Source organism: Solanum lycopersicum, chromosome 7 (assembly GCF_036512215.1).
Source record: "Solanum lycopersicum chromosome 7, SLM_r2.1".
Taxonomy (NCBI): Eukaryota; Viridiplantae; Streptophyta; class Magnoliopsida; order Solanales; family Solanaceae; genus Solanum; species Solanum lycopersicum.
Genome location: NC_090806.1, coordinates 26,375,736 through 26,447,824, shown reverse-complemented (window position 1 = coordinate 26,447,824; position 72,089 = coordinate 26,375,736).

The window sequence follows — 72,089 nt, the reverse complement described above, 5'->3', positions numbered from 1 at the left end:
CACCTAAAACCGGGTGGCTTACCACAAGAAATCCAAATTCCAACTTGGAAGTAGGAGGATTTCAATATGGACTTTGTACTAGGATTACCCCAGATCCAAACCTATGATTCCATATGGGTGGTTGTGGATCAATTGACTAAATCTGCTCGCTTTATCACCGTCAACTGTTCATATTCGGTGGAAGATTATGCCATAATCTTCCTAGATAAGATTGTGTGCTGCCATGGTATTCCGTTATCCATCATATAGGATCGGGGTGCACAATTCACGTCTAGATTTTGGAGATCATTCCAGAAAGGGTTAGGTACTATAGTAAAGTTGAGCACCACTTTTTATCCCCAAAAAGATGGTAAAGCAATGGGTATGATGTAAACCCTTGAAGATATTCTTAGAGATTGCATTATTTATTTTAAAAGGAGTTGGGATAGGCATTTACCTTTAGTGGAGTTTGACTACAACAACATGTTTCATTCATCCATTTCCATGGTTCCCTATGAAGCCTTGTATGGTAGGAGGTGTAGGTATCCTATTTGATGAATTGAAGTGGGTGAGCCATCACTTCTTGGTCATGAGTTGATTTATAAGACTTTGGAAAAGTTTTATATCATAAGGAATAGGTTGCGAACGACCTACAGTCGGCAAAAGTATTATGCCGATAATAGGAGAAAGGATTTGGAATTTGAAGAAGGTGTATTTAAAAACTTTACCAATGAAAGGTGGTTAGGTTTGACATGAAAGAGAAATTGTGTCCTCGTTATGCGGGTCCTATGAAATCTTTCAAAAGGTTGGTAAGGTTGCCTATGAATTGAAAATACCTAGTGAATTGGCTTCGGTTCATCAGGTTTTTCATGTTTTCATGTTGAAAAAGTGTATCGGTGATCCTGATTCCATTCTTCCTATTTAGGGTCTTGGTGTAAAGGATAACCTCTCTTATCAGAAACTGCCGGTTCAAATTCTTGATAAACAAGTCAAGAAGTTGAGGAATAAAGAGGTGGTATCCATAAAAGTGTTATGGAAAAATCAATTAGTTGAGTGTGCAACATGGGAGGCCGAGGCTGACATGAAGTCTCATTTTCCTCATCTTTTTGAGAATTAATGTTAGACATTATTTTTAATTGTATAATCATGAGAAAGATTTATGTTTCTTGATTTTTGGGTGAAGTGTTGAAAAAATGGCATTTTTGAAAACCTCACAGTATGTTTTATAGTGAAGTCAATGTAGTACTGCAATTAAAAACTTGAAATTTTTATTTTTGCTTACTTTCAGTTATGTTATGCATTTTGATATGGTGAGTCTTCATGAAATAATAAGTAGCATGTTGTTACGTTGAACTTTGTGCTAATTGACTCATTCGATGTATGTTGAGCTCATAATTGTTGTGAGAAGGAAATGCCTCATGATGAAGTATTTTGAGCCTTAGGTGTGGTAATATGACATTTGATATTTTCCTTGTTGAAGTCACATGATTTGTGTTAAATGGATATTTTTGATTGGTTGGGCTACTAGTCTTGGGTCTATTTCCTTCAAAAAAAAATTAACGTCATTCGAGGATGAATGTTCCTAAGGGGGGATAATGTAACACCTTGAAAATCCAAGCCTAACATAGGTGTCATAAAGTCTAAACATTGTTTTTTAGTCCACGTTTTAATAAATATAGGTCATTTAGAAGGTTTAAGAACCAAAACGTCCACACACGTCCGGGAAGTTGGTTCAAAAAGATGTTAGTGTGCCTTTAGCCTTTTTACTAAATTTTAGGAGTCAAAAATGTACAAAATTAGGTAAAAAGGTAGATAATGGGTTTTTGATTTGTTTCATGATTGAAATGTCTTTGCACAAATCCCCAACGACCAACCAAGGGCTCTTCAGGAGAACCCCTGCAGTTTGATGCAGCACTGCCTGACAGTGTGCATTGACGGAGTAGACGACAGTTTGTCAGTGGATCAATTGGGCGTCGAGGCCACCATCATCCCACACTTATAATGATTCGTGAAAAAGGCCCTTGTTTACCTAGCTAGTGTTACACTCGACGGAATGGGACGACTGGGCGTCATTGGCTAGACGGGGCATCGAGGACACTATTATCCCATACATAGAAAAATTGGAGGAAGCCCTCCCTTGCAATGTCTCTGACACAGATGACAGAGTGCAGGATGGAAGGGGGGCTGTCTGTCGACCCACCGATGGATCATCGACGGGGTCTCGTCGGTGAGGGTTGAATTTCACTGAAGAATTTAATGATTTCATTTAATTAATTAAGTGGTTTAGGGGTTAGTTAGGATTAAAGGTTAAATGATTAATTTAATTAAGCCCCTCTATAAGTACCCTTAACCCTCATTAACCTAAATGCAACTCTCAAAATAAACTTTCTTCCTTCTCTCTTATTTCTCTCTCTACAAGAACTCACCCTTGAAGGCGCAAGAAATATGGTTTGGGGGCTAGAAAAGGGTGGATTATTCATAATGTTGTTGAGAAACATTAAGGTATGGGTTGTATTCACCTTTGAGATCCTTTCTCAAAGGGTTCCTTCAAAATAGATTTTAAGTTGAGTTTTCTTATGGGTTTCATTCAATTAAGTAATTGAAGTTATGGATTTAGTTATTAATGAATTCTTAGGGTTATATTGAGTAGATTTACATGTAATTCAACTTTTATATGATAATTTTTGATGGTTTGTTCTAATTGAAGAATATTATCCTCTATCCCTAACCCTAGGTAGGGATCTTGACCTATATTGTATTGTGATCATTCAAATGAGTAGGTTGTTGATTTGATTACTATCCTATGGTGTTATTATGATTAAATAAGATGAATTATAGGCCTATCCTTCTAGTTCTTGAGATTTAATTTAGGTTATGAATTATAATGTTAAATTTGCCTATGTTCTTTGTCTCATGTTCTAATCTAAAGATGAATTGTGTTATAGAGATGCAATTTGCCTTAATATTATATTGGTTATCATTGTTCTATGATGTTACTCCCCAAGTTGTTTTGAGTTATGGGTTGATGGTAAGGCCTTGATGATAGAAGATGAGGAAGACTTGGTAAGTCTTAGAATCTCTATCTTTACTTCCAATTGTGATTAATTGTTGTTAAGTTATGATATTACACTAGAGTATGCCTTATATTAAGATTTTAGGGTGTTATGATATTGAATTGAAATGTCTTGACTATGTTGTGTGGTAGATTAAGGTGTTTGTGCTATAAGGATGGTGAAAACTATCAATGTGCCTTAAAATGTTATGAAATGCTAAAGTGTTAACCTCCCTTATATGAATTAACGAAAGGATTATACTCATACAATTCTTATTGAGCTATTGATGAGATTATTATACAAGGGGTATACCATATGGCCTAAATTAAGTTATGGTTGATAATTAAAGGTTTAAAGACATTTCAAATATGGACTCTAGATTAGCATCGAGTGAACTACATAGAGAAATGTCCCTTCCCTATAGGGAAGGCATGAACACTACATTACTCTTGATATTGGAGATAAAAATGCATGGCGCATAAAAAGGGTCCCAATTAAATCTCCTAGTTCTTGAACTATGTTGCCCCCATAGGAATACTAGATAGTGGATCCACGTAGTTGCTATGTTTTATGTTTTGGTACTACCTTGGCAGGTAGTCTTCCTTTTAGTGTAGGGTTTTATGACATCACATTCCACACTAGCTCACGTGATCTATGTCGGTTAGGGCAAGATGTTCCCAAAAGGTAAAATGAATTAAAGAACTTGAACTCTAACATGGATAACCTAAAGGGTCTAGCTTAGTCTAAGTACGGGTATGGGACTCTACCTTGACGTTGCACTAATTAGTCTTGAGGGGAGTCTTAAATGGAGGTTCTTAAATGTTTATGTTATGATAATAAATGATCTATATATATATATATATATATATATATAGATAGATATATATATATATAGATATATATATATATACGATGACCATGTCATATTGTTGATACTATATGTTGACTAGTTCATTTATGAATATGCCTTGTATTATAATGATAATATACGATGAAATGTAAGCCTTAATGCCATGATATGTAAAGTTGGACATTGTTCATGTTTTCTTGTTAAGAATACTTGATTGAGTAAGGTTAGGGGCTTTTCTTGGTCATTTCACTTGTTGACTTGATAAGGACTTGTCAGTAGTTGTCTTGCTTATTATGATATGTTTAACTCTTATTCATTCTTGTGACATTATTTCTTGATGTTAGGGTTGTAGTAAGTCATGATTATAAGTGTATTGGGATAAGTTTTACTTTTTGAGATAGTAAGCATGTTTGGTTGATTAATATGACTTAGTTGACTTTGCATTAAGCTCTAAAAGGGGTAAAATATCATATTTTGATAAAAAGTCTCTTTTAGCACGTTTTGCTTGTGTATGTGCATAAGATCTCATACTTAGTACATGTGGAGTACTAAACCCATTTTCCTCCCTTATCCCAAACATTTTAGTTTCCGATCGTTGAAGAGATTGGAAGGTAATATTGCTGAAGGCTTGGATTCCTCCTTTCATCTAAGTAGGGTAGGTCCTCACTTTCGAGGGCAATGCCATCTTCTAGCTTTGGACTTTGTTATGAGCTTATTGACTCTATCATTCCTTTCCTTGTTTTTTTAATATTGTACTTCTGTATGACCTATACATGGTATTGTTGAATTGAAGTAAGGGCTATGCCCATACTGTGTTAATCGTTTAGATGGTATGAGATGAGACAAATGTTGAGACAAGTTAAATACATTTATATATATGTGCAATAAAAGTAGAAGGCTATGTAACCTTCCTATATGAAGGGTAAATATATACTCGATATGAATATATATTATATGTATGCAGAGGTCTATATAAACCTCCAAGTAGAGAAAGTAAAAGTTATAAATTTTTCTGCATTTTTCAACCTTTGCATGTAATGACATGAACTAAGAGGTTAGTCATAGTCCTTAAAAAGGACGACGACGTTTGTTACGTCTAGTGGGTAAACCCGGATGTGACAATGACTACTACCAGACTCGGAGAAAGTAGGTTTCTTTTCTTGGTCAATATTAGGGGTGTTTTATGAATCGCGACTAGAATACCTTGGGTTAGTCCTAGGACTACTTTTCTGGTCGTACCTAGTGGCAAGCAACATATACACCTCATCTATGAAACCTTGAGGGTCTTACTCAACCTTGGAGCCATAAAACTCCGGAGGGTTCATCCTCAAATAATCTTTTACCCTTAAACGAAGCACATTCACATTATTATCCGGGTTACTACATCTCTATTATCTTTGGCCTTAACGGCTTTAGTTAACAGTTGGATAACTTCCATAATATCTACATTAGTAATAACTCTTTCATCAATTGGAACTTGAAAAGGAACTTTATTTGGAACTTGAAGAGAAACCTTTTTCTCCGCATCATATTCCTCCACCCTCCAAACATTATACCAAGAAGTTGCCATAGCCTGAAAAAGCATAGGCAACCATTAGAAGAAAACACACAAGATTTAGACTTCTATGGCACAACTACGAGAATGAAAAAGTTGAGTTTCCTAATCATACCATAGCCCCTTCTATTCATAAAATGTGTCGCAAGTGACGCTCATGAATAAGATTCTATTAGATGTGGTTTGAGACATCCTAAATATGTTTTCCAAAATCTTATGCTCTGATAGCAAGTTTGTCACGCCACGAGAGTATCCCCTAGAAGTAAGATGGAATACTTTATAAAAGAAATTTCATAGAAAATTTAGAGAAATTTAAAACATTTAGGAAAATAATGTAAATCTTTGTAAAAGAGTCTGGAAGATTTCTAGACCATGTCTCAAACTATTTATTACAACCTTGAAATATAAAATTTGGTCCATAACCCATAAAAAGTCTTAAACATAAAATAAAATTACATAATAGAGGAAATAGGTTTGTCCTTGAAATTATCAGGATTGAGGACTCACAAAGTCTTCAGTCTTCTTTAGCTCATAGGAACCTTTCTCCAAAGCAACTCTAGCCTCCAAAACATACGTTTGATTAAAATGCAGACAATATGCGTTAAAATAAAATGTTATAAGTATGGAAGATAACAAAACATCATAACAGAATCTTAATATGATTATACAAAATAAGACATAATCATAATAACAAAAAATCATAATCATCAACACTATCATAGTGATAGCATAATTTCCACACAAGCCTCATAAAAACATAAGACAACATAAAGCATAATTAATGATCATAGTAGCTACATCATAATCTTCATAATCCAATTACGCATCATAAGCAACATACATACATAATCAACTATTAGTATTCTATAGAATGGTAGCACCATTCTCAAGAAACCTCAAAAGTATACAAGTGCAAGATATGAATAGCATCCCATAATACTACCCAGAACATGTATCCCTTCTTGGTCCTCTTAATAAGAGTCTATCTACATAGTATTAATCATTAGACGTCACTATCATAAAGACATCATATTTCTTGGTAACCTCAAAGAAAACTTGTGTAATGCATGAAACGGGCTCCATAAAACCCTTCACACTAAGTATAACTTTGAAGTCATCCTAGTAATATTCACCCTGCTCTGGTCTCATTATTCACTTATCTTGTCATATCTAAGGAAATTTCTCACCATTAATTAACAATATCAAGGAAGGCAATTATGGTGTAATCCTATCTTAACTTACTATATTTAGAAACCCTAAGTCATACTTGTGCAATTCAATCATTGCATCCCATGATACTAATCATGCTACGTATTATATTTAGGTCCTCTTACTAAGAATTATCAGTTTGGAACCTAGTTCCTCTCTTTATCTTTAGAACACTACGAGGTACTCTTTAAATCACATCTTGGTTCGTTTATAACTTGAACCCTGTGTGATACCACCTTTAGTAAGTCTAGGATCATTATTAACATGGATACTATGAGATCCTTATTAAGTATGTCTATCCTCATAATACTTTGAAATCTATGAGATACTCTCTAAAGTATGTTTAAGTTCCTTAATCACATGGACCCTATGAGTTGCTATCACAAGCCTGTCTAAGTTCATCTATTCGTTAGAACATAATGAGTTACTTCATTAAGTAAGTCTTAGTTTATAATGCTTTGAACACTACAAGTGTTTCTCAAGAATGTATTAGTTTATTATGCTTTGAAAATTAATAGATACTTCTCAAGCATGTCTTAGTGCATGGATATGGATATTGCTACTAGGAACCTTGACTCAGCTACGTGATGGATCCTATCTCATGAGATCAAAATATAGGAAAACACATACTCTACTGCGTAAGAGCTCCCACATTGAACTTGGATAGTCCTCATATTAGATTGGGCAACAAAGTGATTGTTCTAGGGAAGACCTCAACTCAGCATTAGTCATATCTCCTTCAACAAAAGGAGTTTGAGTCATAGGATGCTCTTGTGGCTTCGGAGGCACTTGAGGTTCTTAAGGGGAACCTCCACATTCTCTTCCTCTAGACCAACAATAGGAGATTGGTCAACACGGGAAGAGATCCTTTCATTAGCTACACCTTGTTAGGATCGAAAATAAGCAGGTGTAAACGCGGAAAGATAACAAAGCAAACCTCAAACGATCAAGAGTGAGAAGATAAACGAGAAATATACCAAAAAACACAAAGATTTAACGTGGTTCGGTCAATCGACCTACGTCCAGAAAGAAGATGACCAATCCTCTATAAATATGAGAGTACAAAATACAGAGGGAAACAATATCAACCAAATTCACTCAGAATACATGGAAGGTTCACACAAGTGATAACATATCAAGCTTGTGACCCATAAATTCTCCTTATAACCAAAACTCTCGAAGCCCTTAAGACTATATTGTGAAAGCCAATTAAGTTAGAAGGAACATGTCTCTATTTATAGAGTCCTAAACCTTTTCCTACTAGAAAAGGATTAGTCAATCCAAAACCTTTTCCTTTAAGGAAAACCTATTTATGGTAAGAAATTTAGGACAAATAAAACCTAACAAATCTCCCCCTTGGCCTGTATTTCTGACGAAATAAATTTGTCCACCTTCTTTACTTAATCTTCAACAACTTGCTTCTCCTCTCCATAATCTTCTTTGCAAAATTTATGTCTCAACACAGAGAACCCCTCTGAAACAATTTCTCTAACAAAATCTTTATTATTGTCAAAAATGTTGCGGCTAGATCTACACCCGTCAAGATGAACACCTCTTTTTAACCTTGTTCAATAATCGATTATCGAACCACTAAACCTGACTTCATCATTGAATCTAGCCCTGATACCACTTGTTAGGACCGAAAATAAGCAGGTGTAAACATGGAAGCTAGCAAAGCAAACCTCTAAAGACTATGAGTAAGAAGACAACGAGAAATATACCAAAAGACAGAAAGATTTAATGTGGTTCGGTCAATCGACCTACGTCCACAAAGGAGATGAGCAATCCACTATAAACATGAGAGAACAAAATATAGAGGGAAACAACCTCAACCAATTCACTCGGAATACATGGGAGGTTCACACAAGTGATAACGTATCAAGCTTGTGACCCACAAATTCCCCCTCTAACCAAAACTCTCAAAGCCTTTAAGACTTCATTTTGAATTCCTATTAAGTTAGAAGGAACATGTCGCTATTTATAGAGTCCTAAACCTTTTCCTACCAGAAAATAGAATTAATCAATCTAAAACCTTTTCCTTAAAGGAAAACCTATTTATGGTAAGAAATTTAGGACAAATAAAACCTATAAGTTGGGTGTTCGAGTTAAGTGTAGATGTTTCCACTCTCATTTCTAGTTAGAGTTATAACATCTTAAAGTTTAAAATAAATCGAAAGAAGTTAAGAATTGGAAATAACCATTTTTTGAAAGAATATAAAAAACAGGAAAATTTGTTATTTATGTTAAGTTAAGTTTTTGATCAACTTCAAATGACCATAAATCATAAATTAGGATTATTAAGTCGTTTTTCCAGGTATAGTAGGAAATATTTTGGAATAAACTTTCCAATGCCATGGTTTTTGGGCGATTCTGAGTAATTATGAATGAGATATGATCATTTGAAGTTGGGTTGTTCAAATAAGGAAAGTCTAAAATCGGATTTTTGATGGGTATTTTACTGTTGTCCTTACCCAATTATTTTATTTCGTTTTCAGGAGTTTAATTGGAAGAAAATCATATTTTTGTTTGGTTTAGAAAAGTTGAAGTTCACACTAAGGCTTGGAGACAAGACAAAAGAGGAGAAAGGAGAAGAAGAATCAAGAATCGTCAAGAACATTCAAGTTTGGTTGAGGATTTTACCAAGGATTCAATTAGTTGTTTTTGAATTTTAGGTAACTAACCAAGTATATAGAGGGGTTTTAAAGTTAAAAATGAAGAAGATAACCCAAATAGCAGTTTTTCGAGTTTGGTTGTGGATTTCTACCGAATGGGTAGTCTTTACCAGCAAAAATTGGGCTGATTTTGTCATTCTATCAACAATTACCCAAGTAGAATCATGTTGCATGTGAGACCTAGGTAATCCCATGATGAAGTTCATATTGATCATCTCTCACTTCATTTCTGTAAGTTCTATATTCTGAGCCATACCACCAGACCTTTCATGCTCTTCTTTTCCTTGTTGGCAATTCAGACACTTAGCAACAAACTACGCTATGCCCTTCCTCATACCACTCCACCAATAAACTTCTCTTAAATCTTGATAATTTGTTGTGGAGCTCGGTATATAATATCTTGAGTTATGAGCTCCACGATACTCTCTTTCAGTTCATCCACCCTTTGTATACAGAATCTACCTTGATACCTCAATATGACATCTCCCCATTTTCAAAAGCTAGTACCTTTTGATTATGAACCTTTGCCTTCAATTCAAGCAAAATAATGTACTTGGTCTTGCTTCTCTTTTACTGCTAAAACTAATGATTATTCAAGTTTGTTCATCACCACTATTCCTCTTTTTCTGGAATCCATTAGGTGAAATCCCAGGAGTGCAAGTCTATCCACATCCTTTGCTAGTTCTTTTTTATCTTCCTCAAAGTGGGTGGTACTACCCATAGATAACCTTCTCAAGGCATCAACAACAACATTAGCATTACCTGGATGGTAAAGAACACTCTTCATATTCCAGAGTAATTCTAACCACCTCCTTTGACTGAGATTATGCTATTTCTATGTAAACACCTGCTGAAGACTCTTTTGATTGGCAAACACATCCACATGAACCTCGTACAGATAGTGGTTCCATACTTTCAAGGTAAATACTACCGCAGGCAACTATAGATTATGGGTTTTTTAGTTCTTCTCATAAACTTTCAATTTTCTAGTGGAATAATCTATAACCTTGCCATCCTAGATAAAACATAACCCAAACAAACTCTAGATGCATCCCAATATATGACTAAACCTTGAGTACCTTCTGGGAGGTCAACACTCGGAAGTAGTGAACTTATTCTTAAATTCTTGAAAACTTTTCTCATAAGGTTTAGATGTTTGAAACTTGAATGTTTTCTAAGTCAACTATGTTAAAGGGGATCAAATAGACGATAACAAACATATATTAATAAAGCTTGAATACTCTATTCATAAGGTCCATTAATGTTAGAGGCGCATTTTTCAAACCAATGGACATAACTAGGAACTCATAATGACCATAACGGGTACAGAAAGTTGTCTTTGGAATATCATCTTAACTAATGGTAGTCTAATCTAAGATCTACCTTAGAGAAACAAGTAGAACCCTGAATCGGATAAAAAATCATCCATTCTCATAAGAGGATAGTTATTCTTAATGATAATCTTATTAAACTGACGGTAATCTATACACATCCTAATGGGAACTATTCCTCTTCCTCATACACATGACTGGAGCGCCCCAAGATGAGACACTTGGAAGAATAAATCCCTCATGAAGGAGATCTTTTAATTATTCTTTAAGCTTTTTCAACTCTGCCGGTGCTATTCTGTAGAAGAATATATATATAGGACAATTAACTAGAAGAAAGTTCATACCAAAGTGTATTTATATCTTAGGAGGGACTTGAGCAAGATCAACATGAAAGACGTCTTGAAATCCTTTTACTAGTGAAAATCACGTAATAGGAGGTATTTCAAAAATAGAGTCATTAACACAGACTAACTAATAGACACATACCTTAGAAACTAGTGACTCAGTTAATTGATAAACACACCCCTTAGAAATTTACTTCCTTTCCTTAAGGTACAAAATGAAACGACTCTCAAGCATCGCATAACTAATTTTCCACTCTATTATTGACTAATTTGTAAATTTAAACTTTAAAACTCGATTTGTACAATCAACTAAGGCATAACATACATGAATCTAGCCGATAATAATAATGACATTAATATCTACCATGTCTATCTACACTAAATCAGTCATTGTGATCTTATGATTGACAAAAATAGGACAATAACGATAGACTCTCTATCCTATACTAGATTCATAAAGAAGATTAGAAACATTAAAGAGCTCACTATGTTGATCATAAAGAATATTAAAATTCATCGCAACATACGGAGTTATAAATCATAAACTCGTTATTGGGCCTAGTAAAGCATAAACATTAAATATAGAAACTTGGATCATACCGTGACAACATCTGGAGAGTCTTCTTTGTTTGGCAACTAGTGATAGAATAGGTTCTCCATTATGTGCAACCCCGTCTGGTGGAGGAACATATGAAAACTAGGTTCCATTGACCTGCTTTTTCTTTGGACACTCTCGCATGAAATAAATGTGATGTCTATACTTAAAGAAACCCGTGGAGTCATCATAACATGTTTTTGAGTTGTTCCTAAAAAACATTGCATATACAAGAGGATTACTACCCCTTGAGCCATACTACCCTGAGAATAGGCATGTTTGGCCTTTTAATTCTGAATATTGTACTCACTTTTTTTTTGGTGTAACAGCACTAGAATATGATGTAGCAGGTCCCTTATGTTTCTGTTAGAATGATGATCCATTGAAATTATTCTTCTTTTTCCCACATTAAATCCTAGTCTTAGCTCTCTTATTCTTGAACTCGATCATTTATATCCCTGAACTTCTTTTCCTCAACTTACTGCACATAGACCATCAACCTTGATATATCCATGTCACATATTAGCATTGGAACCTTACCTTCCTTACTTGATACACGAAACAACCCTACAACAGATAAACTCATTTTGCTCCTTATATGAGAAACCATATTTGGAACATGCCAGGAAAGTTGTGTGAACCTAAGACTATACTCATGAACGCTCAAATAATCTACTTAAGTGGGAGAAACTCTCGTAGCTTAGAATCTTTTAGTTCTCGGGGGAAGAAACACCCCAATAAGGCCTCCTCAAAATAAGCCCAACCAGTAGGTGGTGATCCCTCAACTTGGTTCCTTTTCTATTAGTCGAATGATATCCTAAAGACACCTTTCATCTTGTATGCATCTATTTCCACCCTTTGAGTATCTGCAAGATGCATGATTTCAAAAACATTCTAACGATCATCCTTAAGAACTCATGGATCCTCCAAGTATCACCAAGTTCCTAATGATTCTCTCACTGTGGTCTAGCGTGATTGTTCACAACTTGTCTTAACATCTGGATAGGGCCTCATAGAACTTTGCATTGGTGATCTCTCCTTGGAGTTGCACTCCGATCGTTGGGTACCCCTTGTACCTCTGGTTCAACATTCCTTCTAGCTGAATGACCTCGGCCAACTCTTCGTGGAAGTATGGTTTTAAAGACACGTTCAAGCACAAGTTAGAAAAATCTTTTAAAGGTCAAACTCTAACACACAAAATGAGTGTGAAAAAAGTGATAAAGTTTTCTCAAATGTTTCAGGCTCCTCATTATTATTGACTATCTATTAAACCTCTTAAAATTGAGAAGGATGTAAGGATAAGACTCACGACATCCTAATAAACTAACTACTACAAAAAGTGATAAAAGGGATCCTCAGGAAAGTAAAGAGTTCCACCATACAAACTCTTAATGCTAAACTGGATCAATAAAGCACTGAATGTTGATCCAAGTTACATGTATCTGCATCACTTGAAGATGCAGGCCAAATAACATTACTACATTGAATGTACGAGTATGCGAGGGGAATTCTAAAACAAAACATAAGCTTGAAAGAAACTGAAGAAATTATGTTGCTAAACTAAACTCAAAGTTAATTGAACTCATTTCACTATAAAGTAGCACAAAACAAGTTTGATACATAGAAAAACATTTTAAAATAGGGATGTCAACTCTGTGTATTTGAAAAAACAATAACACCCAATGTGTATGCAAAGATACAAATACAACTCCCTAATGTATGTAAAAATATATTTAAAATGCGTGCATAATAATAAAACACTTCTGTAGGAGTTACGCTGACAACCATCATGTAAGAGATATTGTGATGATACAACGTTTTGCCTCACGCTGCTAGGGTTTTCCTATACCTTGTCGATGGTACATAACCTGAATACTAATTGGATCCACTAGTCTATGATAAAAAGCGCTAAGGAATCATCTGAAAAATATGACCCCTTTCTACTCATGGTGGCTACATTGTTTATAGGGCCGGGAGTTTATTGAATTTTCCCCCATATATGTGCTCAATATTACTCCCAAAATATGATACTAGCTCTTCTATTAAAAAATATTTCTTTTTGTGTCGCAAAATAATTTTTAAGGCAGAACGTGTAACACTTCAAAAATCTTAGAAGTATTCTACAACCTAAGTGTCAAAACGTGTAGGAACTGTTTAAGGTCTATTTTAGTGAATATAAGTCATTTAGAAACTATTTAAACCAAAACATTAAAGAACATCAATGACGACTGGAAACTAGTTCAATGAGGTACTTGTGTGCCTTAGCCTATTTGACTAGCTTCTAGGAGTTGGAAAATGCTAAAAATTTATGGAAGGGAATCTAACATGTATTTAGAATAAATTCATAGTCAAAATGTCTGGACACGATTCCCCAAGGATAAATCAAGGTCCCTTGAAGAGAACCCTTGCTTTTGTGGTCAAAGGACTACCCAAAGCAGTGCGACCCATGATTTGTAATCGACGATCCGTGTGACAATAGATGGGGAATCGATAGCCTCGTCCATGAACACTTATTAATTTTCATCAAGACTCGTTTTGTACCTGTCTCTCACAAAAACAACACACTAACATGACAGTGTTTCCTATGGCCGTAGTCTAACAAACAGACCATTGGTCGGGGTCTCGTCTGTGAGGGCCTCAGTTGCTACAGGTTTTAAGCTGATTTCAATTATTTAATTAAGGTGTTAGTTGATTATTTGGGGGTGAAAGGAGGACTAATTAAGTTAGTTAACAACCTATATAAAGCCTCCAACCTAATAAGACTAACCGAATCTCTCATAATTCCCAAACCCAAAACTCTCATCCTTCTCTCTTCTCTCTCTCTCTTAAAGGAACCCCATTGAAGACCAAGCTAGAGTTGAAATAAAGCGATGTAATGTTAAATTTCTCCATCAATATTCATCTAATAGTAATATCTGAATCTCCTTCCTCAAAATTTTTCATCAAACTGATTATTAAAGTTACGTTTTAAGTGGGTTTTCATCCAATACGAAATTGATGTTATGAATTACTTTATTTATTATTTATTTTGGATATTATGAATATATTAACATTTATTTAACTAAATTGTGATGTATCTTTATTGATTGGTGTAGTTTATAGAAAATGACTCATTCCCCTTAACCCTATGTAATGATCTTGATATGAATTATGTAATGTTGGTTCAATTGACTTTGTTGTTGGTTAAATTACTTATTAGATGATGTTATTGTATCAATTATGAATATTCTAAGATTAATTATATTCCAATTATTCTAGTTCTTGAGTAATTGATCTAGATTATAACTTTGACCTATGTCTCTTGTCTTAAGCTATGAACTAGTGATAAATTGTGATGTAGTGATTCAATTAACCTTGTTATCATGTTAGTTATTGTTGTATGATGATATTACACCCTTATAGTGTATAATTAAGGCCTTATCGTAAGACCTTGATAATGGATTATGAAGGAGACTTGGTAAGTCTGATGATCCGTATTCTTTACTTCAATAACAGTTAATTATGATAAGTCATGATGTTGTATTGGAGTACGCCTTGTATTAGGATTTATAGGGTTGGTATGATGTTGAATTGAAATGTATAGACTATGGATTGTGAGGTTTTGGTTAAGATGTAAATGTTATAAGGATAGTGATGAATTAGCCAAGTGGCTTATCATGATTTGATTAGGTTAATGTTCTAGCCTCACCTATATGAATTATAACGAAAGGACAATACTCATGCAACTCTCATTGATCTATGATTATGATGTTTATACAAGGGATAGAACCTATGACCTAAATTAAGCCATGATTATTAATGAAGGTATTAAAGATATTTCAAAAGGGACTCTAGCTTAGCATCGAGTGAATTATATTGAGGAATGTCCCTTGCCACATGAGCAAGGTAGCACTAATGTACTCTTGAGATTTGGATACTCCAATTCATGTATCATAAACAGGGTCCCAAATATATCTCCTACTACTTGAACTATGTTGCCCCCATAGTAATACTAGATAGTGGATCCACGTAGTTATTATGTTCATGTTTTGGTACCACTTTGGCAAGTAGTCCACTTTCTTTTTGTGTTGGTTTTTATGATACAGTATTACGAATTAACTCATGCGGTCTATATCGTTTAAGGAAATATGTTCCCAAAAGGTAAAATGAACTAAAGGCTTAAATTCTAACTAAGATATTCTAAGGGGTTTAGCTTAATCTAGGAAGGGTTGTGGGACTCTACCTATACATTGCACTAGTTAGCCTTGAGGGAAATTATAAGAGGATGTTATTATGTATGTATATGCTTGAAAATGTAGATGATATGTATATGATGATCTTAGATGTTAATGAGACTATGTGATGATGATTACTCGTATGAACATGTATTTGGTCTCTATTGCTAAAGTATGATATACGTACTCCTACTGTTATGTTGTGTAAAGTTGGACATTGGTTATGGTTCTTGCTAGGTTTACTTAATTGAGTAAGGTTGTGGAGATTTGCTTAGTCATAGCACAAGTTGAATTAAAGAGGGTCATAATTAATGGTCTTGCTTTGGGCATGTTATAATGTACTCTTATCCATTCTTGATGCTATTATAGCATGATGATAGAGTTTTTTTGACTATGTGTTCAATTATATGGTATGCATGTTGACTTAACTAGACTTAGTTTTTTTGGTCTTGTGATGTACAAGCATATGACTTAATGAATATGTCTTATTGATTGGCATGGTCTTCTTGAAATATGCGTAAGTCTTTCTAAATGTAAAATAGCATGTTTTAAATATCCCTTTTTAGCATAATTTCATGATATATGTGCATATGGTCTCATACTTAGTACAAGTCGTGTACTAACCCCATTTCTTCCCTTTCCCCAACATTTTAGGTTCCGATCACTCAAGGACTTTTAAGACGACTGGAAATTCTCAAACATCCAAGCTGGGTAGGTCCTCATTTTTAGATGGCGGTGCCATTATCAAGCCTGTGAAGTTATTTTAGTATTAAGACTCTTACGTTATATCTTTTTTTTCCTTTGGATACTAAACATTGTACGACCTATATGTGGTCTAATTGTATTGATGTATGGGCTAGGGTTATATTATTACACTCTTGTTAGATGGCTATGAGATGACTATCTGAGACTATGTTATCTATTATATATATCTATGTGCAATAGAAGACTAAGTAATCTTCTTATAGGAAGCGTCTATGTATAATCAATATAAGTATTATGTGTATGTAGAGGTCTATGTAAACCTCAATGTAGAAGTAATGAAAAGTTTTTAAAATTTACACATTTTAATCTATGAATGTAATGATGTAAGCTAAGAGGATAGGCTTAGTCCCACAGAGGACGAACGCTAGGTACATCTAGGGGGTGCTCCCGGGATGTCACAAACTTTGTGTTAGAGCATGAGGTTTAATATCTTGGAGTCAATGTCTCTGTCAACCACGTATATGTAGGTTCATATTCATAATTGTGAAGCATGCCACACTTAAGAATATGTACCTATATGATGCTTAGGAAACTCTCACTTTCTTGGAAGTCCAATGTCTTGCCTCTAGAGTTTAGCTCTATGTGTTTTTTGCATCTAATCCTCTTACTTTGATTATATGCAATGAATACTCTAAGGAATGAAGAATAAAGACTTGAAGAAAATATTGCCTATATGGGAGTTCCTCCCCGTGGTGATCAAGTTCCTCCTCTTGAAAAAAATGCTAATGATGACCAAGCTCCGATCGATCCTCCTTTGAAAGATGGTACCATCCAGGATGCTCTTTTCATAATGTCCCAAGCTATTAATACCCAAGAACAAGCCTCCACTGCTCAAGCTTAATCCATGACGACCCAAGATAATTGGGAGGTCGTACCCCAAGCTAACCAATAAGTTGCTACCATGGCCTCCCTTCTGAGGGATTTCACTAAAATGAATCCCACTACATTATATAGTTCCAAGGTTTTGGAAGACCCCCAAGAGTTAATTGATAAAATCTACAAGATCCTCTATTCTATGGGGTTGTCTACTAGTGAGAAGGCCGAGTTAGCCACTTACCAACTCAAAGATGTGGCCCAATCTTGGTACGTCTAATGAAGAGATAATAGGCATTTTAGGGGTGGTGGAGTTCATCAACCTTCATAAAGGAGGTACGAGTGTTATTTAATACTCTTTGAAATTCACTAAAATGTCAAAGTAATCCTCTTCTTTAGTTTCCGATCCTATGGATGAAATGAACTGCTTTGTGATGGGAGTGTCGGGTTACTTACAAGAGGAGTGTCATTTGGCTATGGTACATGACAATATAAACATTTCTTGTCTCGTGGTTCATGCTCAATAAGTGGAAGAGGCAAATTCTAAGAAAAAGAGTAGAGATACCAACAAGGCAAGGTCATTTGTTGATGGATCTTCAAAATGTGGGCTTGATATCCAAGACAAGCCTAGGTTCAAGAAGAGCGTTTCTAACCAAGTTCCTTCCAAATTACCTAAGTCTAGGGATGATGTATATGCTTTACTTGATCTGGTAAATACACTTTCTTTTGTTACTCCCTTGATATCTAAGAATTTTGAAATTTTGCCGTACATTCTAAATGAACACTTCATGGTAACTACCCCGATATATGAGTGGGTTGTTGCAAAAAGTGTATATAAAAATTTTCCTATAATGTTTCTGTTAGATTTACTTATGTTGAACTAGTAGAACTTGATATGTTTGATTTTGATGTCATATTGGGTACTGATTGGTCGCATGCTTGCTTTTCCTATATATATTGTAGAACAATGTTGGTAAAGTTTAACATTCCTAATTATCCTGTCTTAGAGTGGAAGGGGGAAAACTCTATTCCTAGAGGTTGTACTTGTTTGAAATATTGTAGGATGATACCTAAAGGGTGTTTATACCATATAGTAAGATTATAATTAGACTCTGAAATTCCTCCCATTGAGTATGTCCCCGTAGTGAGGGAATTTTTGGAGGTCTTTCCAAATGATATTCCCGATATTCCTCCCAAACAAGAAATTGATTTTGGTATTGACTTGATACCGGATATAAATCCCATTTCAATTTCTCCTTATCGGATGGCTCCTGCCAAATTGAAAGAGTTGAAGGATCAACTCAAAGATTTACTAGAAAAGGCTTCATTCGACCTAGTATTTTTTCCATAGGGTGCTTCGGTTTATTTATGAAAAAGAAGGATGGCTCCCTTTGGATGTGCACTGATTATAGCCAACTCAAAAAAGTCAATATTAAGAACAAGTATCCTCTGCCTTGTATTGATTACTTATTTTATCAACTCAAAGCGGAAAGCTACTTTTCTAAGATTGACATAAGGTCGGCTTATCACCAACTTAGGGTGAGAGGTCAGTATATAGAAAAAATGACATTTCATAATAGATATGGTCACTATGAGTTCTTTGTAATGTCTTGTGTTCTTAATAATGCCCCGGCGACATTTATGGATCACATGAATAGAGTGTTTTGAAGTTACCTAGATTTATTTGTCATTCTCTTCATTGACAACATCTTGGTATATTTGAAAAATGAGGGTGATCATATGGACCATTTGAGGGTGGTGTTACAAGTAATTAAGGATAACTAATTATTAACCAAGTATAGCAAATGTGAGTTTTGGTTGAGGTCGGTGGCGTTTCTTGGTCACATCACCTCTATTGATGGATTTGAAGTTGATTCAAGGAAAACTGAGGCTGTGAAGAATTGGTCGAGACCATTGACTCCAGCCGCCCATTATGTGTTTCTTGGGTCTAGCAGGTTATTATCAAAGGGTTGTGGATGTTTTTGCATCCATTACATCTCCCTTAACTACTTTTATCCAAAAGAGTAAGAAATTTGAATGGTCGGGGGCATATGAGAAAAGCTTCCAAATCATGAATTACAGGCTTACTTCCGCTCCGTTATTGGCTTTACTGAAGGTACCAAGGGTTTCGTTGTATATTGTGCTGCATCCCAACTGGGTTTAGTATGTGCGCTTGTGCAACATGGGAAAGTAGTGTTGTATGCCTCTACAAAACTCAAGGCACGTGACAGAAACTATCCAACTCATGATCTTAAATTAGCGTCCGTGGTATTTTCCTTGAAAATATAGAGGCATTACTTGTATAATATTCATGTTGATGTGTATGCCGACTACAAGAGTCTCCAATATGTGTTTACTTAAACGGAGTTGAATTTCTGACAAAGAAGGTGGTTAGAGTTGCTGAAAGACTATGAAATGAGTGTTCTCTATCACCCAAGAAAGACTAATTTGGTAGCGAATGCTTTTTAAGTCGTTTGTCCATGAGAAGTGTGACCCATGTTGAGGAATCCAAGAGAAACCTAGTGAAGGATGTTCATAGGTTGTCTAGATTGGGTTTTAGGTTAGAATATTCTCCGAGTGATGGTTTCGTGGTCCATCATAACTCTGAGTCATCATTAGTGGTTGAGATGAAGTCAAAACAACATCTTGATCAAACATTGATGGAGTTGAAGGAGTCCGTTCTTGGTAAACTAAATGAATCATTCTCTTTTGGGGGGATGGTGTCTTGAGGTACCAATGGAGAATATGTTTTTCCAATGTAGATGGTTTAAGGAGTCGGATTCTTGCGAAGCTTATGGGTCCCGTTACTCCATTCACCCGTGTTCAACAAAGATGTACCATGACCTTAGGTAAGTGTTTTGGTGGGAAAGTTTGAAAAAGGACATAACGGAATTTGTTGCTAAGTGTCCAAATTCATATAAGTGAAAGTCGAACACCAAAAGCCGGATGGTTTACTTCAAGAAATTCAAGTCTACTTAGAAGTGGGAAGAAATAATTATGGATTTTATGGTAGGGTTGCCTCGGACAAAATCAATATGACTCTATATAGGTGACAGTGGATAGGTTGACCAAATATGCGCATTTCATTTCTATAAAGTCTATTTATTCAACGGAGGATTATGCAAGGATCTTCATAGTTGAGATTCTGTGTCGATATGGTATTTTGTTATTCATCATATTGGATAGGGGTGCACAATTCACATCTAGGTTTTGGAGGTCATTCCAACAAGGGTTGGGTACCAAGTTGAGGTTAAGCACTGCTTTTCATCCCCAAATGGATGTTCAAGCGGAGCATACTATTCAGACCCCTGAGGATATACTTAAAGATTGTATCATTGATTTCAAGGGGAATTGGGATAAGCATTTTCCTTTGGTGGGGTGTGCTTACAACAATAATTACCATTCATCTATATCTATGGCTCCTTATGAATACTTGTATGCTAGGAGATGTAGATCTCCAATTCGATGGTTTGAAGTGAGTGAGTCTTCACTTTTATGTCCCAACTTGATTTACAAGAAATTGGAGAAGGTTCATATCATAAGGAACCGGTTGCAAACAGCCTATAGTCGGCAAAAGTCTTAGGCTGATAATAGGAGAAGGGAATTAGAGTTTGAAGAAGCTGATAAAGTGTATTTACAAATTTCACCTATGATAGGGGTGTTTAGATTTGGCAAGAAAGGGAAGTTAAGTTCTCGTTATATGGTTCCCTATGAAATCTTGCAAAGATTTGGTAATGCTGCATACTAGTTGAGGTTGCCAAGTAAATTGACTTCGGTTTATCCGGTTTTTCATGTTTATATGCTTAAGAAGTGTATTGGTGATCCCGAGTCTATTCTTCCTTTTGAAAGTGTTGGTGTGAAGGATAACCTCTCCTTTGAGGAAGTTCCGGTTAAAATCCTTGATAGGCAAGTAAAGGGGTTAAGGAACTAAGAGGTATTTTTCGTAAACGTGGTATAGAAGAATCACTTAGTTTAGGGTGCTACATGGGAGGCCGAGACCATCATGAAGTTCTGTTACCCTCATCTATTTGATAACTAAGATTATTTTTTCTTTCTAATAATAAAAATAATGACTAAAAATTAAAGTTGCTTGATTATTAGTGAAGTTTTTCAAAACTGTGCATTTTTTATGTCATCATAGTGAAATTACAGCGAAATTGTGCATATTGACTTGAAAATTTGCAATTCTTCTTGTTTTGAATATGTTGTTAAATTTGATACGGTGAGTCTTTATTAGATGATATGTAGAATGTTTGTATGTTGAACTTTGTCATAATTGACTCATATATGATATGTTGAGCCCTTGTTGTTGTGAGAAGGAAATTCCTTATAACGTGATCTTGAGCTTCATGTTCGGTAATTATAGTCTTGAATTTCTATGTGTATATGTCATGATTAAAGTTGTAACTCTTTATTTCATGTATTGTTGTTGGTTGGGCTGCTAGTATTGAGTCTATTCCTTCCTATCAAAAAATTTAGTGTCGTTCAGGGACAAATGTTCCTAAGGGGGGCTAATGTAACACTTCAAAAATCTAAGATGTGTTCTAGATCCTAACATAAGTGTCAAAAGCTTTAGAAACTGTTTTAAGTTCTATTTTATTGAATATAAGTCCTTTACGAAGTCTGGAAACCAAAACATCCAAGAACTTCTATGACGTCCGGAAACTAGTTCAATGAGGTACTAGAGTGCCTTAGCCTATTTGACTAGCTTTTAGGAGTTGAAAAATGATGAAAATTGATGGAAGGTGTCTAACATTTATTAGAGTTAATTCATGGTAGAAATGTTTGGGAACGACTCCCCAAGGGCCAACAAAGAGCCTTTGAGGAGTACCCTTGCTTTTGGGGTCAAAGGACTGCCCAAGGCAGTGTGACCCACGACTTGTAATCGAGATCCGTGTGCCAATCGACGGGGCGTAGATTACCTTGTCAATGAAAAATTAGTAATTCTGATCAATAATGCTTTTGGACAAGTCTCTGACCAAAAAAGAAGGACCAACAAGATGGAGGGTCCTATGGCCGTCGTCTCAAAGACGGACCGTTGGTCGGGGTATCGTCTATGAAGCCATGAGTTGCTGCACGTTTTAAATTGATTTAAATTAATAAATTAAGGGGTTATCTAATTAGTTGGGGTTAAGGGAGGTCGAATTAAGTTGTTAACAACCTACATAAAGCCTCTAATCTAATTAGACTAACCTAAGCTCTCATAATTCCAAAACCCAAAATCCTCTTCCTTCTCTCTTCTTTCTCTCTCCCAAAGAAACCCCACTGAAGACTAAGCTAGAGGTGGGTTCAAAGGCTACAAAAGGTCGAATTTCTCCATCAATATTCATTAATTAGTAAGTTATGAGATTCCTTTCACCTTTGAGACCTTTTTCCTCGAAGGGTTCCATCAAATTGATTTATAAAGTTGGGTTTTCAAGTGGATATTCATCCAATACGAAATTGATATTATGGATTACTTTGGTTGTGATTTATTTTGGATATTATAAATATAATAACATGTATTTTAACTCAATTGTGTTGTATCTTAATGGATTTGTTTAGTTTGTAGAAGATGACTTATTCCCCTTAACCCTTGGTAATGATCTTGATATGAATTATGTATTGTTGGTTCAGTTGACTTGGTTATAGGTTGAATTATTACTAGATGATTTTATTTTATCAATGATGAATAGTCTATGTTGAATTATAGTCCTAGTATTCTATTTGTTGAATAATTGATCTATATTATGACTTTTACCAAGGTCTCTTGTCTTAAGCTATTAACTAGTGATATATTGTGATGTAGTAATTCAATTATCCTTGTTATTATGTTCGTTATTGTTGTATGATGATATTAAAACCTTATTGGGTTGAATTAAAGGTTGATTGTAAGACATTGATGATTGATTACGAAGGAGACTTGGTAAGTCTTATGATCCCTATTCTTTACTTGAATTATGGTTAATTCTGATTCATGATGTTGTACTAGAGTATGCCTTGTATTAGGATTTATAGGGTTGGTATGATGTTGAATTAAAATTTCTTGACTATGGATTATGAGATGTTGGCTAAGATGTAAATCTTATAAGGATGGTGATGAATTACCAATGTGCCTTATCATGATGTTATTATGTTAACGTGCTAACCTCACCTATATGAATTATAATGGAAGGACAATAGTCATGCAATTCTTATTGACTAGTGATTATGATATTTATACAACGGATAGACCCGATGATCTACAATAATATATGATGATTAATAAAGGTATTAAAGACATTTCAAAAGGGACTTTTTCTTAGCAACGAGTGAATTATATTGAGGAGTGTCCCTTCCCACATAGGGAAGGTAGGATCACTAATATACTCTTGAGATTTCGAGACTACAATGCATGTATCATAAGGAGGGTCCCAACCAGATCTCCTATTTCCTGAACTATGTTGCCCCCATAGGAACACTTGCTAGTTGATTCACATAGCTTCCATGTTAATATTTTTTGTACTACCTTGTCAAGTAGACCGCCTATTTCGGTGTAGGGTTTCATGACATCAGATTCCACATTAGTTGTGGTATATGTCGGTTAAGGCAAGATATTCCCAAAAGGTTAAATGAACTTAAGGATTGAACTCTAATTAAGATGACCTAAGGGAATTATCTTAGTCTAGGTAGGAGTATGGGACTCTACCTATACATTGCACTAGTTAGCCTTGAGGAAGCTTAGGAGTATGTTCTTATGTATGTATATGCTTAAAAATTTATATATTATGTATATGATGATCTTAAATTTGAATGACACTATTTGATGATTATTCCTCGTATGAACATGTATTTGGTGTCTATTGATAATGTATGATATAACGTACTCCTAATATTATGTTATGTGAAGTTGGACATTGGTTATGGTTCTTGCTAGGTTTACTTGATTAAGTAAGGTTATGGGGTTTTTCTTAGCTATTGCAAAAATGAAGTTAAAGAGGGTTATGAGTAATGGTCTTGCTTTGGTTATATTATAGTGTACTCTTATCCATGCTTATTGCTATTATAGCTTGATGATAGATTTACTTTGACTATGTGTTCAATAAAATGATATGCATGTTGACTTGACTAGACGGTTTTGTGATGTACATGTCTATGACTTAATGAATATGTCTTATGATTGGTATGGTTTTCTTGAAATATTCATAAGTCTTTCTAAATGTAAAAAAGCATGTTTTAATGAAATGACCCTTTTAAGCATGATTTCATGATTTGTGTATATATGGTCTCATACTTAGTAAAACTGGTCTACTAACCCCATTTCTTCTTTTTCCCAAACAATTTAGGTTCCGGTTGTTGAAGGACTATTGAGACGACTTTGAAGAAGACTTGGAATTTTCAATCATCCAAGTTGGGTAGGTCCTCACTTTTCGAGGGCGAGCGATGCCACTATCAATCTTATGAAGGTTTTTTATTATTAAGACTCTTATTTTCTTTCCTTTTCATTTAGATACTATACACAGTATTACTTATATGTGGTCTAATTGTATTGATGTTTGGGCTAGGCTGAAATTATTACACTTTTGTTGGATATATGTGTGTGTGTGTGTGTGTGTGTGTGTATATATATATATATATGTCTGTGTGTGTGCAATAAAAGCAAAAGACTCGATATAAATATTATGTGTATGTAGAGGTCTTTGTAAACCTCGGTGTAGAAGTAATGAAAAATTTCTAAAATGTACGCATTTAAACCTATGAAAGTAATGATGTAATCTAAGAGGCTAGTATTAGTCCTCAAAGAGGACGACGACGACGGTTACATCTAGGGGGTACAATCCGGATATGATAGAACAGTCCGTGAGCACTCCACGATCCAGCAAAAATTTGTTAATACTAAGGAACAGGTCCGCGATTTCTTACCCAAATTGCCTAAATTAAATTTATTTTCTCAATTCCTCATTAGATTCAGACCCAATAGAAGTACACAAAAATCTAACTTAAAAAAACTCTAACAATCGACCTTAAACTCTCAACAATTTCTCAATCTCATACCAAATTTAAGAAACAAAGCAATTCAAGAATAAAACTTAAGAATATCAAAGACTCAATCTTTGAAAACAAAAATTATATTGAAATAAACATGTTTGATGCGTGAGTGAACGAACCCAATGGTATGTGAACTCACATACCTCGTAGAGATAACCCCTTACCTAAATCCACTACCTTAGCCTTAAGAACTTGACGATTACCTTGTTTTCCCTTCCAAGTCTTAAGAACTTGACGATTTCCTTGTTTTCCCTTATCTTTTCTCCTCTTTTTTTCTCTTTTCTTAAAATCCTAACTCAATTTTCAAAAGCGTTGAATGAACAAGTTCAGTTAAGACCCTAAGTAATTACAAAAAAATGGATTAAAATAAAAGGGTAAGAACAAGACAAAACTACCTTTCCAAAATCCGGTTTTGACTTTCCTTAACTAGAAAATCCAACTTCAAATGGACGTAGATCACTCATACAAACTCGACGTTGAGTAAACACGACGGCGTTTGTAGATAATTTCAATATATTTCCTAAGGTGTCTTGAAGTACACCTAAAATATTTTGAGGTAGGAGTTATGATCATTTGAAGTTGACCAAAAAATAAAACTTAACATAACTTATAAATTTTTCAGATTTTCGTTCTTTCCAAGAACAACTTCATTTTAATTCTAGAACTTTCTAGTTATTTTAAATAGCGAGGTGTTACAAATGGTTAATTGATAAAGGTTTTCTTTTTCTTAACAAGAAACACTAAATATTAAAATTAAAGAATATATTCTAACTTTGAAATCATATATATAGTGACATGCTTTTTTTTCCTACAACAAAGATATAGTTTATATACTTGTAAACAATTTTCAATTATATCAACAAACTATGATTCGCTTAAGGAGAAACAACAAAATGTTATCACATATATAGGCGAGATATAATAATATCAAAAATTATGGTCAAAAGTTAATAAAAGAAAAGAAGAAGATGGAAATATGAATTTAGTAACTACGAGAATTCATAGATTATAACTAAAGAATGTCGAGGAGGGTGAATAATAATTGTAATAATTAGTAATAACTAAGAGAAATTATAATTTTAGAACTAACAAATTAATGTACGATATGAAATTCTAATAAATTGTACACTTAGATAAATAAATAGGACTTTTAGTTAATGTTACTATTTTTTTATAGTTATTATATTTTAATTTAGTGTAGGGACAAAAATGAAAGTGTTTATTCTATATTATTGAAAATAAAATTCATTTTGTTAATGAAAATTTTAGATGGTTCATATATATTCACATGTTTTCACATTTGTTATGAACTTTTTTTTTTGAAAAAAGAACTTCACTACTTGTAATTTGATCTACTGCCAGAGTTCTTTTGCCGTTGCAATAGACAATTCTACCATAATCATAGATAGATCTATTTGCCACGGTTTTTACTTTACATACTTGCCAACAGTAAGTGTTGTATTGGTACGGTTATGAACCGTTGGAAAAGAGGTTTATGCATCAGTTCTTTTGAGGATATGGCTAAAATTATTCTTTCGTTTCAATAAATCATTTTATTCTGTTGCTACGATTTTGTAGGGTAATGCAACAGTTTTAAACAATTAAAAAATGTTGCTCAATGGCTATTGCAGTGGTTATTATATGGAACTAACGACGATTCTGATTATATATGGCAACAATATTATTAATTTATTGCAACGTATATATATATATATATATATATATATATATATATATATATATATATATATATATATATATATATATATATATATATATATACACACACACACTTCCACAAATAGTATATTTTATTGAGCTATTGAAGTAAAATAACATCACATACAACATGAATTATTCGCAAGAAGAAATGTTCATTACCAAAATTAGAATTCAAGATCCACGATTCTAATATCAATATAGAAAAATATACAAAATATTTTTTACCATTCAAAAAAAGGTTAAACACATGAACCACACAGTTTTCACTGCTAGAACACCAATAAAGCTAACATCAACAATTCAGGTCCTATGTCAAGTCTTCACTGCTACTTTCGTTGCTTTCATCTGTTTCATCACCTACACACAATTAAGAAAAATATAAATAATTTAGTAAATTTTAGTAAAAGCTTAATTGATGCACAATAGTCATACACATTTTAATGTTTTTACTTAGGAATTCCAAGTTAAACACCTAGCAATATCAGACAAAAACAACAAAAGATTCAAGAGTTTCACAAATTCAACGCAGTAAACTCGTCGCACAATAAAACAACAAAAAAGTTAAATAATACGTTTCAAGAAACTCATTAAAAATTCACCAATCACTATAAAAAATAAAAAGTAAAAAGCTATCCAATAGATGCATGCTATAGTAAAACATCAAAGCACATATATTATTTAGTTAAACAACAGTCTAAAGACAGAAACCTAAAGAATGTATTGTATCACTCAGAGAATTGAGAAAAAATTAAGATCTGATGAGTTAAAAATTAAAACCTTGCTCATAATGCTTTCACAAAAGGAATATTTATGGTAATACTTTTATAACTATATGAAACTACTGACTCTCTCGCATCTTAAATGTCGTGAATAACTTGTACTAAATAGTAATGCAATGTATTGCTTATTTTTATATATATTAAAATCAATATTCATGAAGATTAATTAAATAGGTCAATTCACTCCCAAATAAGATAAAGCACTACAGTTCCTCTCCAAGCTAAAAAAACTATACAAAATTCAATTTGTAATGTCGTCGAATAACAGAACAAACAAAAGATTCCATCTTTCAAAAAAACCCATTAAGAATTCACCAACCACTATAATAAAAAATGCAATGAATTGTTTCTTCCTATGTTAAACACTTGGAAATTTAAGGAAAAAAAAGATTCAATATTTCCACAAATCAGCTCATGAAAACTCATCGAATAACAAAACAACACAAAGGTCCAATATTTTAAGAATTTCATTCTAAATTTACTAACCACTATAAAGTAAAAAAAGAAAAAGTAATCCAAAACGCAATTAATTTTTTCTTCTTACGTTAAAATCAATTCACTACCTCTCTAAGATAAACACTTAGAAATTACAAAGCTATTACAAAGTCATATATATATAATACATACACATATAAACTCAATAAACTCAAATAACATTAAACTATTTGGAGTATGGACTAATGTATAACTTTTCTTTATTGCTTCCATAATATTAAACTATTTGGAGTATGGACGAAGCTGGTTGAACGCTCAGGTTGAATATGAACTTTGCAGTAATATCAGGAAGCAGGTATTGCAAGCCATTCAAGTTGCAGAAAATCATAAGCAACCCCCAATTGAGGATGTATTTACAGAATTATATGATGTTTCTCCAGCCAACCTCCAAGAACAATAAATATCTATTTGTGAAAAAATCCGAAGACATCCATAGGATTATCCTACTCATGTTCATGAAAATGCAAATTATCATAAGGGTTAATGTAATTAGCAAAGTTGTTTCGGAAAAAAAATATAAGTAACTTCAGATGCATATATGGAGTATCCACATAGTTGAGTTAAAGTGAAATTCAAGGGAACTAAGCACAAATCAAACTATTGGAAGCTAAAGCGAGATAATTTTCAATATTGAAGAAAGGAGAAAATATAGATGGGGGAAGCAAAAGTCAAAACTTACCAACAAAATCAGTTCCATCAGACTTGAAAGAATATTTCCTATACCACATAAACTACTAATACAAAGTCAATTAAATCAGCCATATAAAATGAGAACATTGATGAAAGATTAATGAGATAAGAAAAGAAATCACAAGAACTATGTGGATAGTCACAACTTCCCAGTTCTATGCTCTTTCAACTCTTTGGAATTTGTTAAAAATGAAAGACGAAGCTCTACATATCACAAACAGACATGAGAAATAATTACTCAAATTAATCCAAAAAGTAATAGGAAGTAAGCACATTAGCTCAACAAGAGGAACATCAAAGCAACAAGACAACTAGAAACCATGCTAAGCAAACTTAAATAAAGTCAATAGGTAAATTCTAAAACATACTTGACTAAAACAATTCAAAGGAAACAACAAGTGATTGAACTAATATCACTCACGAACAAAACAACAACAAACACAAGAGTAGCTATTATATCAAATAACTAAGACACAATCAATTTGAAACCAAACAGTACATCACTATGCATCAACACTAAATCAAAGGAGAAAAGAAGAATTCGAGCGAAGGAAAACAAAATATGACAGTAAGCTTTTAATTATCAAAACAAAATCTCGGCTAAAACGAGTTAAGGTCAAAAGTATTATCTTTTCGGGCAGCAACACTGAGACAAGAACACAAAAAGGTTTCTAACATATTCTTCTACAGTTCTACTTTACAAAGGGATGACTCAACCATAATCCTCTTCAATTTTAAACCTAAATCTTCTTCAAGTTTAACCCAAAATCTCAAATTTAACTTTAATTAAAAGTTTTTTTTTTCATGTTTCAATAGGCATCACATAGTCAAACAGGGGAACTATATTCACTACCTTTATTAGAACAAATGACATAGATTTAAGACTAAAGTTTTTTTTATTCTTTAAGATTTTTGAAAATATTTCAATAGAGACCTAGAAATCATGAACTAGGAGGGAAAACATAAATATTATTCACCTTTATATGAAAGAATTCATAGTCAAACCTCGGTGTCCAAGAGGACCAATGAGCTTCACCAAAAGCTTTGTTGTCCAGGAGTTTAGAAATAGTTCGTTGTTGTTTTCCTCACCAAATGTGTCACGACCCAAAATGAGCCGCGAGTGGCACCACACTTATCCTACTATGTGAGCGAACCAACAAATCTAAAACCCAACATTTACCAATATTTCAACCATAATGAACAAAATATAATAAGGAAGACTCAAAATCTTATCAATATAACCAATAAATAAGCTTCTAAAGTTTATCAACTATCATCCCCAAAATCAAGAAGTCATCAGACCAAGAACATCTATCCTCAAATTTCTAAATCTAAGTGTATTTAAGAAGCTAAAATAAGTAAAAGAGAAGGTCCATGTCTGAGCTTCAAAACATCAAGACGCGAAAGAGAGAATCCAGTCCGAGCTAGGAATAATAGCTCACCCTGAAATCTGATATGCTAGAGACTGGCTACAGTTGCGGACGAGTTGAAGTCGATGCCACGTTTGCTGCACTCCACAAATAACAAAAAGAAAAATACAAGTAGGGGTTAGTACAAGGAACACGTACTGAGTAGGTATCATCGGTCAAATCAAAATAGAAAGCAATATATACTGAATAATAATATAAAATCAACTACAATACTCAACAGGTGACAACAACAAGTACAAGAACCATTGGCAACAACACCAAGCACACCTATGAGGACTCAAGCCTCCACACCATACTCATTTGGGAAAATAGGTTCTTTGAATTTTAGTATATTAGCATAATTCAAGATTCATTCTCTTCATTATTATCGTGTCAGAACGTGACACTCCGATCCATTATTACTACCGTGTCGGAACTTGACACTCCGATCCCCTACTACAACGTGTCAAAACTTGACACTCTGATCCCCTACTACTACGTGTCGGAACGTGACACTTTGATTCCCTAATACTATGTGTCGGAACGTGACACACCGATCCCCTACTACTACGTGTCGAAACGTGACACTCTGATCCCCTAATACTACGTATCGGAACGTGACACTACGATCCATTTATCTCATTATTTTAGTTCATCAAGCCTTCTTTAGGTCAAGGCGTCATATGAATAGAGAGGATTTAAGATTGAAGATTCAATAGTCTCATCATTCTAACCCATCACAATTACACAATCACAACATGCAAACACACAATCAAGCATATCAAAGATTTTACAAAACCACCCAATACATATCGATCACTATTTAGAGTTTATCTATCATATAGAAATAAACCATAACCTACCTCCACCGAAGAATCGTGATCAAGCAAGCTACTTCCCAATGCCTTTGCTTTCCTCTTCGTTCTCTCTCTCTCTCGCTCATTCTCCCCTCTTCCTGTTCTTTTTATTTTTCTTCTTTAGATTCTTTTTCTTTTACCCTACTTATCATATAATCAATTATAAAAGATGATAAAAGTAACCCACTATTTATTTCCTTATTATCTTCTTTAACCCCCAAGTAACTAAATTATTAAAATTACCCCACTAATTTCATAAAGTTTGTCATGAATAGTCCAAAACACCCCTTTAAAACTTTTAGCAGAAATCTGACCCAGTTGCGGTTACGCAGCTCGTAACGGCCAATCGTACCTACGACGGTCCGTCCTGTAGGTCCATCACAAAGTTCAAGGAGTCAAATTCAGTAAAGAGGTTTGTGACAGTCCATCATATCTATGACGGTCCATGTTGCAGTTCCGTCGTGAAGTTCAAAGAGTCGATCTCAGTACCCAGATTTCCGAGTTGAAGTGTTTTGGAACGGAGACACTTGGCGGACCGTTGTGCTTATGACGATTCATCCTATCTGTCGTCGGGGATCATGAGGAGAGCACCTGAAGAAATTATAAAAGTATGGAACGACGGAGTCCAACACGGTCCGTCGCGACCATGACGGTCCGTCGTGTGCTTCGTCGACCCAGTCAGTTTTTATCACAATGATTCTACTGCTCGAAATGACTAAACAGGTTGTTACAAAATGCTTAGTTGTCCAAGAGCTTCACTATCCAAGAGATCTTCGTTGTCCAAGAGATGCTTTGAGTGAAAATATATGGAATAGGGCTTCGTTGTCCAAGAGATGCTTTTGTTCATCGCTGAAGGTTTTGGAGAATAATTAAGTCTTTTTTCTTTATATTTTTTAATGGGAGAATGTATTTATGGATAAAAATATATTTAGGATTTTTGCAAAATTAATGGAGGGAAATATGTGTTTTTAGGAGGGAAATATATTTAGTGATACAAATCAGAACCACAATATTTTTCCTAAAATAATTGTTGTCATAGAGTTAGCTATTGCCACAGTTATAAAATTTGGAGCCATAGAATCTCTATAGGGACGGTTATAGGGATGATGCGACAGTTCATTTAAAGAATTGTTCTACTGAATTCAACGTTATTTGTTTACGGTTATAACTGTTGTAATAGGTGAGATATTGCTACGGTTGTATAATGGTTGCTATATAAGCGTTTCAGTAAGTCAAATTTCTAGTAGTGCTTGGAAAATTTAAAATAATATATTTGTATTTAGATGATCTTTTTAATTGTATAATGCATTCGTAACAGATATAAATACCTACCCATAGATATCAACATTTGTCAAAAATGTTGAAATATTAAGAAATAGTAAATTAGCAAAACAAAAAGGCAATGTTCTATTATGAATCAAACTTTCTGATAATCTGAATCACATAAGTAACATTCATAAATAAAGTTTTTTTTTTATCTTGGACATCAAAAACATAAATCAAGAAAATTCTTTAACTCTTTAGAAGTTTAATAATTTTGCAAAAAAGATATTCATAAACATATATCTACATCACAAGAAAAATTGTTAACAAACACAAATAAATTTAGACTACAATAGAAATTAAACTAATAAAAACATCAACTAGCATTATTACAAGTCATATGGACTTTTCTTCATCAAAAATATTGAAATATTAAAAACAACACTAAATCAGTAAAACAAAAGAACAATGTTTACATAGTAATAATTAATTTAAAGTAAATTTTCTAACAATCTAAATCACATAAGTAACATTGATAAATAAAATAATTATTTTATCTTGGGCCTCAAAAAAAATAAATCGTGAAAATTCTTTAACTCTTGAAAAGTTTAATAATTTTGAGAAAAGATATTCAGAAGCATATATCTACATCACCATTGAAATTGTTATTGAAAAAAAAAACAAATTGATAATACAACAAAAAATAAAATAATACAAACTAAAACTAGAGTTATTACAAGATATATAAACTATTCTTCATTAAAATTACTTAAATATTTCAAAATAGTAAATCAGTAAAATAAAAGGGCAATGTTTATATAGTAATAAATGTTTTAAAACTAACTTCTCGAGAATCTAAATCGCATAAGTAGCAGTGATAAATAAATTATTGTTTTATCTTGAGCATACAAAACCAAATCATGATATTTCTATAACTCTTGAGAAGATAAATACTTTTTGAAAAGATATTCAGAAGAATATATCTAAATCACAAGAGAAATTATTAACAAAAACAAAAGAATTTAGATTACATCATGTTCATTTTATATAATGGAACCTTTCATACTAATATATATATATATATATATATCAAGCAAAAAAAAATAGTTGTTATATCATAAGAATTATATTCCTCAAATACTTGACCTTAAGGAATATAACCTCATAGGTTAGAACAATTTACTTCAAATTAGTGGTAACTCGTATTCCTATTAATTTCAAACTCACTCAAAGACAATAAATTACATGAATGTTTTTTAATATGCAAGAAGAAGAAGTGTAGAAGTTCACGAAAGAAAATTGTGGTTGAAGAATAAGAGGAAACCCCTCTATTTATAATCAACAAAGGGTAGTATGGAAATTTATTTTTTATGTATTATCTGAAGAGTCGTGACCTTTCCATGAAGTCACAATCTTTTGAAAAAATCACAACATATTGAAAAATTCACAACTCTTAGGAAAAGTCACAACTCTTTGAAAAAGTCACAACTCATCGAAAAATCAAAATCTTTTGAAAATAGTCACACAACTTATCATCAAAGTTACAACTTATCGAAAAAGTCAAAACCTAAGTTAAGGATATTATAGTAATTTAATATTCAATTTAGGAGTTCATGCTTTTAGGGTAATATAGATATAGATAGATAATTATATCAATACTTGTTTTTGAGATATTAGAATAGTTTTTCCAACATTATCTACTAACACACATAATCTAATAACGAAAATAACCGTTTTCATTAGTTAAGCAAATTTCATCACTAAAACCAATTATAACTAAACATATGTGGAAATAAACCCCTAAAATTTCAAAGTTGTGTTCCAAAACATTTACATACTCTAGAATACGGGAATGCAACCCCATAACAAAATAAGTCAAAGTCCCAAAAATTGACTAGAGGAAAAATATGAAACCACAAAATCCCGTAAGATAAAGCAGCTCACCCTTGGACTGAGAAAGTGTCAAATTCTCAACTAAGGTCATGTAGCAACTGTTGGAATATGCCTTGTACTCAATAAAAATGAAGAAAATGCAGATTAACAGACAAATTTAATTGTATATTGGTATAATCATCCACCAACTCCAATTATTCTAAATATAAATAATTTATTGAAACATAGTAAAACAAGAAAAATAATAATATAGTTACAATCAGTAACATAACCACAAATATCAATCCTCATCCCGATTTAACAATCACAAAAAATATGTTCAACAACATTGCAATAAAATCAACCTGGTTCACTCATGGAACCAACACACAGAAGAATCACATGTAAAAGGTGTGACTCAAAAACCAATAAAATGTACCAAACGTGGTACCAGAGACAAGAAATAGATATTTCCTAGTAATCGAGTGAACTCATAATATGTATCTCGCATGCTATCCGAGCTAACCAAAGATATCTGTAACGACCTGTTTAGTCGTTTTGAGCAACAGACTTCAATTCTGGAAAAACTGGCAGAAGCGACGGACCCCGCGATGAACCGTCAAGGGCAGGACGGACCGTCGCAGGGTCTCGTTTCAAAACACTTAGAAAATCTGAAATTGGGTACTAAAAATCAACTCTCTGAACTTTGTGACGGAATGGCAGGACGGACCGTCACAGGTGTGACGGACCGTCACAGACCCTTGGTGGAAATTTGGGTCTCTGAACTCTGCGACGACTTGCAGGACGGACCGTCGCAGGCACGACGGCCCGTCACAGGTTGCGCAAATCCCAGGCAGAATCGGATTTCCTTACACGTTTTAAGGGACGTTTTTGGACTATTCCTTCCTTAATTATATATTTTGTGGGTTTATATTAATAACTCAAATTCTTGGGGGTTAAAGGAGGTAACCCTAAGTTAATTAGTGGGGTATTATTGCAATCTTTTATTCTTAATTATATACTAATTAGGGTAAAAGAAAGAGGGTTTGAATAAGAAAATAGAAAGAACAAGAAGGGAGAGAGAGAAACGATCGAGAAGAAGAGGAAAACACCACGCTTTGAGGATTAACTTGCTTGATTTCAATTCTTCGGTGGAGGTAGGTTATGGTTTTCATGCTTCATAAGTAAACTCTTAATAGTAAATGATATGTATTGGTAGTATTGTAAACCCTACTATATGCTTAATGGTATGTTTGCATGAATATGATTATGTGATTGTGATAAGATAACCATGATGAAAATATTGAATCCCAAATCTTGAAAAGAAACTTTAATATACATTATTAATGATGATGCCTTGGTATAGAAGAAGGCTTGATGAATTAAAGTGATGGGATTGACGATGCCTTGGAATAGAGAAGGCTTGATGATTTACAGAATGATATTAGTGGATCGGAGTGTCACGTTCTGACACATGTAGGGGATCGGAGTGTCACGTTCCGACACATATAGGGGATCGGAATGTCACGTACCGACACATGTAGGGGATCAGAGTGTCACGTTCCGACACATGTAGGGGATCGGAGTGTCACGTTCCGACACATAGAATTAGGGGATCGGAGTATCACGTTCTGACACATAGAATTAGGGGACCGGAGTGTCACTAACCGACACATAGTAGTAGGGGATCGGAGTGTCACGTACCGACACAAGAGGAGGAAAGATACTGAATCTTTAAAGATGATAATATACTCAACTTAATATACTTAATTCCCAAATGAGTATGGTGTTGAGGCTTGAGCCCTCATGGATGAACTTGATGGTACTTATTGATGATTATAATACTTGTTGTTGCTACATGTTGAGTTTTATAGTTGATTTACGATAATATTGATATATACTGTTCCTTATTTTGAGTTGGCCGATGATATCTACTCAGTACCCGTGTTTTGTACTGACCCCTACTTTTATATTTTTCTTCTTGTTATTTATGGAGTGCAGCAAACGTGCCGTCATCTTCGACTCAACAGTAACTCAAGCCAGTCTTCGTCACACCGGATCTTCAGGGTGAGCTAACGTTTCTAGCTTGGACTGGATCTTCTCCTTCATGTCTTGATGCCTTGAAACTCCGGCATGGACTAGCTTCTTATGTATTTTTAGCTTCTTAGAAACTCTTAGAATTAGTAATTTAAAGTAGATGTTCTTGTGATGATGACTTCTAGGTTTTGGGAATAATAGATGTTGAATATTGATAGTTATTAAATTGGTTTTTATTAATGAGTTTAAGTCTTCCGCATTACTTTCTGTTGTTATTACATTGAAATGTTAAGGTTTAGATTGGTTGGTTCGCTCACATAGGAGGGTAAGTGTGGGTGCCAGTCGCGATCGGATTTGGGTCGTGACAAAACTTGGTATCAGAGCATTAGGTTCGTTGGTCTCATCACACAAGAACAGGTCTAGTAGAGTCTTAAGGAACGGTAGGGGGACGCCTTTACTTTTCCTTGAGAGGCTATAAGACTTTAGGAAAAAATTTCACTCTTTCATTCTTTCTTTCGTGCTACTACTTGAGTCCAATTGGTATCTAGGCGATTCGAATTGGTATCTGACCATCTTCACTCTCTTTCGCAGATGGTTAGAACAAGAGCAACGACTACGTCAACACCAACACCGTCCAGACAAGAAACAACTGAGCCAGCCACTGGGGTTGTGGCTCGAGGAAGAACAGCGGCAAGGGGTCGTGGTAGAGGTCGTGGGAGGACGTCCTCTAGGGGAGGAGGACGAGCACCTAGCCCATCTGATACTAGGGCAGTGACTCCTCCACCAACTGAGGAAGTAATAAGAGAAGGGGAGGATGGGGAAACCGAACAAGTGCAGAATGAGGGATTGCCACCCCAACCTACCCCAGAGATGATCAATCAGGTTCTGGCTTATCTTAGCGGGTTATCTGATCAGGGCCAGACACCCCCAGTTTTTTCTGCACCAGCACCTCAAGCTCCAGAGGTACAACATGCGGCTACTATGGCTCCCCGCATGGATGTTCCATTGGAAATAGGCACATTTCCTCGTCTGACTACAGGGCCTGTAATGACAAGTGACCAGCATGAACTTTTCAGTAAGTTCTTGAAATTGAAACCTCCGGTCTTCAAGGGTGCTGAATCAGAGGATGCTTATGATTTTCAGGTTGACTGTCACGAGCTACTACACAAGATGGGTATAGTAGAACGGTTTGGTGTGGAGTTTGTGACTTATCAGTTTCAAGGGAACGCCAAAATGTGGTGGTGGTCACATATTGAGTGTCAACCAATAGAGGCACCACCTATGACTTGGGCCTCATTCTCTAGCTTGTTTATGGAGAAGTATATCCCCCGGACATTGAGGGACAGGAAAAGGGATGAGTTACTGAGCCTAGAGCAAGGTAGGATGTCGGTTAATGCTTATGAGGCTAAGTTCCGTGCACTATCCAGATATGCCACTCAACTCTATTTCAGTCCTCAAGAGCGGATTCGCCGGTTTATGAAGGGGTTGAGGTCAGAATTGCGGATTTCGGCCTTACAGGTAGCGGCAACGGCAAAATCCTTCCAAGAAGTGGTAGACTTTGTGATAGAAGTGGAAGGAGTGAAGCCAGATGAGTTCACCACAACATCGACATCAAAAAGGCTTCGAAAGGGAGGTGAGTTTAATGGTTCTTACACTAGAGGACAGGGTTCGGGAAGTTACTCAGTCCGACAAATTCAGTCTTCACTACAGACTGTAGTTGGGGACCACCTCAGACCGGTCAACACTTCTCCGAGGGGCCTATGGTTGACTCCAGAGAATGTTATGGATGTGGGGAGATTGGACATGTTAGGAAAAATTGTCCCAGACAAAGTTATAGACCCCCAATATCTAGAGGTAGAGGTGGTCATGGTAGAGGCCGTTATTCTGGAGGACGTGGTGGTCGAGGTAATGGTGGTCACCAAAACGGAAGAGGTAATGGACAAACTGGGGCCACTACATCACAACATGGTAGGGGCAACAGACAGACGAACGATAGGGCCCATTGTTACGCTTTCCCTGGGCGGTCTGAAGCGGAGGCATCTGATGCTGTCATCACAGGTAATCTTTTGGTTTGTGATTGCATGGCTTGTGTATTATTTGATCCCGGATCCACATTTTCTTATGTATCTTCCTCATTTGCTAATGGTCTAAATTTACATTGTGAATTTCTTGATATGCCTATTCGTGTTTCTACTCCGGTGGGTGAGTCTGTGGTAGTTGAAAAGGTATATAGGTCTTGTTTGGTGAACTTTGTGGGGAGCAACACTTATGTAGATTTGGTTATCTTAGAAATGGATGATTTTGATGTAATTCTGGGTATGACTTGGCTTTCTCCGCAATTTGCGATCTTGGATTGTAATGCTAAAACGGTGACGTTAGCCAAGCCTGGGACAGACCCGTTAGTGTGGGAGGGTGACTACACTTCCAATCCGGTGCGTATCATCTCCTTTCTTCGTGCTAAGAAAATGGTTAGTAAAGGGTGTTTAGCTTTCTTGGCATATCTCAAGGATGACACTACCCAAGTGCCTTCGATTGAGTCGGTTTCAGTAGTCCGTGAGTTTTTGGATGTGTTCCCTGCAGATCTTCCTGGTATGCCACCAGATAGGGATATTGACTTCTGTATCGATCTTGAACCGGGTACTCGCCCCATTTCTATACCCCCTTATAGAATGGCTCCCGCAGAGTTAAGAGAGTTAAAGGCACAACTTCAAGAGTTGTTAAACAAAGGCTTTATTAGACCAAGTGCATCTCCTTGGGGTGCTCCGGTTTTGTTTGTAAAGAAGAAGGATGGGAGTTTTCGAATGTGTATAGACTACAGACAACTAAACAAGGTAACCATAAAGAACAAGTATCCTCTTCCCCGCATTGATGACTTGTTCGATCAGTTACAAGGTGCTTGTGTCTTCTCTAAGATTGACTTGAGATCCGGTTATCATCAATTGAAAATACGGGCAACGGATGTGCCAAAGACTGCTTTTCGAACGAGGTATGGGCATTACGAATTTGTAGTGATGTCCTTTGGTCTTACGAATGCCCCTGCAGCGTTCATGAGCTTGATGAACGGGATTTTTAAGCCATATTTGGACCTCTTCGTGATCGTATTTATTGATGATATATTGGTATACTCAAAGAGCAAGAAGGAACATGAAGAGCATTTGAGAATGGTATTGGAAATGTTAAGGGAGAAAAAGCTTTATGCCAAGTTCTCTAAGTGTGAGTTTTGGCTAAATGCAGTGTCCTTCTTGGGACACGTGGTTTCTAAGGATGGAGTGATGGTGGATCCTTCTAAGTTTGAGACAGTGAAGAATTGGGTAAGACCTACTAATGTGTCAGAAATAAGGAGCTTTGTTGGGTTAGCTAGCTACTACCGCCGATTCCTCAAGGGATTCTCTTCTATCACTTCCCATTTGACGAACTCGACTAAGCAGAATGTCCCATTTGTATGGTCGGATGAATGTGAGGAAAGCTTTCAGAAGCTCAAGACTTTGTTGACTACCGCACCTATCCTTACCTTGCCAGTAGAGGGTAAGAACTTCATTGTTTATTGTGATGCATCCTATTCATGTTTGGGTGCAGTACTAATGCAAGAGAAGAGTGTGATTGCTTATGCTTTAAGGCAATTAAAGGTGCATGAACGTAACTATCCGACCCACGATTTGGAATTTGCTGTGGTAGTGTTTGCATTAAAACAATGGAGACACTATTTATATGGGGTTAAGTGTGAGGTCTACACGGATCACCGTAGCCTTCAGTATGTCTTTACTCAGAAGGATTTGAACTTGAGACAGAGGAGATGGATGGAACTACTGAAGGACTACGACATCACTATTTTGTATCATCCGGGGAAGGCGAATGTTGTAGAGGATGCTTTAAGTAGGAAGGCGGGAAGCATGGGAAGCCTAGCTCACTTGCAAGCTTCTAGATGCTCACTGGCTAGAGAGGTTCAAACTCTAACTAATGACTTGATGAGATTAGAAGTAAATGAGAGGGGAGGATTGTTGGCTTCTGTGGAGGCAAGATCTTCCTTTCTTGACAAGATTAAGGGAAGACAGTCTGATGATGAGAAACTGCACAGAATTCAAGATAAGGTATTGCGAGGAGAGTCTAAGGAAGCACAAATCGATGAGGAAGGTGTTTTGAGGATCAAGGGAAGGGTATGTGTACCCCGCGTCGATGAATTGATCAACACAATTCTGACAGAGGCTCATAGTTCAAGGTATTCTATACATCCGGGTGCAACCAAGATGTATCGTGACCTAAAGCAACACTTTTGGTGGAGTAGAATGAAGCGTGATATTGTTGACTTTATTGCCAAGTGTCCGAACTGTCAACAAGTAAAGTGTGAACACCAAAGGCCCGGAGGAACACTTCAGAGAATGCCCATTTCGGAATGGAAGTGGGAAAGAATTGCAATGGATTTTGTGGTTGGTCTTCCGAAGACAATGGGTAAGTATGACTCCATTTGGGTGATTGTTGATAGGTTAACTAAATCTGCTCATTTCATTCCGGTCAAGGTGACTTACAATGCAGAAAAGTTAGCCAAACTTTACATCTCGGAAGTGGTGCGATTGCATGGGGTTCCACTATCCATCATATCAGACAGAGATACGCAGTTTACTTCTAAGTTTTGGAAAACATTGCATGCTGAATTTGGTACTAGGTTAGACCTTAGTACTGCGTTCCATCCCCAGACCGATGGTCAGTCTGAGCGAACGATTCAAGTGTTGGAGGATATGCTTCGTGCGTGTGTGATAGATATTGGTGGCCATTGGGATAGCTTTTTACCCTTAGCGGAGTTTTCATACAATAATAGCTATCACTCAAGCATTGATATGGCTCCATTTGAAGCATTGTATGGTAGGAGATGTAGGTCTCCCATTGGTTGGTTTGATGCGTTCGAGGTTAGACCTTGGGGTACTGATCTCTTGAGGGATTCGATGGAAGAAGTGAAGTCTATTCAAGAAAATCTTCTAGCGGCGCAAAGTAGACAAAAAGAATATGCAGATCGAAAGGTTAGAGACTTAGAGTTCATGGAGGGTGAACAAGTCTTGTTGAAAGTTTCACCCATGAAAGGGGTGATGCGGTTTGGTAAAAGGGGTAAACTAAGTCCAAGGTACATTGGTCCATTTGAAGTACTTAAGCGAGAGGAGAGGTGGCTTATGAGTTAGCCTTGCCTCCAGGGCTGTCTGGAGTACATCCGGTATTCCATGTGTCGATGTTGAAAAGATACCATGGGGATGGAAACTACATTATCCGTTGGGATTCTGTTTTGCTCGATGAGAACTTGTCTTATGAGGAGGAGCCTGTTGCTATTTTAGATAGAGAAGTTCGCAAGTTGAGGTCAAGAGAGATTGCATCCATCAAGGTGCAATGGAAGAATCGACCGGTTGAAGAAGCCACTTGGGAGAAGGAGGCGGATATGCGAGAAAAATACCCACATCTGTTTACAGATTCAGGTACTCCTTTTCGCCCTTGTTTTCCTTCTTTTGATCGTTTGGGGACGAACGATGGGTAAATTGGTATCTATTGTAACGACCTGTTTAGTCGTTTTGAGCAACAGACTTCAATTCTGGAAAAACTGGCAGAAGCAACGGATCCCACGACGGACCGTCAAGGGCACGACGGACCGTCGCAGGGTCTCATTTCAAAACACTTAGAAAATCTGAAATTGGGTACTAAAAATCGACTCTCTGAACTTTGTGACGGAATGGCAGGACGGACCGTCACAGGTGTGACGGACCGTCACAGACCCTTGGTGGAAGTTTGGGTCTCTGAACTCTACGACGACCTGCAGGACGGACCGTCGCAGGCACGACAGCCCGTCACAGGTTGCACAAATCCCAGGCAGAATCGGATTTCCTTACACGTTTTAAGGGACGTTTTTGGACTATTCCTTCCTTAATTATAGATTTTGTGGGTTTATATTAATAACTCAAATTCTTGGGGGCTAAAGGAGGTAACCCTAAGTTAATTAGTGGGGTATTATTGCCATCTTTTATTCTTAATTATATACTAAGTAGGGTAAAAGAAAGAGGGTTTGAATAAGAAAATAGAAAGAACAAGAAGGGAGAGAGAGAAACGATCGAGAAGAAGAGGAAAACACCACGCTTTGAGGATTAACTTGCTTGATTTCAATTCTTCGGTGGAGGTAGGTTATGGTTTTCATGCTTCATAAGTAACCTCTTAATAGTGAATGATATGTATTGGTAGTATTGTAAGCCCTACTATATGCTTAATGGTATGTTTTCATGAATATGATTATGTGATTGTGATAAGATAAGCATGATGAAAATATTGAATCCCAAATCTTGAAAAGAAACTTTAATATACATTATTAATGATGATGCCTTGGTATAGAAGAACGCTTGATGAATTAAAGTGATGGGATTGACAATGCCTTGGAATAGAGAAGGCTTGATGATTTACAGAATGATATTAGTGGATCGGAGTGTCACGTTCTGACACATGTAGGGGATCGGAGTGTCACGTTCCGACACATGTAGGGGATCGGAGTGTCACGTACCGACACATGTAGGGGATCGGAGTGTCACGTTCCGACACATGTAGGGGATCGGAGTGTCACGTTCCGACACATAGAATTAGGGGATCGGAGTGTCACGTTCCGACACATAGAATTAGGGGATCGGAGTGTCACGTACCGACACATAAAAGTAGGGGATCGGAGTGTCACGTACCGACACAAGAGGAGGAAAGATACTGAATCTTGAAAGATGATAATATACTCAACTTAATATACTTAATTCCCAAATGAGTATGGTGTTGAGGCTTGAGCCCTCATGGATGAACTTGATAGTACTTATTGATGGTTATAATACTTGTTGTTGCTACATGTTGAGTTTTATAGTTGATTTACAATAATATTGATATATACTGTTCCCTATTTTGAGTTGGCCGATGATATCTACTCAGTACCCGTGTTTTGTACTGACCCCTACTTTTATGTTTTTCTTCTTGTTATTTGTGGAGTGCAGCAAACGTGCCGTCATCTTCGACTCAACAGTAACTCAAGCCAGTCTTCGTCACACCGGATCTTCAGGGTGAGCTAACGCTTCTAGCTTGGACTAGATCTTCTCCTTCATGTCTTGATGCCTTGAAACTCCGGCATGGACTAGCTTCTTATGTATTTTTAGCTTCTTAGAAACTCTTAGAATTAGTAATTTAAAGTAGATGTTCTTGTGATGATGACTTCCAGGTTTTGGGAATAATAGATGTTGAATATTGATAGTTATTGAATTGGTTTTTATTAATGAGTTTAAGTCTTCCGCATTACTTTCTGTTGTTATTACATTGAAATGTTAAGGTTTAGATTGGTTGGTTTGCTCACATAGGAGGGTAAGTGTGGGTGCCAGTCGCGATCGGGTTTGGGTCGTGACAATATCATTCTATGTTTTGTACCTGAGCTAATCGATAATATGTATTAGATGTAGTACATGAGATAATCGAGAAATACTTATCACATAATCACATTCACACCACATATAATCACACTTGTAAAACACAATTAAATATGACAAGTTAATTACATGAGATTGACTAGGGATGTAAAATGGTAAATTGTATTAGATTTTGATGGATTGAGACAAAATTGTTTGAATTTCAATCTATCCATATGAAAAATGGATAAATATAAATTTAGTCAAATATGATTTGGACAAAATGATTCTAACCCACTTTGATCTCCTAAAGTAAAAAAAAAACATTAATTAAAGGCAAATTGTTAATACTCAACCCAAGTACCCCACACACTCCTAAATAATTGCATTTTGTAAAAAAACAAAAATAATTATTTTCTACCTCTAGACCCCATCCCTACAAACTCCCACCCACACCTCCACCATACCAATTTTTTTTTAATAAAACAATTAGCCCACCCGGTCCCACCTCCACCCACCACCAATTGTTTTTTAAAAACAAGAACTAAAATAAATTTCCAAAAAAATGTCCCCAACTTCAACCCTACCCACACCCTAACCCTCCTACCCAAACAAAAATAGGAAAAAAAATTTAAATATTTTTCACACCTTTTCCCTCCTTCCCACCCTACCCCCACCCCACCCATAAATTTTTTTTATTAAAAATAAAAACTTAAATTTTTTTCATCCCCAACCTCAACCCTACCCCTACCCCTACCCTACACATATTTTTTAAAAGAAAATTAATTTTTCACCCACCCCCACCTCTAACCTACACCCTTCACCTCCACCCAACCCTCTAATATTTTTAAAAAAATAAAAATAAATAGATTTATGAACTTCAAATGCAATGAAGGACATTTATTTTATTGTGAGTGGATGATGAGCCTATTTGGATTTTCATTTTTAAACAATTTGTCCATATTTGAATGATCTCTTAAGATAAATCAACCCATATTTACTTATTTAAAACTATGATTGATCCATTTAAATAAATGTGGATTAAATGGTTCCTTTTAACATATATGGACAAAAATTGTCACCCCTAAGATTGATAACTATACATCATTTCAATTTCATCCCTTTCTAACACCCTAATCACGTATTGTACAAGTAACACTTACGAAACAATTAACATATACACACAACGTAAATGGGAAATAGTCCATCCATCATCTACCTCAATCAAGCCTGAAAAATCCCTACTTAACTTAAGCCTTTCATAAAATTTTTATATAATTAAAAAATTTTCATAAAATTCTCAAATTTTCATATACACTTTATTAAAGTTACAACTTTTCATAAAATTCACAACTTTTTATAAAAATTTCAATCTTAATTAAAGTCACAACTTTTCATGAAAGGGAAACTTGTAAGTTTTTCAAAATGAATTTACGTGTATAGAGCCTCACATGTGCCTAAAAAGTTTATAAAATATTTATGAAGTGTTTCAAAGTATGTATACTTTATTTGAAGTGATTTGTGGGTCAAAAGTCCAAGAACGTCTGAAACGTTCGAAAGTTAGACCTTAGACAAACTAGTGTGTTCTATTGTGCCTTGATATGTTTTACATCTTGTTTGATGCTCAAATTATAGGAAATGTCCATAACATGTTTATCATCATGATTAGTTTCAAAATTTATGGGAATGACTCCCCCAAGGACCACTCAAGGGGTCCTTGAGGAGGATGCAACGCTGCCTAGACACTGCCTTGCCAGTGTCCAAACGACGAACCATCATTCGACGCCTCGTGGGTGAATCAACACCTCGTCTATTGGGGAAATACCTCAATCTTAAAAGTTTGAGATCAGGCCCCCAAATTGTAGTCTCAATAAAAAAACTACGAAGCAACAAGATGGGGTCGTTGATCAGACGATGGTCCGTCGACTGCCTTCCGTTATTGGTGCCTGCAATGCTGTCAAACCAGTTGTGCACTTAAGTGGTGAATGGGAAATTCACCCCACGTCCCAAAAATATTATGGAAAGTCATTATGGGGTATTTTAGGTATATTATGTTATTTAATAAATTAAAAACCCTAATTAGAATTCATTCTTCAAATTTCACCTTCCCTCTAAAAACAAACTCTCTCAAGAAACCTCCATTGGAGATGAAGCTCAAGAACAACTTGGTTGCTGGATTTCCATGGATTATTCATCAATAATTCTTGGTATTTCCATGTAATGTAGTATTTTGATCCTTTATCCATAGTTATGTATTCATCTATGGAGTTCCTTCGAATGTTTTCAAAGAGATTTTATGATCAAAATCTACATCTTTCAATCTAGCCATGGGTTCCTTCTCAAAACTATTTCAAAAGCATTCTTATGATGAATTGATGATTTTCTAATGTTTAAAATATTTACTTTAATTCAATTTTATGATGAACCCATGTTCCTCCCAAAATCCCAATTTAGCCTATAATGTGGGTAATGTGATCTTGATCCTATGATGATTGAATTATATATTTCATTTATGTTATTTTACCTTTAGCTACTATTTTATATACGAATCATTGATGAATTATTGTAATTGATCGATGATGATCAAATCTTAGAGAATTGTAAGTTTGCGCTATTCCTTCTACTTTGTATAGAATTGATAGTAGATTGGCCTTGAATGGCATTGTGCAATAGGTGCACTTATGGTGGCGGTATTTTTTTTTCTTGTGGATATATATATGTGTTGATCATGAACTTGAAGTAAATTTTATTAGTTATGAGATGTGGTTATTATTATTACACAATGTGAAGTATATGCCTAGTCTTTCAATCTAGTATAATGTGCTAGGTGTTGATGGTGTACTCTACAATTGAATGAAGTTGTTAGGGTTAGGTATGGTCTAGGTGCTTCCATTTATGAAGTGCTAATGGTGAATGACCCCATACCTATGTACCCCTATATTAATATGTGGTTTTAGCCAATGTAGGAGTCCTATATCAATGATTGAAGATGTCTTGTCTTTTATGCTATAATGTGGTGTGGGATCTATGCATTAATGTGTATTGTGATCTTAAGAGGGTGGATGCCTCAAGGATATGTAATAGAAATTATGTGATAATATACACACACACTCACACCTCATACATATATGCAAGTAGTGTAGGTTCATTGTGTCTAATTAAAGGATAATTATCATATGCACTAATGTCTACTACTATGCATGTAAAGTCTATGTCCATGAAAGTATGAAGATGTATCCTAACTAGGATGACTTTATAGGTGAACTAGTATAGGTAAGGGTATGGTACATGTCTATCTTGATAGAATGGTTCCTAGGGTGATTTCTCTATGTATATGAATATGAATGCATGATTAAGCTATGAACATGAAAGTATATGATATGATGAAGTATGCATATGTGAAGTGTCTAAATGTGGTATGTGAAAGGTTTCCTCATCTATGAACATGTGAGATATATTCTCACATGATTTCGGTTGATGAAAGGACATTCTCATCTATAACCTATGAGATAAGCATATGAGGAGTTATTCTCCTAAAGCCTATTCTAATGAAGTAATGTTAATTAAGTCTTGTCAATAAAGAAAAGTTAGCTCGACACTGAGTGAACTTGATGATGATGGGTGACCCTTCCTAAAGAGAAGGCTTGTTCACCATAGTCCTCACAAGGTGGATAACTATAATTCCCAATTTTCATAAAGAGGGTTTCCATATATACCTCCAAGTTTCCATAACTATGTTACCCTATATGACCTAGCAAGTGGATAAACCAAATATGCTAGAATGATACACATGTCTTACTTTAGCAAGTAAGATACCCTCTTTTAGTGTGAGGGCGTGACACCGGTCTATGTTTATCTCACATGGTCATATTGTCGGTTCAGGCTAGGATTTCCCTAAAGTAGAATAGACAATGGAAGTAAAGTAATGAATCCTAACTAGGATAATCTAAGGGATGTTTCCTAGTATAGGTGAGAGTAATGAACTTATGTATGCATTGCACAAGTAGCTCTTGAAGGGAGTTCTAGGAAGGTTTTCTATATGTATATGTGTATGTCTGTCATGCATGACATTATTATATAGAACAATTGTTATGATAATATGTATAGTATAAGTCTTATTGTGTCCATATAACGAAGTCTTACTTTGGACGCATAATGTTGGTCGTATTGACTATATTATTATATGTATAGAATTGGTATTACTTGTCATATGATGGAGGTACTACTTAGGTATGCAGTTGACTATGGTTGTCATGTTGATGTATGTAGTAGATGGTATGCTTATGGTCTCTTTGTGAGGTTACTAAGTATGTGTGAGGTTAAGGGACTTCACATTTACATTTCAATAGTAGGCTTAAATTGGGATTATGAGTAAGGTCTTATGATGTTTAATGATAGGAAGTTAAAGTATGTATATGTTTACTATTGCCTTGCTATGGTGTTGTTGGAAGTCTTGACTTGTATGATTTTCGTTGAATGAGTGTCCTATGTGGTTTATGAAGTATCGTCATGTATGAAGTAGGTCTCTTATGATATCTTATGTTTTCATGTATATGTTTGAGTTACTGAAGGTTGTACGAATGTTCACCTTGCTGACCTTATGGTGAAACTTGAGTGTGGATAGTGTAATGGGACACTATTCATGCATCGCACCAAGTGTCACTTAGGATTTAATTAATTGAGGTAAATGAAGGTAATGAGATAAATATGATTCATGTGTTTTAAATGCAATAAATGTGACTTGGTGTGTTGACATGAATGGTGTCTATGCCTATGTGAAGTATATGAGCTATGTTGTACTTAATGTATCAAGGTTTTATGAAGTTTCACTAAAAGGCATTATGCGTGGTTTTCTAACCAAATCTCCTCTTTAAATACATGTTTTTGCATGGTTGTCTTACTTAGTGCATTCTTGTTCTAAGACAGTTCTACTACATTTTTTTACACAAAGAATAGATAATGGATGCTTAAAGATGCCTCTAAAGTGAAGGTCTTGATATATGTTTCCCAAGATCAACAAAAGGATCCTTATGATTCAAGGATTCCCTATGCTATGTTTATGTTCAAAGTATGTAATAGCTTATTATTATATATTGATAAGGGTTGTGTCCTTATTATACTCTAATGATGTTGACTCTAAGATGGCAAAAGAGACTAAGTGTCTAACTATGTATTACGACCTATAATATGTTAATATGGAGTGATGTTTCTAGAATATGATGTCTAATGAAAAGTCTCAAATTTTTCACTAATTTCCTATGAATATGCGATGAATGATTTCTATGGGCTTGTACAAGACCTACGAGAGGTCAAGTACGTCATGTTAATTTTAGGGGGTGCTCCCCGGTCGTGACAAAAGGTAATTTTGGAAATACTTATTACAAGAGAATTCTTGTTTGTGGTTGTGCCACGTAGGCTGTCCTAAGGTTCTCTTTTTAATTTTTTGTGGCGCCACCATAAAGAAGAATTCTCTTTTAGTTTATTTATTTCTAAAACTAGCCTTCCCTTTTCATAAATGTTGTGACTTTAAATAAGTGTTACAACTTTTATGAAAAGTTGTGAGTTTATGAAAAGTTGTGAATTTGATGAAGAGTTGCGACTTTTTATGAAAAGTTGCAACTTTTATGAAAGGTTGTGACCTTTTCGAAGGGTTGCAACTTTTTGAAATAGTTGTAACCTTTCCGATAAGGCATAATAAACATTTGTTCACACTACCCTTTATTTTGTATAAATAGAGAGATTTCCTCTCATTTAAATAAAAAAAAATTATGGACCTCATTTTCTTCTTCACAATTAAACATTTGTGTATTTTGCTACTGTTGAGTAGCTCACTAACACCATTGCTTCTATTATAAATCCTGGTATGTATTTTTACATTTATTAATTTATACTTATATTATTAGGGATAAATTATAAGATCTAATAATTTTCATTTTCCTTTAAGTTATTAATGTTTGTTATTAAGAACTCTTGTATGTAATATATTATAGTGGTTTAACTTTAATTACTTACAAGTTTAAAATACTATTTTATAAATTCGGTGATAATAAGTCCTAGGTCAAAGCACAGTAATTTTACTAGTAAACAATAATGCAAAACAAAGTAAATATCGGATTATATCCTAATATCAAATCCACAGACACTATCATGACTATTCCACCTAAACCAGGGTTTTCCACAATCAAATCAAGTCAAACCCTCCTCGAAAGTTACCACCACATATTCTCATTCTAAGAATCCAAATACCAAGTTAGGAAAGTTATTAAGTTAGCTTTACAAAATATTTTTGTGGCAAACAAATGAAAATTGTTATAGTTCACTCATACACTTCTTTAAAACGCCCTTGAATGATCATAGGTGGTTTTTGTAGAATTTTTCTACATTATTAGCAGCTTACCCCGCCATAGCAGTCTTATCTCTCTATAGCGGCTACGCCATACCCGGATATCCCTCTATAGAAGGAATCAATTCCACTACTGTACTGAAATATCACCCACTATAAAAAAATGTACAAGATAGAGCCTCAGAAGTCCTCCCAAATTATCTTATTTCACAGCATAATTAGGAGTTTGCAACACTTCAGAAATTATCTCGCTTCTTTCATACTCTTTTTCATGGGTTATAGTTTTATGTCTACGAAGTTTCTTATAATTCGTGCTCGTGCGTATTTTAGATAAGCATGCCTTCACAAAGAGAAGTCGAATATCGTCCAACTAGGAGAAATGTTGAACCTTACGATCAAGGGGTACCTAATGCACCTTAAGTGCAACCCTAGGGGGAAATTTGTAACGCCGAGTTAAGAGAGGCGATAAGGATGATCAGTAAAGCTATGACTAATCAGTTTTGGCTACAGAGAGAAGTTGAGTAGGTAGTGGTTGATACTTTGACGAACCAAGAGTTCTTAAGGATGAATGCTCCAAGCTTTACTCGCTCAATCACTATCAAGGATTTGGAAAACTTCATTGAGGAGCTGAAAAGGGTATTCAATGGGATGCATGTTGTTGATACAAGAGAGTTGAGCTAGATGAATATCAACTTAAAAGTGTTGCAAGGACTTTGTTTGACCAGTGGAAAGAGGGTAGATATGAGGATGCACCACCAGAAAGTAGGGCCTATTTTCAAGAAGCATTCTTGGGGCATTTCTTTCCTTGAAAAATGAAATAGGCTAAGGTACAAGAATTTCTAACACTTAAGAAGGATTCTCTAAGTGTGTGTGAGTATATGTTAATGTTCACCCAACTATCTTGTTATGATCCGGAAATGGTTAAGGACATGAGGAGTAGGATAAAATTGTTTGTCGCTGGGTTGGGACGTCTATCAAGCAAATAGGGCAGGGCAGTAATGCTGATAGGTGACACGGACATATCCGGTTTAATTATTTATGTGCAATATGTTGAGAAAGAAAAGCTAAGGGACATCAAAAAGGTAGTGTGAATCCTTTGTCCTTTTTAGAAGCAAAATGGGTCTGCACCAGCATCTGCTAGTGCACCTGCACCTAGAAACAAGGGTGAGTATAATGGTAACAATTCGCAACTTTTTCGAGCTAGACCTGCACGGTCTCAAGGTAGAGTGGAACAAGTAGGGTCGTCAATATGAACTAGGTCTACTGGGCCGAACTGGCCTAACCCGGGATTTAATAGGGCTGGGCTACAATTTTTGGAGCCCATTTGAGAAAAGGGTTTTTTACCCGGCCTGAATAAACCTTCATATTTGTGCGGCTTCAGAAATATCGGAAGGGATAGACCGTGGGCCAATAAAAAATAACTAAAAACTATAATATAATATTAAAATTTTAAATTAAAGATATTTCAAACTCAAAACAATTAGGTTATTATTTCTATTTAGATATTTATACTTTTACTTGAAAAAAACCATAATAAATATTGTATACATAATTTTGTATGTGGATTTGATAAAAAACAGTTACATTAAGATCATGTTATATTGTTTTGTCGATATTTATGATAATGTTTCAAAATTATAATCAATAATTTAATTTAATAATTCTAAAAATAATATAATTTTTAAAAAAGAGGGCTGGCCCCGGCAAGCTAGTAGCCCACGTACTTGTGGGTCGGGCTGGCCATTTTCTGGCCCACACCAAAAATGGGATAGCCCGGCCTGCCCTGTAAAATGTCGAAGCCTATATAGGCAAGCCTGGATGGGCTGCGCTAGCCCATATTGACAGCTCTAGGCACAAAGAGGTAGTTTGACTCCCGCATGACTTATGTGTTGTAAAAACTACTAAGGTAAGTGTCGTGTTGGGTATATAGGTTGTTTCAAGTCTGGTCAACATGTTCACTTCTTCAAAGAGTGTCATAATAAGATTCAATGTTGTGGAAATCTGGGCAATAGAGCTCAATCTTAATCAGTTTCTCCATAAGACAGGGCTGCACCTAAAGGAGCTATTTCTTGTACTTGTGGAGGTGCAAACCGCCTCGATGCGATCACTAGTAGTCAAGAAAAAGAGAACTCTCTAGATGTTGTTACTAGTATGATAAAGGTCTTTACATTTGATGATTATGTTGCTCTAAATCCTGAAGCAAGTTTATCGTTTCTAACCTCTTATGTTGTAGAAAAGTTTGATGATATTCCTTAGAAAGTTTGTGAGCGCTTCTGTGTTTCTACACTTGTTGGGAATCTATTCTAGTAGAAAAATTCTATCGTTATTGTGTCATTTCCATAAATCACAAAGTCACCATGATTGATATTATTGACTTAGACATGGTAGATTTTAATGTAATTCGAGGTATGGACTGCCTTCATGCTTGTTATGCATCAATAGATTGTATAACTCATGTTTTCAAGTTTCAAGTTCCTAATGAGTCAGTCATAAAGTATAGTAGTAGTTCAGCAGTGCCTAAGGGTCATTTCATTTCATACCTTAAGGAGAGAAATTTAGCTTTAAAGGGTTGTATATATCATTTACTCCAAGTTAATGGCTCTTGTTTTGAGATCCCTCACATTCAGTCAGTTCTTATAGTAAGAGAATTTCCAGAATTCTTTGTTGATGATCTACCTGGAGTCTCTCTCAAAGAGAAATAGAATTTGGCATAGACATCATTCCAGATACTCGTCCTACCATTATTCCGCCATACAAAATTGCCCCTACAGAGTTGAAAGAACAACTAAAAGATCTCTTAGATGATGGATTCATTCACCCAAGTTTCTCACCTTGGGGCGCTTCAGTCTTTATTGTGAGAAATAAGGATGGTTATCTTAGGATGTGTATACACTACCGTCAGTCGAACAAGGTTACCATCAAAAATAAGTATCTTCTTCTAAGAATTGATCATTTTTTCAATCGGCTTGAGGATGCTTTATGTTTCTAAAAAAAATTGACCTCAGATTAGGCTACCATTAGTTTAAAGTTAGGGAATGGGATATTCAATAGACAACGTTCAGGGCCCGTTATGGTGATTATGAGTTCTTGTTCATGTCGTCCAGTTTAACTAATGCACCAGTAGTTTTCATGGATCTTATGCATAGAGATATGAAACCTTATTTAGACATGTTTGTTATCATCTTCATTAGTGGCATACTAATTTATTCAAGGAATGAAGAAGATCGTGTTAGCCATCTCAAAATAGTTTTTCGACTTTGAAATAAATAATGTTGTATGCTAAGTTCTATATATGTGAGTTTTATCTTGAGTTTTTTGTGGCGTTTTTGGGTCACATAGTTTCTGTTGATGGAATTAGAGTTGTACCCAAAAGATAGAGGTACCACAGGATTGACCTAGACACATATCTCCAACTAATATTAGGAATGTTTTTTGTTTGGCTGGCTATTATAGAGGGTTTGTTGAGGGGTTCTCATCCATTTCATCCCCTTTGACCAAGTTGACTTAGTGATAGTAATGTTTCAATGCTCTGAAGGTTGTGAGAAAAGCTTGTAGGAATGAAAAAAAAGATTGACTACTACCCTCATTTTGACTTTAGCGAAAGGTTGTAAAGGTTCTTTGGTGATTGTGATGCATCTAAAGTAGGTTTGGGTTGTGTATTAATGTATAATGGCAAAGTTATAGCTTATGCCTCCTGACAGTTAAAAGTTCATGAGAAGAATTATCCGACCCATGACTTAGAGTTGGCTGCTATGATATTTACCTTGAAGATGTGGCATCATTATTTGTATGGTTTTCTTTTGAATGTATTCACTGATCACAAGAGCATCCAATATATGTTCACGTAGAAGGAACATAACCTCAGGCAAAGGAGGTGGTTAGAATTGCTCAAGGATTATGACATGAGTATTCTTTACCACCATAGTAAGGCTAATATTGTGGTTGATGCCTTAAGAAGGTTGTCTATGGGTAGTACCTCCCATGTTTAAGAAGAAACGTGAGAGTTAGTGAAAGATGTGCATAGACTTGCACAATTGAGAGTCTGACTAATGGATTCTACAAAAGGATCATTAGTGGTATTGAATGGGGCTGATTCATCATTGTGTCAGAAGTAGAAGACATGCAAGACCAAGATCCTATTTTGCCTGAATATAAGGCGAATATTTTATAACAACCCTCTAAATGAAATAGAACAATCTAGATGCTTGATTGATAACTTGTTAAAATAATAAAATTCATCCTTGGAAGTTAGTTTTGAAGAGTTTCTTAGTCAAACGTCAAAGGACGACCAAGACGTTCAAAACTAGTCTTGTGTGTGCTAGTGTGTCCTTGTATGTTGTATGTGCTTTGAGGTGTTGTTTACTGTCTAAAATCAGTAAAGGTGACCCAAGTGTCTTATAAATGAGTTTAGAGTTAAAATGTCTGGGCACGACTCCCCAAGTACCAACCAAAGGGTGTTTGAGGATGACCCAAGGTTTTGCAAGGCGGCTTCTAAGGCAGCTTGCAGGCAGTCGCATTTTTAGGGTGATGGCGTGTCGCGCCTCCATTACTTAAAAGGCAAAAAATATTCCTTGTGATGCGGTCTTGTCTCAAGCCTATAACAACCCAAAAATTACTATGCTAAGTAATGCCTAAATGTACCTAGAATGCCTAGATTAGATCGGGTCCACACAGCTTGATGCGCGTGAAACCAGAACTCAGAACCTATGCACTACCCAATCCAACTAACTTGGTGAGTTAGTTGAGCTAGTCAAGGTTAGGTCCAGCCATGTAGGGCACCTGAATATTATGATTCACCCGGATGAGTCTTAATCGGACTTGAAAGAGGTACTCTTAAGTTTGGAGGGTCTAGGGGTAAAATAGTCTTTTCCAGGCTAGGGGTAGAATTGTAATTACCCTAAGTATTTCATTAATTAATTAATTAATATAAAAAGGTGGACAATTCGTGTAGGGTTGGCAAAATTTGACCTTCTTCACAAGTTAAGCTTCACTCGGGTTCGATCGCTGGTGGAAGCAATGTTAAATCTAATTAATTATATTAATTATCTAATTAAATTAAATGCATGATTATTAATTTCACCTAAACCTTTTGAAAATACATACTTTAATAGTAAATGGCAAGGAGTGCTAGTTTGACTAAGTCTTCAACTAAAACTCCTACTGCTACACTTACTCCTATCTCTCTCCACTGTCTTTCTCATGCTTATTTACTCTCATTCTCACGTTCATTATCAGGAAAAAGAACCAAATCAAAATTAAATCACTCTTGAAGAACTTGAACACTAAAACTCAAAAGAAAAACTAAACTAAAAATGAAAAAAAACATTGTTCTTGACGGGCTGTGCTTGAAGTTTGGTGGTGAGGCTTTGGTGTCATGGAGTGGGGTGCTATTGAAAAAGTTTTGGAGGGTGTTGATCGACAAAAGTTATGTGTTTTTCCTCCTCTTGGTCCCTTTCCCAAGAGACCCCTAGGATTCAGTCGAATTCTAATCCCAAAACTAGGAATGTTCCCCGCTGCATGTCCATGTCACTAGCTCCCATCGAATTTCGTAGGTTGGGTATGTTTTGATAGTATAATTTAGGGATGGGATGTGTTTTCGTGATGATTATGTTCATTTATGTATAATCGGATATATGTGAATAATAAGCATGCTTCCCGAAACTATGTGCTAAACATGTCTGTGCATTGTGTATGCCATGACCTTGGTCACTGGTTGAAGTGTGCAATATGCATGTTAAATTCTTGTTTCTTGTATGCAATTACTTGAAATAAATCGTGATGTTCATAAGTGGTGTAATGTTTATGAATAGAGTGAAGACCCTTGATCAAACGTAACCACGAAAATGCACAAAATAAACGTACGAAATGTCCAATGAATTGTCCAAAAATCTATTGTATAAATGTTGAGGGAATGGACTGGAAAGCGTGATCAAATTTCCAAATTTGCTGGAAATTTGGTTTTGGCTAAGTTACTTGAAGAATTGGAGATTTAATTTTTTTACAAAAATAAGTGAGGTCATCAAGCATTGAACCCGAGACTTCACTACATGAAAGCTGCTGAAAATTTTAATATTTAAAGTAAGGTGAGGGGGATTCGAAATGGGGTAAGGCTGGTCAAGCAACAAGAGAAAAAGGGACGATAAATTAAATCACATGTGTGGGGATTAAACCCACAACCTCTCGGATAGATAAGGAAGTTCGGAGAAAAATTAAATAAAAGAAAAATGAGGTTGTGGGGGATCGATCCCACATCCTGTCGGTCTATACGGAAGAATTAAGCAAAAAAATAAAATAAAAGGGATGTGGGCGTGGGGATTCGATATTCGGTCTCAAAGTCGATATGTTTAAGACAAAGTAAAGAAAAGAAAGAAAGGAAGTGTAGGTGTGGGGATTTGATCTCGGGCCCCCAAGCCGAGAATTCTAAATCAAGAATTTATAAGAAAAACTAAGTATTATACAAGGGATTAGAAATCGGGTTCCTTTGCCCAAATTCCATATTGACACATAATTCTTACGTAATAAATATTTAATGGATGCTACCTATAGGAATCGAAATTCATACCTTAGCATACTTACAAGATGCATAATTCTTGTACTATATAATCTAGGGTAAGTATAAGTCACTTAAACGAATTATGAATGAAGCCTCATGGCTTGTACCTATGGGTTCATAAGTCTAGCGTACGTTTAAAGAAAGTGAACCTAAGATGTATGTGATTAATTTATGTGACCCCCAGAGGGTTAAGTAAGGGTGTGAAACACACTAAAAGGACAGGTGCATTGGCATATAATGAAATGAACATTCACGTAAAAGGGGTGAGTAATTATGATGAGCTAATATGCTAAAGTTAATGAATTTGGTGACAACATGATACGAAGCTAATGTCAGTGACGAGATCAATCTCAAATGAGCCTAAGTTAGTGTTACCAAAAACGTACTCACCTATGAGAGCGTAAGTTAATGAGGAGACCAGTCTCTAAGAAACACTCTTATGAAAGTATTGATATTAGTACACACTTAATACTAATGATGAGATGAGAAATCATTTAATGAGCAATGACTCCCTCATGCTAGAAGCCACCTTCTATGATGTGTGAGATGAATCTAATGAAACTTTAATATGGACCACCGATAGGCTAGCTATGAGTCACGATTCCTTCTTTCGAAAAGGTAGAGGCTTGTATAAATATCATGGGATGAGAATGTCTATTTTTAGGCAGGTATAGGTCTCCTTATATCTCCTATTCTTTGAACCTGTGCAGTCACATAGGGATCTATCACGGTTCTATCCCTTATATACGCTAGCATGTTTTGGTTTCACCTTGGCCTGCGATTCCACCTCTTTTCGTTGTGGGGTATACACTGGATTTCATGGAGCTCACATGATACATATTGCTTAAACTTAAAGTTCCCAAAGAAAGAATAAGGGCAACCTCAGTAATGCATAAAATGAAATGAATGACACCAAAGGTATTTGGTTAGGATATTCAAGAGGTGAACTAGACTCAAGTAATGACACTAGGTCGTTCTTGGTCATTGCACAATTAACCCGATGAGAGTCTTAAACTATATCCTAGGTATAGCAGAGGATTGTACTAGTCTATGAATGAAGGAAACGAATGAAAATGAAGTATGCATGAATGAATGAAGTAGACTCTTTGTTTGCTAAAGAAGGCTCCCTAGTTGAGGTCCCATATGTTGAGCCCTCATTTTGGAAAGTCCTAATGTTAAGTCCCTGATTCCAAGGTCTCGTGGAATATAAATGAATAATATGTGATAAATTTATGTGTTATATGAAATATTTTATGTGTTGTGTGCAATATGAAAAGAATGATGATGCATGTTACTCTCATAGTATGACTTTCCTAAACTGATTTGGCAAGTCCAACAAGCTAGGCTTTCCATAAATCATATCTCTAGGAGAGAAAGTTACTTAATCATGCATGTCCTTGGTGTGTAATTGCATACACCCATACTTAGTACATGTGTATACTAATCCCATACAATACTCTACTTTTAGGTGCAGGTGCAGGTGGATGCTAGAGCTTACGAGACTACGTTGAAGCTATTCGGAAATGGAGCATTCATCCAGACTTTGTACGCCCTCATGTTTTCGATGATGCTTATCTTTTGTATTCTATATTAGATGTAGGCATGCGCAAGTGGAGAGTGTTCCACTAGCGTTACTTTCTTACATATTTCAGATGTTGTATTGGTGTTATTTTGGCAACTTTATATTTATGAAGTTGTGAACTATTTCCTTAATTTAAATGCCTCATTATTAGATGTTTATGGTGAAATGATGTGATATATTGCAATTATTACTATGAATTCTATGTATACTTCAAATCAAACAAAAGTTTTAAATTTTCCCCTAAAATTAACCTATACGATGTAATAATAACGTGTAGGCTTGTCTGCGACTTTTGAGAGGTCAAAGACGCTGGTTTCAACTAGGTTCTAGACCCCCATCGTGACAAACGTGGTATCAGAGTATAAGGTTATGTTTCAAGGATAATAAGTTCACATCAACCACATCGAGTAGTTTTCAACTTATTGTAGTGAAGTGCACCACTATCATGGATTAGAGACTGCATGATGTGTAGGAAAATTTCCCTTCTTCTAATCTTATCGTGCTTTCCTTAATGTATGATTTCTTGGTGTTATGACCGTATCTAACATCCATTCTTATGTTTTTTCAGAAAATGAACACAAGGGGAAACGCTGACCAGGGAAAAGTAGGAGCACCTGCTGGGGAAAACCAAGTTCCACCCTAGGATCTAGCTGCAGGAGTGGCCATGCCAGTTAACCTAGATGGGTTGACTGATGCTGAGGTGCGGACATCTTTGGCACAAATGGCTCAAGAAATCACTATAAAAGTTGAGGCTATGATGGCCAGTCCCACAGATAGGAGGCCTAGTGGGAGAACCCACCAGCCCACAACATGGCGAACATGTTGCGAGATTTTATGAGGATGAATCCTCCAATATTTACAGGATCTAGGACTGCAGAGGATCCTCAGAAATTCATAGAGGAGGTCCAGAAGATTCTGGTGACGATGGGGGCCACAGAGATTGAGAAGTTGTGTTGGCCTCATACCAGCTAAAGGATTGCACAGGCTTAGTGCAATATGTTGCAGGATAGCAGGGCATTGGGCGGAGGTCCGATCACATGGGAGTTGTTTAAGACGGTCTTTCTTGAGAGGTTCTTCCCCATAGATATGAGAGAGGTTAAGGTAGAGGGTTCATCAACCTTAAGCAGGGCTCGATGACTTTCAAGGAGTATTCCCTAAAATTCATTAAATTGTCCAGTTATACCACTTCTCTTCTGTCGAACAACATGGAAAAGATGAGAGGGTTCCTTACATGAATCTCAGAGGAATTGGAGGAGGAGTGTCGGGCTGCGATGCTCCATGATAGCATGGGCTTTTCCAGGATGATGGTGCATGTCCAGCAGGTTGAGGACAGCAGGAAGAAGAGGAAAGTCCGTGAGGTCAGGAGGCCTAACCCTTCTTACCAGACAGGTTCCGGTAGAGGAGGTCGCAGGAGAACTTTTTGAGTTCGTGATCAACCCATATTTAAGAGGGGGCATCAAAGTATAGGAACTATAACTCTCAAAGGAGTGCAGCACCCAGAAGAGGCCAACCCGAGCCTAAGAAGAGCAATGGTGGTGATGTGCAGCATCCTAAAAACAAATGTGGCAAGTGTGTACGTATTCACAGTGGACAGTGAAGACTAGGCACAAATGCCTTCTTCAGTTGCGGAAAGAGCGAACACATGGTTAGGCATTATCCACAAAATAGGGGTCAGGCTAGAGGTATTGCTCAGCCTAGGCCTAATCCCCAAATGCTACTGTAGTCGAGCCTCCTAAGAGGAACAAATTCTATACCTTGGAGCATAAGGAGGAGCAGGAGAAGTTTGTTGATGTGGTCACAGGTATGCTACAAGTTTTCTCAACCTCTGTTTATACTTTACTTGATCCAGCGTCTATGCTTTCTTTTGTGACTCCCTTGCTTGCTCTTACCTTTGAAACACTACCTGAGGTTTTGCATGATCCTATCGTAATTAGTCCTCCCTTAGGAGAAAATATGAGAGCTAATAGGGTTCATAAATACTGCCCAATTGTAGTATGTGGTATGTGTGTAGACCTTGTTGAGTTATCAATGAATGACTTCGATATTATACCTGGTATGGACTTGATCCATAAATGTGATGCCATCATGGATTGCCATAGTAGGGTTGTGAGATTCTGTTTCCCTAATGAAGTAGAGTTGGTTTGGGAGGGGTACAATTCAAGTCGTTCAGGTCCCTTGATTTCAAATCTAAAAGCTAATAAAATGATTTACAAGGGATCGTTATTCCATCTTGTGAGTGTCAATGATCTAGATCATGACGTTCCTTCCATAGACTCTGTTCCTGTAGTGAATGAGTTATAAGATGTTTTCCTCGATGATTTGCCTAGAGTCCCTCCCCTTCGAGAGATTGTTTTTTGTATCAACCTAGATCCCGATACAAAACCGATTTCAATTCCTCCCTTCATAATGGCTCTAGCTGAACTCAAAGAGTTGAAGTTGCAGTTAAGAGATCTCACAGATAAGGTCTTCATTCAGCCAAGCATGTTCCCTTAGGGCGCTCAATTGTTGTTTATGAAAAAGATAGATGGAACCCTTAGGATGTGTATGGATTATCGACAGCTCAACAAAGTCACAATAAATAACAGGTATCCACTTCCCAAAATAGATGACTTATTCGATTAGCTCCAAAGGTCTAGTTTCTTCTCGAAGATTGATATTTGTTCCAAGTATCATAATCTTAGGGTTAGGGATGAAGATATCCCTAAGACAGCCTTTAGTACCCGTTATGATCATTATGAGTTCCTAGTCATGTCATTTGGTCTCACTAATGCACCAGCTGCATTTATGGACCATATGAACCGAGTCTTTTGTGAATACCTTGATTCTTTCGTCATAGTATTCATTGATGACATCCTCATCTACTCTAAGACCAAGTAAGAGCATGAACAACATTTGAGACTAACCTTGCAGATGCTTAGACAACATCAGTTGTATTCCAAATTCATTAAGTGTGAATTCTGGCTTAGATCAGTGACCTTTCTGGGTCATGTTGTATCAGATCAGGGCGTGGAGGTAGACCCCAGGAAGACAGTGGTTGTTAAGATCTTTCCAAGAACTATTACTACACTGATATTCGTAGCTTTCTTGATTGGCTGGTTACTACCGCAAGTTCGTGGAGGGTTTTTCTTCCATTGCCTCCCCGCTGAAAGCTTCGACTAAGAATAAAGCCAAGTTCGAATAGGCAGAGACTTGTGAGAAGAGTTTTTAGGAGCTCTAGGACAGACTAACTCAACCCTAGTGCTTACGTTGCCTAAATGTGGTAAGAATTACACTATTTATTGTGATGCATCTAGGGTTTGTTTGGGTTGTGTTCTTATGCAGGGTGGTAAGGTGATAGAGTATGCGTCAAGACAGCTCAAGGTGCATGAGAAGAATTATCCCACTCATGACCTGGAGTTCGCAGATGTGGTGTTTGCACTAAACCTGTAGAGGCATTACTTGTACGGAGTGCATGTGGATGTGTTCACATACCACAAGAGTCTCCAGTAAGTGTTCACACAGAGGGAGTTGAATCTACCTCAGCGGAAATAGTTGGAGTTTTTGAAGGACTATGACATGATTTTCCACTACCCTCTAGGAAAGGCAAATGTTGTAGTTGATTCTTTGAGCAAGTTGAGCATGGGGAGTACAGCTCACATTGATGATGGGAAGAAGAAGTTGGTGAAGTATGTAGACAGACTATCAAAATTGGGTGTACGGTTTATGGGCTATATTAGTGTGGGTGTTTCAGTTCATCCTAGTTCTAAATCATCCTTGGTAGTTGAAGTCAATAAGGGTCAGCATTTTGATCCTGTGTTGTTGAGTTGAAGGACTCAGTGCTGATGAAGATGAATGAGTCATTTACCTTGGGAGGTGACGGCATACTTAGGTACCAGGACAGGCTGTGTGTACCAAACGTGAATGATTTATGGACCAAGATTGTTGCAGAGGCCCATGGCTCCAAGTATTTGATACATCCAGGTTCCAGCACGATGTATGTGGCCAAGTGTCCTAATTGTCAACAGGTTAAGGAGAAGCACCTTAGGCATAATGGTCTCACTCACATGATTGAGTTTCCGACTTGGAAGTGGGAGGCCATTAACATGGACTTCGTGGTTGGTTTTCCAAGGACTAGGAGCCAGCATGACTCTATGTGGGTTATTGTGGACAGGATGACTAAGTCTTCCCACTTTATCCCTGTGAAGCATACTGACAGGGCCGAGGATTATGTGAGACTCCACATTGATGAGATTTTGAGGTTGAATGGGATTCCTTTGTCTATCATTTCGGATAGGGGAGCTCAGTTCACTTTGCATTTATGGAGATCCTTCCAATAGATCTTAGACACGCAGGTAAAGTTGAGTATTGCCTTCCATCCTCAGACAGATGGAAAGGCAGAGCGCACCATTCAAATATTGAAGGACATGTCGAGGATGTGTGTGATCAACTTCAGAGGAAGTTGGGACGACCATCTGCCATTGATAGAGTTCTCATACAATAAAAGCTATCACTCCAACATTGGGATGGCACTGTTTGAGGCACTATATGGTAGGAGGTTTAGGTCTCCAGTTTGGTGGTTGGATGTTGGAGAGTCATCCATTTTGGGTGAAGAGATCATTCATGAGGTCTTAGAGAAGGTCAGGGTGATTAGGGACAGGTTGGCTATTGCTTACAGTCGGCAGAAGTCTTATGCAAATAATAGGAAGTTTCCCTTAAAGTTTGATGTTAGTGACCACGTATACTAGAAAATATGACCCATGAACGGGGTGATGAGGTTTGGTAAGAAGGGGATGTCGAGTCCAAGGTACGTTGGGCCATAAGAGATTCTACAACGTGTGGGTGAGGTGGCCTTTGAGTTGGTGTTGCCTGCGGAGCTAGCTTCTGTTCATCCAGTCTTTCATGTCTCTATGTTAAAAAAGTGCCTTGTTGATCTAGCATTGATTCTTCCTGTTGAAGGTCTGAGAGTTGATGAAGACTTGTCCTATGAGGAGGTTCCTGTTGGGATTTTAGACCGACAGGTAAAGTGGCTGAGAAACAATGAAGTTGCCACAATGAAGGTATTGTGAAGGAACCATCTTGTTGAGGGTGCTACATGGGAGGCCGAGGCCGATATGATATCCCGCTATCCTCATTTTTTTCAACTCTTGAGGTTAGACTTACTATTCTTAAATCTAAGTTTCCTTGCCTCCTCTATTCTTTGTTGATATCGTTTGACTGTGTAAAGTACTTATGCTATGATATGACCGGCATTGTGATATATAATTAGAAGAGTCATTCGGGGACGAATGTTCCTAAGGGGGGGATAATGTAACAACCTGAAAATGACTATGCTACATAATGCCTATATGTACCTAGAATGCCTAGATTAGATCGGGTCCACATGGCTTAATGCGCGTGAAACTAGACCTCAGAACCTATACACTAGCCAAGCCAACTAACTTGGTGAGTTAGTTGAGCTAGGCAAGGTTGGGTCCAGCCATGTAGGGTACCCGAATATTATGATTCACCCGGATGAGTCTTAATCAGACTTGAAAGGGGTACTCTTAAGTTTGGAGGGTATAGGGGTAAAATAGTGTTTTCCAGGATAGGGGTAGTATTGTAATTACCCTATGTATTTAACTAATTAATTAATTAATATAAAAACGTGGTTAATTCGTGTAGGGTTGGCCAAATTTGACCCTTTACGCAAATGAAGCTTCACCCGGGTTCGACCCTTGATGTAAGCAATGTTAAATTTAATTAATTACATTAATTATCTGATTTAAGCAACGACATGATTAGTCTTTTCGCCTAAGCCTTTAGAAAAATCATATTTTTAATAGTAAATCGCAAGGAGACCTAGTTTTACTAAGTCTTCAACTAAAACTCATACTCCTACACTTACTCCCATCTCTCTCCACTCGCATTATCACGCTTATTTACTCTTATCATCACTTTGATATATCAGTAAAAAGAACAAATTCAAAATTTCATCACTATTGAAGAACTCAAACGCTAAAAATCAAAAGAAAAACTACACTAAAAACGAAAAAAAAACATTGTTCTTGACGGGTTGTGCTTGAAGTTTGGTGGTGAGGCTTTGGTGTCGTGGAGTGGGCTGCCATTGAAGAAGATTTGGATAGTGTTGATCAAAAAAAGGTATGGGTTTTTCTTCCTCTTGGTCCCTTTCCCAAGAGACCCCTAGGATTCGGTCAAATTCTAATATGAAAACTAGGAATGTTCCCCATTGCATGTCCCTTTCACTAGCTCCCGTCGAATTTTGTAGGTTAAGTACGTTTTGCTGGTAGAATTTAGGGATGTGATGTGTTTTTGTGATGATTATTTTCATTTATGTTTATTCGGATCTATGTGAGTAATAAGCATGCTTTCTGAAACTATGTGTTAAACATGTCTGTGCATTGTGTATGTTGTGACCTTGGTCACTGGTTGAAGTGTGTAATATGCATGTTAAATTCTTGTGTCTTGTATGCAATTACTTGAAGTAAATATTGATGTTCATAAGTGGTGTAATGTTGCTGAATGGAGTGAAAACCCTTGATCAAATGTAACCACAAAAATGCACAAAATAAACATATGAAATGTCCAATGAATTGTCCAAAATCTAACGTATAAAATGTTGAGGAAATGGACTGGAAAGCATGATCAAATTTCAAGATCTGCTGAAAATTTGGTTTCGGCTATGTTACTTGAAGAATTAGAGATTTAAATTTTTTTTTAAATAAGTGAGTTCATCAAGGATTGAACACAAGACCTCAATATATGAAGGTTGCTGAAAATTTTAATATTTAAAGTAAGAAGAAGGGGATTTTAAATGGGTAAGGCTGGTCAAGCAACAAGAGAAAAAGGGAAGATAAATAAAATAAGGTGTGTGGGGATGGAAGCCACAACCTATCGGATAGATAAGAAAGTAAAGAGAAAAAATAAATAAAAGGAAAATGAGGTTGTAAGGGATCGATCCCACATCCTCTCGTTCTAAACCGGAGAATTAAGGAAAGGAAGAAAATAAAAGGGATGTGGGCGTGGGGATTCGAACTTGGGTGTCAAAGCCGAGATGTTTAAGACAAAGTGAAGAAAAGAAAGAAAGGAAGTGTAGGTGTGGGAATTCGATCTCGGGCCCCCAAGCCGAGAATTCTAAATTAAGAATTAATAAATAAAAAAACTAAGTGTCATACAAGGGTTTCGAAATTGGGTTTCGCCAAATTCCGTATTGACACATAAGTCTTATGTGATTAAATATTTAACGTTTGCTGCCTATAGGAATTGAAATTGAGACCTTGTCATAATTACAAGATGAATAAGTCTTGTACCATATAATATTGGGTAAGTATAAGTCACTGAGACAAATTATGAATGAAGCCTCGTGACTTTTACATATGGGTTAATAAGCCATGCGTACATTAAAAGTGAGTAAACCTAAGATGTATGTGATGAATTGATGTGACCCTAGGAGGGTTATTTAAGGATGTGAAACACACGAAAGGCCAGGTGCATTGGCCGATAATGAAATGAACATTCACGTAAAAGGGGTGAGTAATTATGATGAGATAATATGCTAAAGTTAATGAATGTGGTGACAACATGATAAGAGGCTAATGTGAAATATGAGATCAATATGAGATGAGCCTAAGTAAGTGTTACCAATAACGTACTCACCTATGAGAGTGTAAACTTAATGAGGACATCAGTCTCTAGGAAACACTCTAATGAAAGTATTGAGATTTTAAACTTAATGAGGACATCAGTCTCTAGGAAACACTCTAATGAAAGTATTGAGATTAATACACATTTATTACTAAGGATGAGATGAGAAATCATCTAATGAGCAATGATGCCCTCATGCTAGAAGCTAGCTTCTATGATGTGTGAGATGAATGTAATGGAACTTTATACGGAGTACCAATAGGCTAGTTATGAGTCACTATTCCTTCTTTTGGGAAGGTAGAGGTTTGTGTAAATCACACGAGATAAGATTGTCCATTTAGGCGGGCATGGGTCTCCTTATATCTCCTAGTCTTTGAACCTATGCAGCGAACATAGGGATCTAGTAGGGTTCAATCCCCTATATACGCTTGCATGTTTTGGTTTCACCTTGGCCGATGATTCCACCTGTTTTTGATATGGTTAAGACACTGGATTTCATGGAACTCACCTGATCTATGTAGGTTAAAGTTAAAGTTCCAAAAGAAAGAATGAGGCCAGCCTCATAATGCACACAATGAAATGAATTATACCAAAGGTGTTTGGTTAGGATAATCAAGAGGTGAACTAGACTTAAGTAATGACATTAGGTCGTTCTTGGTCATTGCACAATGAACCCAATGAGAGTCTTAAACTACATCTTAGGTATAGCTGGTTCTTGGACCATCCTATGAATGAATGAAACCAATGAAAATGAAGTATGCATGAATGAATGAAGTAAACTCTCTGTTTTCTAAAGAAGGCTCCCCAGTTGAGGTCCCACATGCTGAGCCCTCATTTTTGGGAACATAATTACAAGGTCTCATGGGAACGAATGGTATATGATATATGTATATGTTATATGAAGTATGTTATGTGTTATGTGCAATATAAATGATGATGCATGTTATTCTCATAAGCATGACTTTCCTAAACCGATTTGGCAAGTCCATCTGACTGGGCTTTCCATAACTCGTATCGTTATGAAAGAGCTTTCCTTAATCATGCATCTCATTGGTGTGTACTTGCATACACCCATACTTAGTACAAGTGTGTACTAATCCCATACAGTACTTTACTTTTAGGTGCAGGTGCAGGTGGACGCTAGAGCTTACGAGACTACGTTGAAGCTATTCGGACGTGGAGTATTCATCCAGACTTGGTAGGCCCTCATGTTTTCGAGGATGCTTATTTTTATATTCAAGCTTAGACGTAGGCATGAGCTAGTGGAGAGTGTTCCACTAGCGTTTCTTTCTTACTTATTTCAGACATTGTATTGGTTCCATTTTAGCAACTTTATATTTATGCAGTTATCAACTATTTCCTTCATTTGAATATCTCATTATTAGATGGTTGTGGTGAACTGATGTGATATATTGCAATTCTTACTATGAAGTCCATGTATATTTCAAAGCAAACAAAAGTTCAAATTTTCCTTTAAAATTAACATGTACGATGTAATAATGACGTATGTAAGGTTGTCTGCAACCTCTGAGAGGTCAACGACGCCAGTTTCGACTAGGGTCTAGACCCCGGTCATGACAAAACCATTCCACTTCAAATTAAATTAAGAACCTAGATTTGAAGGTGTCCCCACGACGCGCAGTGATATTACAGATTTAATCACGTCATTTTAAAATCAAATTATACTTGGTTAAAAGATCCAATTAGTGTAGTGGTGTTTTGGGTACTTGGGGGATTTATTATAAACGGTTTTTGAGTCACTTTTACACCAAATTCACCAATCAAAACAAAACCCTCAAGTTGAAAATCAAAAGCTATGCATTGTCTTTCTCTAAAAAAAACTCCATATGAAGCTTTGAAGCTCCAAGGAAGAAGGTAAAATTCTCCAAGTTTTAACCATAATTTCATAGGATTTCTACCAATAAGGTATGGACATTTCATCCTTGATACTTTTATTATTCAAGGAACTAATTCAAAGATCTCAAAAAGCCTAAAATCCTATTTCGAATTCTACGCATGGTTTCTTGGATTAAAAGGTTTAAACGAATAAATTATGAGGTTTTCAGTGTTAATTGATTTTTTTATGATTAAAAAACTCTATGGATCCATGAACATCCCGATTCTCTAATTTTCGCATATGAAGTAAGTTTGATGAATGTGATTGGATATTTTTAGGATTGTGTTTATACTATGTTGTATTATGGTTATCTACTGCCACTTATGTCTAATAATGAGAATTGAGAAAAGTTTGTCATGGCTTGGATGAACGATAAATTGACCTAAATTGTTTTAATCTTCTTGAATTGATCTTGTGTGGTATGGTCCACTTATGGTGGCGGTGTTTAGTAATGTGTGTTTGTGTGTGTGTGTGTGTCAGAGAGAATTGTTATTATGGTTTTGACCACATTGAATGTGAAGTAAAGTGATGTTATGATGTATATGTATAGACATGTCTTATGAAGTTATGAATGTGTGTCATGAAGATGATATGACTAGTTGAAGTTTGATGTGAATGTGAAGTATGATTATGTGTGGATTATGATGAATGTAGTATGATCATATTTTTGAGGCAATGTGATTAATGATGGTGTTTATGTGAAAGGTTTTCTCACACACAATGAATAAATGAAGCTAATGAAAATGTAATGAATGAGAGCCTGTTGAAAGGTTTTCTCAATAGAATTGGAATGAACGAAATGGGGATTTTGGAGTGGACACTCTTTGTGTGTTGAAATGTAGTGTCTAGTAGAAACCTCACTATTCCTAAGAGATTTCGAATGAATGAATGATAGGTAAGTGGTGGATATTCTTCGTGAGTATATATGTAGTATCCCAAAGTAACCTCTTGAGATGAGTACTCTTCGTGAGATTAGATGTAGTACTTTGTAGCAATATTTTAACCTATAGCTAATAAAAGTAATGAATGTCTAAAACTCTGTGTGGATTTATGCTTAGCACCGAAAGGATTTGACAAAAGGGTGGATACTCTTCGTGAGTAGAGATGTAGTATCTAAATGTACCTCTTGAGATGGGTACTCTTTGTTTGTTGAGATGTAGTACTTAGAAGCAATTTCGTTATCCCTTAAATATGTGCCCACATAGTACTAGATAGCGGTGTTCCTTGTAAAAGCTAAAAGAATGACCTTACCTTAGGCAAGTGGGGATCCCTCATTCGGTATGGGTTAGTACCAGGATTCCATGTTAAGATCTCATGGTCTATGTCGGTTAAATATATCCCCCACAAATGAATGTGATGAACTAAGTCTTCCTAAGGGTGTACTACTTAGGTTAGGTGGTGGAATGGGATGTCGTCTATGCATTGCACAAGTAGGCATTTGGAAGGAGTTTTGGTATATCTTTATAAAATTAATTAATTAATGGGCTACTATATGATGTTAATGAGATAGTTGACTTTATGTCCAATGTAAATGAAGGCTATGTAAATTGTTGAATGTGGATGTGCCTAATCTAGGGTGGTTCCTAAGGAGCACTAAGTGGGAGTAGTATAATAGGATGCCACTTTCACATTGAACTAGTGTAACATAGAGTTATCCTAGGGGATGGTCTTTATGTGAAGTTCTTAAATACATTGATGTTTTTTCTAGTATCTCTGGTAATGAATCTTGACATGTTGAGTTAAGATGAAATATCGTTATCTTTGGTAGTCTTAAGGAACACTTCAGAGTCTAGTGAAGAGGTTGTATGGGCGGTCTCTTCATGTCTTACCTAGGTGGTTCTTAGGATAACCTCGGATAGAGGGTCTAAATCATTAATGGGTTAATTATTGAATATGGTTATATGCTGAGAATTATGGAGGTATTACCTTTTATATTGATGATGACTTGTATGATGTCTTTTGCACTTGGTTCATGATGTTTTATCAAAATAACATGAAAAGTATATTCAACTAAAATGTCCTTTTTAAAGCATGTTTTTGCATATTGTCATACATAGTGCATTAATTATACTAACTTCATATTCTTTTCTATTTCTACAAGTTTAGGTCGAAGTGAGTGAAGGATTCTTAGAGTTAAAGCTTGAGAAGTGGATTGTTCTCTCAAGGCTTAGTATGTCCTCATATGTTCGAGGACATGGATGTTTTTTCTAGATTCCTTTTTATTCAAGACTTTTCATTAAACTTGAGTTTAATTTCTATGTAAGGATCGTGACACTATGATAAATATGATCTGTCTTAGATGGCTTGTGATGATAAGATTTAGTTCTTCTTACGTTTTATAAAATAACTTTTCTTATTATTGTAAAAAGTTTTAATTCCACTCTACTTTTATTACCTATGTGATGAATGAAAGCTAATAGACTTGTACAAGACCTCCGAGAGGTCAAGGACGTCGTGTGATGCCTAGGGGGTACTTCTTGGTTGTTACATGTTCATAACCAAAAAGTAATGGTTTTTGAATAAGGGGGAGAAGGTGTGTTGAGGTATCAAGGAAAATTTTATGTACCAATGTAGGACTCCAAGAGAGGTCATGGAGGAAGCTCATAGCTCCAGATATTCCATTCATCTAGGTTCCATAAAAATGTACCGTGATTTGAGAGAAAGTTTACTCGTGGAGTAGCACAAAGAAGGGCATTGCAGATTTTGTTTCCAAGTGCCTAAAATGCCAACAAGTTAAAGTAGAACACCAAAGGCCCCGTGGTTTAGATCAGAACATAGAACTTATGAAATGGAAGTGGGAGATGATTAATATGGAGTTCATCACAGGCTTTCCAAGGTATCGCAGGCAGCATAATTCTATTTGGGTAATGTCAATTGAAAGGCAAAATCAACCCTTTTTTTGCCAGTAAAGACTACTCATTCCATAGAAGATCATGCTAGGTTATATATTGAAGAGGTGCTAAGACTTCATAGAGTATCAATCTCCATTACTTCATATAGAGGTGCACAATTTATTGCACAATTCTGGAAATATTTTCTGAAAGGCTTGGGTTCAAAAGGTAACTTCAGTGCTACCTTTCATCCTCAAACAGATGGACAACTTGAGTGCACTGTTATGACCTTAGAGGATATGTTGAGGGCATGCATGATTTTATTTCAAAGATAATTGGGATGATCACCTACCTCTTATTGAATTTTCTTAAAATAATAGTTACTACTCAAGCATTAAAATGGCTCCTTATGAAGCTCTTTATGGGAGAAGATAAATATCTCCTATTAGATGGTTTAAAGTTGGTGAAGCAAGGTTGATAGGACAAAATGTAGTTCATCAATATATGGAGAAGGTGAAGGTGATTGAAGAGAAGTTGAAAACGACACAGAGTTGTCATAAATCCCACAGTGATGTTAGGATAAGGGAGTTAGAGTTCGAAGTAGATGACTGGGTATACTTGAAATTTTCACCAATTAAAGGAGTTATGGGGTTTGGTACACTACAGCAAATTCGATTATCAGGGACAAATAATTTCGTTATTAATAAATCATATTTAGTATTAAAAATCTTGTGTGACGAAAAATAATTTGTCACTCAGTCGTCTCTCAATGTGTGTCTCTAAAAGAATACAAAGACGATTTAGTGTTTCATTGCTAAAAATATTATATTAACTACAAAAAGAAAAATCGTCACCAAATGCTTAATCATTGGTGACAAATTTACTTGTTGTAAAAAGTAAATTTTTTTGTAGTTAATAGTATGGTTTGTCACTAAAAAGGTTATTACTACCGATAAAATTATATCTTCGCTAATTATTTTACTTCAATCAGTGACCAAATCAATTGTATCTAAAGTTATATATATTTTGTAGCTGAAAATGGTTTAATTTCGCCACTAATGATATATATTTTGTATACAAAAAAATATTTTGTTTTTAAATGTATATATGATAAAATTTAACATTATAAACATAATATGTATCTTCCAACCCTCACCCCCCCCCCCTCCCATCTCAATTTTTTTTCAACATTGGCTAGGAGCTCACACATTATGCTACCTTGGGGAATCGAACTCAGAACCTTAAGGTTGGAAATGAAGAGTGCTTACCATCAGACAAACTCTCCCTTGTTTTTCATTTTTGTTTTATTTTATACTTCATTCACTTTTTTCAAATTTAACTTTTGTAGAAACAATATA